This window comes from Hippopotamus amphibius, chromosome 9, assembly GCF_030028045.1.
Source record: "Hippopotamus amphibius kiboko isolate mHipAmp2 chromosome 9, mHipAmp2.hap2, whole genome shotgun sequence".
NCBI lineage: Eukaryota > Metazoa > Chordata > Mammalia > Artiodactyla > Hippopotamidae > Hippopotamus > Hippopotamus amphibius.
The window spans coordinates 103,268,268-103,326,071 of NC_080194.1; the positions used below are offsets into that span (position 1 = coordinate 103,268,268).

Sequence of the window (57,804 nt, forward strand, 5' to 3'; positions counted from 1 at the left end):
CTCCCCACCCCTGTTATCCAAATAGAAAAACCTCATGTCACCTGTATGGAGTCCTGTGTGCTGTGTGTGCCACATCACTGGGGGCTGAGTGGTTGGGGGTCCACTTGGTCCTTGGGCTGGTTTCTCCTCTTCACTCCCTTCACACTCATTGATCTTGGACTTGTGGCCTTTCCAGAGAGAGGGGGTCATTCTTTGGTTAAGAATCTGTGTAACTGCTGTCTCCCACAGGACCCTCTGAGGGCAGGACAGGAAGCAGCCTGAATCGATACCCCTTGGTGCAGCCATCACCATCCCCTCCATGCCCTGGCTCTCCTTCAGGAGCCCCAATGGGTCATCCTGAATGTGCAGGGGTGGTGGCCAAGGCCCAGCCAGGCCCTCTTGTTGTATTAACAATCCAGGAAGATGGTGTGGTCACCAAAGAGCCACAGGAAACCGACACACAGGGGCCCTGAGTTCTCACTACTATCCACTCAAGTCCACCCACCTTTCTGATTCTCACTCTGCAGAAAGCACTCCGCTAGGTACCAAGGGAATAAGGTGACTAATACTCAGACTGCAGCCCAAACTCTCAATTTGCTAAGGGAAATCGGTGTGGACACCAACCGTGGTTCTGGAGGATAGAAGGATAATAACACAACTGTGTGCAAGGGATAGAAGCTGTGCAGAAGAGGAAGTGGTTGTTCCTGTTTAAGGAGGTTGGTTAGGAACGTCTCTAAAACACTGTTGTTTCTGAGCTGGGATTTGAAGGATGAGTGGGTACCTTCTAGGGGAAACAAGGGTATCTAGGCAGGGGAAACTGCACGGGTAAAGATTAGGAGACCTAGCTTGTCTCCAGAATTTCAAATTCTGGAGTTTAGGCAGTTACAGAGAAAAGGGCATTTTAGAGGGTGTGTATGGCTAGTGGTTTTATTTGAGTTTCTGTAACCTTTGAAATTACTGATAACACTGATTGAGTTGTTACTGGACTGCCACAGAATATGAACTCAAGGGAGGTCACACTGGCGTGTCCATGATGCTTTGTCAACTCTGAAGGCAGGGGGGCTCCTCAGGTGGAGCACAGGTGGCCCTTCATTGGCTGCAGCTCCAGCTCCACCCACGTCTTAGCACATAAACATTTCAGCTTCAGTGAATCATCACTGGGTGTGAAAGGAAGCAGGTAGGCAGAGAGTAGCCCACAGAGCTGAAAAGAAACTCAGAGGAGGGAATCACGGAGGAAAGTGGCCATGGACCTGCTCCCAAGCTTTTCTGTGGAAACCTGGGTTCTCCTGGCTACCAGCCTGGTGCTCCTCTATCTGTGAGTAACTGCCCAGTCTGGTCTCCTCTGTAACCTTGGACTTGGGGTGCTCATCATGTCCTACTTTCCCTTTACTGTTTTGAGGATCAGAGTTAATGGAGAGAAAGTTGCTTAAGCTGTGGGTGCTACCAACACCAAAGCGGGTGTTGTTGATCTTAACCCAATTCTGTTGAAGGAGTAATCAAGCCTGCACCCCCTGCCCCCGCCCCCCGCAAGGTACTATTTTCTGTAGCTCGGAGGTTTCAGTGACATTATTTGCTCCTGGGGATGCCTGACTAGCAGTTTCTAGGGACCCAACTAATCAACCAGAATCCACCAGGGCAAGATTTAAAACAACTGGTCCCTGTGCAGTGGGGTGCTCTCCCCTTCCCAAGCTCTGGGGATCCTGGAGACATGAAGTAACTTGGGGTTTGTGTCATTAGCGTCACCTTCTGGGTTCAGTATCTGCTGCAAGAGGCATGTAGAAGGATTGGCCCCTGTGTCACTCAGGGGCTTCCTGCTCCCTTCCCTCCTTCCCCAGGTGTCATTTACACAAGGTACCTGGTCACCCAGGGGCTGGAGATGATTGCTCTTCAGTTCAGATCAGCCCTTCCGTCTTTCCTGTGCCCCTCCTATGGTACCCCTTTCCAAGCCTCAATTCCCCCACCCTAGATAGTAGATGCAGAACTATCTAGCCCCAGATGAGAAGACTTTAGAGGTGCGGAGACCTGGGAGAAATCTTGACGTTATATTCATTCCTTTCAGCTTTTCCTCCCATTTCTGAGAGGTTAGCATCAGCAGAGACATTTGAGAGTGCATGTAACACACTGAACGTTCAGAAGGAGAAATTGATTTGCCCTGGTTGTGAAGGCAAAGGAAGGACCTGGGGAGGGAATAGCTCCCTTTTTGAACGTCGGTGCTCACACCTCCACCAACTTTGCTGGAGGAAGGATCCAAAGACCAGCTGGGCTTGGCCAAGTTGCCTCTGCTGCATCTTCAAGCACAGTTTATTTCAGGCAATTTTGGGGTTTATTTTTATCACATTTTATAAGAATTGATGGATATGTACAGAATATCTGGAATGTGGAAGACCTTAAACGCTAAGCTTCAAGGAAGAAACAAGGTCTTAACCAAACACTCTGGCACATTTTATAGTTACTCATGCCATGCTGCCCAGTGCCGCCGCTTTTGCTGTCTGCAGGGAGGTACCTGGAATTTGGAAGGCTTGCTTTTAGCTACAAGTGCTTGCAGGGCATGGTGAAGCATGTATACACAGCGTACTTTTCAGCCCTCCCTTTCTAATTTGCCTCTACAGAGTCTGCTTTGGAGGCCTAGCAAGTGCAGCATTAAAACCATTGCCAGCAACCTCTTCCCTCAACCTCTCTTTTGGTCAATTCTCAGAAACACCCGATTGAGAAGACCTGCAAGATGTCAAATGCCCTAGTTGTGGGATTGCACACAGGACACGTGAAGATGAGGTTCAGGTACACCAGCCATAGGAAGCACCAGCCTTAATGGCTTTTTGAGGTACTTGGCGCACAGAGGCAGTAAACAAAGTAATCTGTGATTGAGCATCTTGAAAACAAAAGTGAGTGTGCCTGGTACTATGTTTAGCAGATGAGTTTCACAGGTTGGAGGATCAGATACCATTTGAGAAAGAAGAGTCTGGAAATGGATCCTTTAGTCATTGGTTCATGTATGCATTTACAGTCAGGGAACACATGGTCAGTCACCTTTCTCTATAGGGCAAGTCAAGCAGATTGCCTGATACTAGAGACTTGAGTGTAGCTGAAGGTGCTCATATTTTTATGATGCCAGTGGAAGCCTTGAACACAGTTTGTATTTTATAGAAATAAGAATGCTGTTGTTCTCTAAGGCTTGATTATGAAGATGGATTTAAGAAGAATTAAACCCTAAAATGGAATCAGGACATAGAAGCAAAGAAAAGCATAAAAATCTCCACACCAATTGTAAGAACACTCTCACAGTAGGCTCTCTATAACTGTTATTGTATGGATGAAGTTAAGCACAATCTCATTATTGGAATGGAAAAAGAATTTTCCCCTTTCTACCTAGAATGAGAATCTCCAAATCATCTCAGAGTCAAGTTACTAAATAAACATGAGTGAATTCCCTGGAAGAATTCCAGCCTGAACATCTCAGGAGCACTCAAATTGGAACCACTTATCGAGGATCCACTCTAGGATTGGAACCATGAAGACTTCAGCTGCTTTTAGCTAATCATCATTATCTTTTATGGGTCTCATAGTGGTGATGGGGAAGGAAATGACGAGTGAATGTAATGATTGCTTTTGGAGTTGCTGATATTTATTTATCACCTACATGCTACCTTCCTAGGTTGACTGTTCCAGTTCTGAGTCAGTGACTGGCCAGCCCCAGCACCAATATTCCGCAATCCCTGTGAGCTGGTTTTCTCTTTCACTTTATAGATATGGGACTTATTCACATGGACTTTTTAAGAAGCTGGGGATTCCTGGGCCAACACCTCTGCCTTATTTTGGAAGTGCTCTGTCCTACCGAAAGGTATGTGTTGTTTCAACTCCCTCTTTTGCTTCTTGTGGTTGTAAATCCCAGCTGAGTTCTGTAGTAAAACTGCCCCTTCTCAGGAGGAAGTTCTGTGTTTTCACACTTTCCAGAAATGACATCATAGGCCCCACCCAGCATGTGGCCAATTTTATAACACGCCTCTCTTTTCAGCTGTTCGGAGCCTCAGGTTTTGCTGCCTCAGACAGCCCAGTTCCCTAGCCGATTCACCACAAGACTTGGTGTTCCATCTTGTCAGCATTGTGAAGGGGATTTTCATTCTGCCCAGTGCAGATTCCAGTGAAGTCACAATCCCCTCAGTATTAGGAGAAAATCACGAAGGAGGTGCCTGGTCATGGCTCATTAAGCTGTGTACCCAAGAGTCAGACTCTCCTGTTGGTAGCATAAGCTCTGAATAGCATTCTTTTCTTCCTCCTGGATTGCTTGGTAACTTCCGTTTCTAAGGCAGCCTGAGTATTCAATATCAGGTAATTTGCACATACTTGAATTATCTCAAGAACTGCTAATGACTGCAGTTATTTCTGTGGCTCTACTCCACTTTTGCTAACCCTGACATCTTTTGCATTTTGAGGGATGGAACCAGAGCTTTTTGTTTTACTTCTGTGCCTCCCAAGGAAGCACCTTATGGGTGTATCTGAGCAGTGAGTAGGTGTAATGGAGACAAGATGGTGGTTGTCTAGTTACTTCACACATTGAATGAGTAAGTAAGTTGTGGGGCTTCAAAAGAAAAAAAGGCAGAATCACATATACAAAATCACTAGAAAGGATATGGTTTGACACAATTATTAAAATTTTAATTTAACTGAATGTAATATACTAGGCAACAGATAGACTGTGAATTCTGGTCGAACTTTAATATTAATCCAGCTGATGTCTCGCCCAGGGCCTGGCCCCTGACGTCCAGACGTCCAGGGGCAGAGCCTTGTGTGCAGGCTGCTCTCTGCCTCAGATTTCCTTTCCTGCAGACATGAAGCTTGTTTCTCAGATTCTATTTCTCCCAACTCCAGTCTTCATTGTCTGATTACTGCCTAAGCGCTTCCTGAAATGTTTTCCCTCTGAAAAAGCAATAATTTATTATCCACCTTTCCCAGATGAACTGCTTACTAGACATACTCCAAAATCCATGTTTCTGAGGGCTTCATTTCCATAGTTAAACCATCAAATATCACAGCAGAAACTTAGTGGCAGGACTTTTTTAAGTCACAGAAGGGAAAATTCAGGGCAAGTGTTTTAATTGGCTTTGTCTTCTGTGTAGTTGTGGCATCTCCCCGTCTTTTCTCTGTTGAGCTGGGCAACTAGGAGACGAGTCCACTTTGTCGTTCATTCATTCACTCACTTATTTTCTCACTCAACACACAACCCTTAGACACATGTAAATCTGCTGGACTAAAAAGGTCACTGGTGTCTTTAACTTCATAATCCTGCTAGAAATCTAGAGAGGGCGCTTGAGATAAATGAAAGGCTGCTTAACTAGGAGATGAAAGTATTTACAGGCCGCCCTAACTTTGCCTCAGCTTCAGTTTTCTCACGAAAGACAAGGAGGTACTTAGTATTCATAGGCCAAGGTAAGCATTTAGTATCTATAATAGTTGGAGAAAATGCAAGTGATTTAAGATTCTCTGTTTCCAATATCTCCTCTATTTTCCTTCATTTCCTTTGAGACCTCTCTGAATAAGAACTTCCTTCCAACTGCCAGTGGAAAACAGTAAGCGTGATTTCATGGGTTTCAAGAACTTTTTGTCCCCAACAGAGATAGGATTCAATACATTTATATTAATAATCTAATTTTGTTTCTTCTTGCAGGATATGTTGGATTTTGACAAGGAATGTTTTAAAAAGTATGGAAGAATGTGGGGGTGAGTATCTGGAACCTTCCTTTGGATAGACTTGTTATGGTTTGATGCCCCCTGTGGTGTGGAGGACAATCTCAGTCCAGAGGTTCTTGGGATGAAATCATCTATTGTAAAGCTTTGGAGCCTTGTTCTTTCTACCAGGGATCCCAGATGTCACCAGGTATCCAGGTCCACAGTCTGAAGCAAGCCTGGAGGGTCTCAGGTCATCACTCTGCTCCAGACTTTAAGGCCCAGGGACTCCTAGCATCACTTTCTGTCCCATCTCATTCTTCCCCCCTTCTCCATTTTTCTTTCCTTAGGGTGCATTTAATTGCATAAAATGCATTATTCCAGAACATTCTAACATGTGCCCATAAATGCATTTTATGACCCTTTCCCACATGATTCACTTTTAATTAAAAACCAGAAATCCTTTATTTAAGTTTTGGATTTAATATGTCCTTTTGGAAAAAGAGCTGGTGGTTATAGGTAAACAGAATAGGAAACCATTTCTGCTCAGCTTTTTACTTTCCCTACAAGTATGGAGTTTTCATTTCTGTTTCTTTGTTTTCAATTTTCAGCCAAGACTTTCCAATATAATTGTATTCAATAATTGTTTTATCTACTGTTTTTCTCTGATTTGAAGAGATGTGGGATATATCTAACCCAGAGTGTGTCACGTGGGCTGACAGATTTTAGGAGCTTTTGTAGGTTTGGTGAGAGCAGCAGGAGAGGTGCAATGTAGTGACTAGTTGCCAAAAGGAAGTGGGAGAAGGCTCTACCTCTCTGTCCCTCTTCATCTTCTCTCAGGCGGTCCTCAGAAACCATAAGGCCCTGCTGAGTCTCCATGGCCCCAGAAGTCAGGGTGATTGAGTGGACAGAACACATAGCGCTGCATCCCTACTGGGCCAGCTCCAGCTGCTTTTCCAACAGTTAGAACTTGTGAGCTCTGGATGGAGTCACTTTTTCTTGGTGGACCCCATTTTTCTCTTTAGAAAATGGTTCTCATGCTTGGGTGTAAATGATAACCACCTGGGAGAGCTTGTTATAAATACAGACTTTGACCCCACCCATCAGCACACTGCATCCATATGATCTGGGGTGGGGGCAAAATCTGAAGTTTAACTGGTAGAGTAAGAAATACTAAGGCTGGAGTGACATCACGAACATAAAGGGTCACCCCAAACCACGATCCCTTCTCTATCCAGATGTTTTTGAAAAAACATGATGGGAAAAAAGGAATCATCCAAAAAATATGGTTAATCAGATGGAAGAGCAGATTACGTACCTCCTCAATCACTGCTGTCACTGCTTCAACACTAAATGCACTTGAGACTCACTTAAACCCTCTGAGTTTTAAAGTAGTTTTTGGAAACGGGCAGAAATAAGTGCAGCGTTTGTCATCCATTATTATATGTGATCACAGAACCATTTGAAATTCCTCTGTGAAGTGAAAGGAGGAATAGGTGACTTGCAGCAAATCTTCCAGTGTGTTCCAGCCATGGCAAACAGTTGATAAGGGAAACAAAAAGCCAGAAGACAGTGTGATTAACTCAGAGTAAACTTCATGCCAGTGGTCCATTCCCATGAACGATCATCCCGACCATCAGGAGATCAGGCCGAATTGGGATGCATCACACCTCAGGAGTGGGCTTTGTGTGGTAGGTGGGTCAAACGTGGGCCTGCCTTGCTGCTAATGGATGTCACCTACATGGAGCCCGAGGCCCACATGGGACCCATGTCGAAGACTATAAGCAAGGAAGAGAAAATATTTAAAAAATGAACTACGCATGACCCTCTGAATTTCTTTATTCTCTTTGTCCTTTTGTTTCAAATTTTTCTAACCTTGATGCTACCAAGGATATCTCCTTATTATTTATCATTTCCTTTACAAATTGTAAAGTAGAAAGCAAATTTCAGAAAATAGAGCAGAGAAATTTTTCATAATCTTATTCTCACTTGTGGAGCATTCCAGGTCTTATTCATTTGCAGACACATTGATACATATTTATAATAAATATATCTCCAAGTTTCATAGGCCTTTTCCATGCTTTTTTTTAAGTTCTTTATTGGAATATAATTGCTTTACATTGTTGTGCCAGTTTTTGCTGTACAACAAAGTGAATCAGCTGTATTTATACATATATCCCCATATCCCCTCCCTCCCTCGAATCCTTCCTACCTTTCTTATCCCAGCTCTCTAAGTCATCACCCATCATCGAGTTGATCTCCCTGTGTTGTGCAGCAGATTCCCACTAGCTATCTATTTTACATTTGGTAGTGTATATATGTCAATGCTACTCTCTCTCTTCATCCCAGCTTCCCCTTCACCCCCCGCCACCCCTTGTCCTCCTGTCTGTTCTCTACATCTGCATCTTTATTCTGGTACTGTCAATGGGTTCATCTGTATCATTTTTTTAGATTCCATATATATGAATTAGCATATAGTATTTGTTTTCCTGGCTTACTTTGCTCTGTATGACAGACTCTAGGTCCATCCACTTAGCTACAAATAACTCAGTTTCATTCCTTTTTATGGCTGAGTAATATTCCATTGTATATACATGCCACATCTTCTTTATCCATTCATCTATTGATGGACATTTAGGTTGCTTCCATGTCCTGGCTATTGTAAATAGTGCTGCAACGAACATTGTGGTACATGTTTCTTTTGGGATTATGGTTTTCTCAGGGTATATGCCCAGTAGTGAGATTTTTGCATCATATGGTAGTTCTATTTTTAGTTCTTTGAGGAACCTCCAAACTGTTTTCCATAGTGGCTGTACCAACTTACATTCCCACCAACAGTGCAGGAGGGTTCCCTTTTCTCCGCACCCTCTCCAGCATTTATTGTTTCTAGATTTTTTGACGATGGCCATTCTGACTAGTGTGAGGTGATACCTCAGTGTGGCTTTGACTTGCAATTCTCTAATGATTAGTGATGTTGAGCATCTTTTCATGTGTTTGTTAGCCATCTGCATGTCTTCTTGGGAGAAATGGCTATTTACATCTTCCACCCATTTGTGGATTGGGTTATTTGCTTTTTTGGTATTAAGTTGCATAAGCTACTTTTATTTTTTTTTATTTTTTGAGGGGTACACCAAGCTCAATCATCTGTTTTTATACACATATTCCCGTATTCCCTCCCTCCCTCGACTCCCCCCCCACCCTCCCTCGACTCCCCCCCCACCCTCCCTCGAGTCCCCCCCACCCTCCCCGTCCCAGTCCTCTAAGGCATCTTCCATCCTCAAGTTGAACTCCCTTTGTTATACAACAACTTCCCACTGACTATCTATTTTACAGTTGGTAGTATATATATGTCTGTGCTACTCTCTCACTTCATCTCAGCTTCCCCTTCACCCCCCGTCCCCCCAAACCTCAAGTTCTCCAGTCCATTCTCTGCATCTGCGTCCTTGTTCTTGTCTTGTCACTGAGTTCATCAGTTCCATTTTTAGATTCCGTATATGTGAGTTAGCATACAATATTTGTCTTTCTCTTTCTGACTTACTTCACTCTGCATGACAGACTCTAGGTCTATCCACCTCATTACATAAAGCTCCATCTCATTCCTTTCTATTGCATAAGCTACTTTTGTATTTTGGAGATTAAGGCTTTGTCAGTTGCTTTGTTGGCAAATATTTTCTCCTGTTCTGAAGGTTGCCTTCTAGTCTTATTTATGGTTTCTTTCATTGTGTAAAAGCTTTTAAGTTTCATTAGGTCCCATTTGTTTATTCTTGATTTTATGTCCATGATTCTAGGAGGTGGGTCCAAAAGGATCTTGCTTTGATGTATGTCATAGAGTGTTCTGCCTATATTTTCCTCTAGGAGTTTTATAGTGTCTGGCCTTACATGTAGGTCTTTAATCCATTTTGAGTTTATTTTTGTCTATGGTGTTAGGAAGTGTTCTAATTTCATTCTTTTGCATGTAGCTGTCCAATTTTCCCAGCACCACTTATTGAAGTCTTTTTTCCATTGTATATTCTTGCCTCCTTTGTCAAAGATAACATGCCCATATGTGTGTGGGTTTTTCTCTGGGCTCTCTATTCTGTTCCATTGATCTATGTTTCTATTTTTGTGCCAGTACCATACTGTCTTGATCACCTTAGCCTTGTAGTATAGTTTGAAGTCAGGAAGCCTGATTCCACCAACTCCATCTTTCTTTCTCAAGGGTGCTTTGGCTCTTTGCATCTCCATACAAATCATAAAATTTCTTGTTCTAGTTCTGTGAAAAATGCCATTGGTAATTTGATAGGGAGTGTGTTGAATATGTAAATTGCTTTGGGTAGTATAGTCATTTTCACAATGTTGATTCTTCCAATCCAAGAATGCGGTATGTCCCTCCATCTGTTCATATTGTCTTTGATTTCTTTCATCAGTGTCTTATAGTTTTCTCCATACAGGTCTTTTGCCTCTTTAGGCAGGTTTATTCCTAGGTATTTTATTTGTTTTGTTGCAATGGTAAATGGGAGAGTTTCCTTAATTTCTCTTTCTGCTCTTTCATTGTTAGTGTATAGGAATGCAAGAGGTTTCTGCGCATTAACTTTGTATCCTGCTACTTTGCTAAATTCATTGTTTAGTGCTAGCAGTTTTCTGACAGCATCTTTAGGGTTTTCTATGTATAATATCATGTCATCTGCAATGAAGGACAATTTTACATCTTCTTTTCCAATTTGTATTCCTTTTATTTCTTTTTCTTCTCTGATTGCTGTGGGTGACACTTCCAAAACTATGTTAAATAATAATGGTGAGAGTGGGCACCCTTGTCTTGTTCCTGTTCTTAGAGGGATTTTTTTCAGTTTTTCACCATTGAGAATGATATTGGCTGTTGGTTTGTCACGTATGACTTTTATTACATTGAGGGAACTTCCTCCTATGCCCATTTTCTGGAGAGTTTTTATCGTAAATGGATGTTGAATTTTGTCAAAAGCTTTTTCTGCATCTATTGAGATTATCATACGGTTTTTATCCTTTAATTTGTTAATATGATGTATCACATTGATTGATTTGTATATATCAAAGAATCCTTGCATTCCAGGGATAAACCCCACTTGATCAAGATGTATGATGTTTTTAATGTGCTATTGGATTCTGTTTGCTACTATTTTGTTGAGGATTTTTGCATCTATATTCATCAGTGATATTGGTCTGTAATGTTCTTTTTTTGTGACATCTTTGCCTGGCTTTGGTATCAGGGTGATGGTGGCCTCATAGAATGAGTTTAGGAGTGTTCCTCCTTCTGCTATATTTTGGAAGAGTTTGAGAAGGATAGGTGTTAGCTCTTCTCTAAATGTTTGATAGAATTCTCCTGTGAAGCCATCTGGCCCTGGGCTTTTGTTTGTTGGGAGATTTTTAATCACAGTCTCGATGTCCTTGTGAGTGGTTTGTTCATATGCTCTATTTCTTCCTGGTTTAGTCTTGGAAGATTGTATTTTTCTAAGAATTTATCCATTTCTTCCAGGTTATCCAATTTATTGGCATATAGTTGCTTGCAGTAGTCTCTCGTGATCTTTTGTATTTCTGCGGAGCTGGTTGTTACTTCTCCTTTTTCATTTCTAATTCTGTTGATTTGCATCCTCTCCCTTTTTTCCTGGATGAGTCTGGCTAATGTTGTATCAATTTTGTTTATCTTCTCAAAGAACCAACTTTTAGTTTTATTGATCTTTGCTATTCTTTCCTTCATTTCTTTTTCACTTATTTCTGATCTGATCTTTATGATTTCTTTCCTTCTGCTCACTTTGGGGCATTTTTGTTCTTCTTTCTCTAATTGTTTTATGTGTAAGGTTAGGTTGTTTATTTGATATTTTTCTTGTTTCTTGAGGAAGGATTGTATTGCTATTAACTTCCCTCTTAGAACTGCTTTTGTTGCATCCCATAGGTTTTGGGTTGTTGTGTTTTCATTGTCGTTTGTTCCTAGGTATTTTTTGATTTCCTCTTTGATTTCTTCAGTGATTTCTTGGTTGGTTAATAGCATATTGTTTTGCCTCCATGTGTTTGTAATTTTTACAGTTTTTTTCCTGTAATTGTTACCAATTCTCATGGCGTTGTGGTCGGAGAAGATGCTTGATACGATTTCAATTTTCTTGAATTTACCAAGGCTTGATTTGTGATCCAAGATGTGATCTATCCTGGAGAATGTTCCATGTGCACTTGAGAAGAAAGTGTATTGTGTCGTTTTTGGATGGAATGTCCCATAAATATCAGTTAAGTCGAGATGGTCTAGTGTGTCATTTAAAGCTTGTGTTTCCTTATTTATTTTCTGTTTGGATGATCTGTCCATTGGTGTAAGTGAGGGGTTAAAGTCGCCTACTATTATTGTGTTCCTGTCGATTTCCCCTTTTATGGCTGTTAGCATTTGCCTTATGTATTGAGGTGCTCCTATGTTGGGTGCATAGATATTTCCAATTGTTATATCTTCTTCTTGGATTGAGCCCTTGATCATTATGGAGTGTCCTTCCTTGTCTCTTGTAATAGTCTTTAAAGTCTAATTTGTCTAATATGAGTATTGTTCTTCTGGCTTTCTTTTGAGTTCCATTTGCATGGAATATCTTTTCTCTCCCCTTTCTTTCAGTCTGTTTGTGTCCCTAGGTCTGAAGCGGGTTTCTTGTAGACAGCATATATAAGGGGCTTGTTTTTGTATCCATTCAGCCAGTCTGTGTCTTTTGGTTGGCACGTTTAATCCATTTACATTTAAGGTAATTATTGACATGTATGTTCCTATTACCATTTTCTTAATTGTTTTGGGTTTGTTTTTGTAGGTCTTTTCCTTTTCTTGTGTTTCCTGCTGAGAATTTCCTTTAGCAATTGTTGTAAGGCAGGTTTGGTGGTGCTGAATTCTCTTAACTTTTGCTTGCCTGTGAAGCTTTTGATTTCTCCATCGAATCTGAATGAGATTCTTGCTGGGTAGAGTATTCTTAGCTGTAGGTTTTCCTCTTTCAAGACTTTAAGTATATCCTGCCACTCCCTTCTGGTCTGCAGAGTTCCTGCAGAAAGATCAGCTGTTATCCTTACGGGTTTCCCCTTATATGTTATTTGTTACTTTTGTCTTGCTGTGTTTAATATTTTTTCTTTGTGGTTAATTTTTGTTAGTTTGATTAACGTGTGCTTCGGTGTGTTTCTCCTTGGGTTTATTCTGTATGGGACTCTCTGTGATTCTTGGGCTTGATTAACTATTTCCTTTCCCATGTTGGGGAAGTTTTCCACTAGAACCTCTTCAAATATTTTCTCAGACCCTTTCTTTTTTTCTTCTTCTTCTGGGACACCTGTGATTCGTATGTTGGTAAGCTTAATGTTGTCACCGAGGTCTCTGAGACTGCCTTCCATTCTTTTTATTCTTTTTCCTCTTTCCTGCTCTGTAGCAGTTATTTCCCCCATTCTATATTCCAGCTCACTTACTTGTCCTTCTGCCTTAGTTATTCCGCTGTTTACACCATCGAGAGTATTTTTAATTTCAGTTATGTGTTGTTCATTACTGTTTGTTTGCTCTTTAGTTCTTCTAGGTCCTTTTTAAATGTTTCTTGTATTTTCTCTAATTTGTGTTAGAGTTTTTGGATCACTTTTACTATCATTACTCTGAATTCTTTTTCAGGTAATTTTCCTATTTCCTCTTCATTTATTTGGACTTGTGGGTTTTTGTCTTGCTCCTTTGCCTGCAAGGTGTTTCTTTGTTTTCTCATTTTGTCTAATTTATACTATTTGCTGTCTCCTTTCCCTATGCCTAGTAGTAATTCCTCTTGTTTCTGTTCTCTGCCCCCTGTAGTGGGATTGGTCCAGTGTCTTGAGTAGGCTTCCTGATGGGAGGGTCTGGTGCCTTCTTTCTGGCGTGTGGATCTGAATCTTTTCTCTCTGATGAGCAGGGCCATGTCAGGTGGTGTCTTTTAGCATATCTGTGAGGTTAATATGGCTTTAGGTAGTTTGTGTGCTGATGGGTGGGTTTGTGTTCCTGTCTTGTTTGTAGTTTGTTGTGAGGTATCCAGCACTGGCAGTTGCAGGCAGTTGGGCAAAGCTGGGTGTTAGACTCTGGTAGAGGCCTCCATGAGAATTCTCTGCAGTTAATCTATCCTGTGGCTGAGGACTCTCTAGTGGTCTAGCATCCTGGACTCCGTGCTTCCTCCCCAGAGCCTCCAACTTTACTTCTGGTCAAGGAATCCAGACTCCAGAGGTTGCTCATCCTGGCAACAAAGGGGATTAAAAAAGACTACCCAAGGCCCAGATTAATGGTAAAAGGTTAAATCAAACAAACAAATACTGAATCAAGGAAACACATATATGCACAAGAAACATAAAAACAGAACCCCATAGAACATAAAGCACTAGAACAACCAGACAGAAGAACCCCAGAAAGCAATCAGACAATTAAAAAGAAAACCAACAAAAATTCAAAACAAAAACAAACAAACAAAAACCAGGGAAATTGTGAAAATGAGGACCAAATACAACAGGGACCAAATAGAAACAGGGAACAAATATACCAAAGAGCAAGAGAACAACCAGATAGACTGAAGAGCCCCAAAACGAAATCAAACAATTATAATCAGAATTAAGATGAAGACAAAACCTAATAACAAAAATGGAAGCCTTGTGTCATTTTAAAAATAAAGCAGGGAAACAGAGCAGAACCAATAATATTGATTAAAAGTATAATAAGATAAAATAAAATACAAAGGGATAGAACACAGAACAACGGAAGAGTGTAGTATGACTGGAAATATAAAAAGAAAAATAAAAAAGAAAATAGAAATGTATTAAAGATAAAGAAGACGGGAGATAAACTCAGCACTACAAACAAGCTAGCTAGAAATAGAAATATATAAAAAAGCTAAAACTAGAAATAAAAGTAAAAAATAGAATAAAAAATATGTTATAAAAGATGAAGATCCCTTAGCACTAAGACTGTAAAAAAACAAAAACAAAAAACCTAGAACTGACCACAGAATGGATCAGATCAGTAGAATTAATAATAACTCTCTTTCCTTGGGGTCTCAGCTGTTAGTGTCTTTGTACATGCCTGGAGCCTCAGGCTACCTTCACCTCTCCGAGAAGCCCTCTTCTGCCTCTGGGTTGGACTCTGGACCTGCTGTGGGTCCTGTGGGGTCCACTTAGGCTCTGATCTGGGCCAATTCCTGTGTGCGCTTGCTCCCTCAGTCCACAGCTGCCAGAGTTAGACCTTTTTTTTTTTTTAACTTTTTTTTTTTTATTTTTTACAATAAACTGCATATATTTAGAGTGTACAATTTGGTATCCCAGTCTCCCAGTTCATTCCCCCCCCACCCTCCCCGCTTTCCCCTTTGGTGTCTATATGTTTGTTCTCTACATGTGTGTCTCTATTTCTGCCTTGCAAACCGGTTGATTTGTACCGTTTTTCTATAGTCCACATATACGTGTTAATATACAATATTTGTTTTTCTCTTTCTGACTCACTTCACTCTGTATGACAGTCTCTAGGTCCATCCATGTCTCTACAAATGTCCCAGTTTCATTGCTTTTTATAGCTGAGTAATATTCCATTGTATGTATGTACCACATCTTCTTTATCCATTCATCTGTTGATGGACATTTAGGTTGCTTCCATGTTCTGGCTATTGTAAATAGTGCTGCAATGAACATTGGAGTGCATGTGTCTTTTTGAATTATGGTGTTCTCTGGGCATATGCCCAGTGGGAGTTAGACCTTTTTTATTTGTGGGAACATTCATTGTCTACTCAGATATTCCAAAGACATAGGGTCTACCTAGCTGATCACGGGGATTTAGTCTGCAGCATGTATATCTGATAGAAAGATTTTAGAACCTCTTCCTTAGTCCCCTGTCCCTGGTGTTCAGCTTTGGTTTTGTCCTTGCTTCTGCATGTGGTCTAACCACCAGAGTCTGGTCCTGAGGCTGCCTTGGAGCTCTGTGGGTCTGCCTCATTGAGGGTTTCCTTTATTGTACGTCTGCAGGTGCAGGTGTGTGGGGAGAGAGAGGCTTTGATAGTGGCTCCTCTCCCTGCATGTGACTCAACAGTAGTGCTCTGCTTTCATCATGAGAGCCCCGGGGGTGACACCAAATGTGCAGGGATGCTGGTGGCTGCGGGTATAGGAAATGTGGCCTTTGTGTTTCTTTACTGGTACCTGTCACAAGGTGCCTGATAGACAGTCCTCAGGGGCTTTTTGTGTTACTCTGCGACCAGCAGAGCTCCCTTTATTGTTCATCTGTAGGCGCCAGTGTGGTGAGAGAGAGGGTACAATAGTGGCTCCTTCCCCTGTGAGTGAGCCAGCAGTAGCACTGTGCCTGGGTCATGGGAGCCCTGGTGGTGGCGGTGGTGGTGGTGGTGGTGCCAATTGCAGAGGGTAGCTGGTGGGCTCAGGTATAATAGGAATGTCTCCAGAGATGTCCTTCTCTGTGGCCTTCTTCTGGCTCTCAGCAGTGAACGCACCAGCTCCATGCTTTTGATATATCTTCAGAAATGAGTGGGTGGACTCTCCTTAATTGATTATTTTTTCATTCTTAGATAATTACTTGCCTTCAATTATTTACTAAGCTAACTTCCTTTTTGATAATGAAATATTTTAAACCTATACAAGTTATGGAGAATGGTATAGGAAATATCCATGTACACAACATCTACACTTAACAAATGTTCTAATGTTATTTCTAACAATGATCTCTAGGAGTAAGGATTATATAATGTCAGGATGAGAGTCTGGACTCAAGGTGCAGCTCTAGCTGCAGAAACCAGATCATTAAATTTAATCAGATCTCTTTTCTCTACACAGGTTTTATGAAGGTCGACAGCCTATGTTGACTGTCACAGATCCAGACATAATCAAAACAGTGCTAGTGAAAGAATGTTATTCTGTCTTCACAAACCGGAGGGTAAGCATCTGTTTTTTAAGTTTAAATTGTATTTGTTTATTAAATATTTATTCTGTAATAATTATAAATTCACAGGATGTTGTCAAAAGAGAAAAATACATGAAGGTGCTATGTCATGTACCCTTCATCCTGTTTCCTCCAATGGTTAATATCTTGCATAATTATAGTACAGTATCAAAGTAGGAAATCGACATTGATAGAATCCACATAGCTTATTCAGATTTCATCAGTTTTATGTGCACTCATTTGGTGTGACGGTGTAGATTTGTGTAACTACCACCACAATCAATGTACAGAAATGGTCATTCCCCATAAGTCTCCCTCTAACTGTTCTTTTATAGTCATTATGAGTAGCTTGTCTTTTCCTCTTACCAGGGTCTTAGTAGAGCAAATTTTTTTTTATTTTGATGAGGCCAGTTTATTTATTCTTTTATGGATTCTGTCTTTGGTGTTAAGTTGAAAACTCTTCACCTAGTTCTAGGTCCCGAAGATTTTCTCCTGTTTTTTTTCCCCCTAAACATTATATAGTTTTATATTTTGCATTTAAATCTATAATCCATTTTATGTTAATTTTTGTATATTGTGTGAGTTTAGGTCATGGTTCTTTTATTCATTTATTTATTTCCCTGTAAATATCTAAATTGCTCCACCACTATTTGTGGAAGGACTACTCTTCCTGCGTTGAAGAGCTTTTGCACCATTGTCAAAAATCACTTGGACCTACTTGTGTGGGTCTATTTTTCACTCTCTGTTCTGTTTATTGATCTATGTATCTATCCCTCTACCAGTACCACACAATCTTGATTATTGCAGCTGTACAGTAAATCTTAGCAGGTAGAAAATTCTTCCTACTCTATTTGTCTTCAAAAGTGTTTCAGCTATTCTAGATTATTTTCCATACAAATTTAGATTAAGATTATGCATGTTTACCAAAAATTGCTGAGATTTTGATAAGAATTGAATTAACCCTATAACTCAATTTGGGAAAAATTTGTGTATTTACTAGGTCAGATTCTTTGATCCAAAAGCACAGTATGTCTCTCCATTTATTTAGGTTTTCTTTGATTCCTTTCACAACATTGTGTAGTTTTCAGCAAAGAACTTCCATACATATTTTGTTAAATGTGCCTTTAATGAATGATTTCATTTTTTCTGGAGAAATTATAAATCATATTGTGTTTCTAATGTGTAGTCACATATTCATTATTATTATATAGAAATGTGGCTGGTTTTTGTGTGTTGATCTTATATCCTCAGCCTTACTGAGATCATTAGTTCTAGAGGTTTCCTTTTTGTTTTCCTTGAGATTTTCTCTACCAGCAATGATGTCACCTGAAAATAGTAATGCTTCTACTTTTTTCCTCTCCAATCTGTATCTTTCATTTCTTCCTTTCTCTTTCTTTCTTTCTTTTTCTTTTTCTTTCTTTCTTTCTTTCTTTTTCTTCCTTTCTTCCTTCCTTCCTTCCTTTCTTTCTTCTTTCTTTCTTCTTTCTCTTTCTTTCTTTCTTTCTTTCTTTCTTTCTTCTCTTTTTTTGTCTTGCTACACTAGCTAGTACATAATGCTCTAATTCAGAGTTCTGAATAAGAATGGTGAGAGTAGACATCTTTGCCTTGTTCCTGATCTTAGGGGAAAGCATTCAGTCTTTTACCATTTAAATTTTTCATTTATTTATTTTGGACAAATAAAAATTGTATGTATATTTAAGGTGTGCAATGTGATGTTTTAATATGTGTACATATTGAAATGATTACCACAAACTAATTAACATATACATCCCCACCTATAGTTACCTTTTTTGTGTGTATCTTATAAACAAGATCTTCATCTTAACAGATTTCAAGTATACAATGCAGTATTATTAACTATAGTCAATATGTTGTATATTAGGTCTCCAGGACGTTCATCTTATAACTGAAAATTGTTCCCCTGATCAATATCTTCCCTCCCCCTTATTCCCTACCCCTACTAGCCTCTGATAACCACCATTCCACTCTCTATTACTATCAGTTTTAAATATTTTTTTTAAGATTCCACATGTAAGTGCGATCATATGACATTTGTCCTTCCGTGTCGCTTAAATCACGTAGTCTGTTGTTCTCAAGGTTCATCCATGTGTCTCAAATAGCAGGAATTTCTTTTTTAAAGCTGAATATTACATTTTCTTTATTTATTCACCTGTCCATCTATATTTAAAGTGATTATTGATAGGTAGCATTTACAGTTGCCATTTTATTAATCCAGGTATTTTGTATATCTTTTGTTACTTCTTTTTCTCATCTTCCTGTATGCTTTGTGATTTCATGGGGGGTTTTTTTGTCTGCTTGTTTGTTTGTTTTTATACTGGTGTCCTTGTTTGTTTTCTCTTTATGTTTTCTCTGTCATATCAATAGATTTTGCTTAGTGGTTAACTTGAAGCATACATAAAATATCTTATACATATAACAGCCTATTTTTAAGCTTATAACAACTTCACTATGTTCTCATTCAAATGCCCAATGCTTTTACTACCCCTCCCACTTATTTTATGTTTTTGATGTCACAGTTTACCAAGTTTACAGTTGACCCTTGAACAATCCAGAGGGTGAGGGGATACAATCTTCCTTGTAGTCAAAAATTTACATAGGGAATTCCCTGGTGGTCCAGTGATTAGGACTCCATGCTGTCACTGCCAAGGGTGCAGGTTCGATCCCTGGTCGGGGAACTAAGATCTCGCAAGCCATGTGGTGCAGCCAAAAAAAATAAATTGCATATAATTTTTAGTTAGCCTCCTTAATGGTGTTCCTCTGCACCTGGGGTTCCTCAGTACCTGTGATTCACCTTCAAGGATTCAACCAATTTCAGATTATGTACTACTGTAGTATTTACTATTGAAAAAAAGTGACTGGTAAGTGAATCCACGTAGTTCAAACCCATGTGGTCAAGGGTAAGTTGTACATCTTTTTATACTGTGTATTCATTAAGTTATTTCAGCTCCAGTTATTTTTTAAAACTCTTTATTGGAGTATAGTTGCTTTACACTGTTGTGCCAGTTTCTGCTGTACAACAAGGTGAATCAGCTGTATTTATACATATATTCCCATATCCCCTGCCTTCCGTGGCTCCTTCCAAACCTCCCTATCCCAGCCCTCTAGATCATCACCCATCATCGAGTTGACCTCCCTGTGTTATGCAGACACTTCCCACTAGCTATCTATTTTACATTTGCTAGTGTATATATGTCAGTGCTACTCTCTCACTTCGTCACAGCTTCCCCGCCACCCCCCAACCCAAGTCCTCAAGTCCGTTCTCTAAATCTGCATTGCTGCAGTTATCTTTTAATTCTTTTGTCCTTTAACCTTTACGCTAGGAAGTCATAAGTGATTTGCACACTACCATTATGATATTACTGTATAATGAAATTGGCTATATTTACATTTATCAGTGAGTTTTAGTCGTTCCTGGGATTTCATGTTACTAGTTAGTGTTCTTCTCAGCTTTAAGACCTCCCTTTAGCATTTCTTGTAAGGCCATTCATTCTAGTGGTGATGAATTCTTTCTGCTTTTGTTTGCCTGAAAATGTCTTTCTCCTTCATTTCTGAAGGACTGCTTTGCTGGATAACATGTTCTTAGTCTGTAGTTTATCTCTTTCAGCACTTTGAATGTATCATGCCATTCTATCCTGACCTTCAAAATTTCTGCCAAGAAATCCTTGAATAGTTTTCCGAGGTTCCCTTGGATATGATGAGTTCCTTTTTTTCTTGCTGCTTTCAAGATTGTCTCTTTGTCTCTGATTTTTGACAGTTTTAACATGATGTGTTTCTGTGACGTCTTCTTTAGATTCAGCCTGCTTGAGGATATTTGACCTCCTTGTGTATAGGATGTACATCTACTTTCCCAGGTTTGGGATGTTGTTGGCCATTATTTCATTAAAGAAGCATTCTTCCCCTTTTTCTGTTCTCCTTTTGAGACTCCCATGATGTGAATATTGTTTCACTTAATGGTATCCCATGAGTCCTGTAGACTGTCTTCATTCCTTTTCACTCATTATTTTGTTTTTCTCCACTGACTTGATAATTTCAAATACTCTGCCTTTCAGTTCGCTGACTCTTTCTCTATTTGTTTGACTCTGCTGCTGCACTCTCCGCTGCATATTTTAGTTCCATGACTATGTCCTTCAGCTTCAGATTGCCTACATTTTAAATCTAATATTTCTTTGTTGAACATCTCATTTTGTTTTTGTATTTTTTGGAAAATTTGGATATATTGTTTACCTACGTGTTCTTGTAGCTCTCTAAACTTTAGAATAATTATTTTGAGTTCCTTTTCAGGCAACTTGTAGATCTTCATTTCTTCGGGGTGACTTACTGGGCATTTGGGGTGACTTACTGGGCATTTCTTATGTTCCTTTGGTGGTGTCATGCCTCCTTGAGTCTTACTGATCCCTGTAGTCTTTCGATGGTGTCTGTGTATTTGAAGAAGCAGTCACCCTTTCTAGGCTTAATCAACCAAGTTTGGTAAGGAAGGCCTTCACTTGTGGGTTGGGGCACACGGGAGTGCGCTGTGGCCCTCAGTCTAATGGTGTGGGGCGCCAAGTGTGGGGGTGTTTGGTGGTTCCAGTTCCAAGGGAAAATGGTTGGCTCAGGCAGCTGGGGTGCAGAACACCACCGAGAACATGATATTTGACAGCAGTAACTGTGGAGAGCCCAAGGCGACTCTAGGGGCTGTTGAGGTCTTCAGCGGCACCTGCAAGTCCAGTGTTGAGGGACCAGGACAAGCAGAGTGGTAGCCAGAGCTGGGGGTGTGCACACGCTCATCTGTGGGGCTCAGTGCAGGCACATGCCCAATATGAGGGCTGGGGTCAGTGGCAGGGGCCGGGTCAAATGTGGGCACAGAAGTAGCTTTGAGTTCTGGGCTGTTGGTGTACACTCATGTGCCGCAGGGACTAGCTGCATGCACATGTGGCAGTGCAGTCCAGTGACAGGAGTCAGGACTGGCCCCAGGCACCTGAGCAGCTGCAGGGCCCTGGGATGGTGTTTTGCACATGTTCACCTGTTGGTGTGTGTCCTGGGTCTCAGGGCATCAGTGGTGGCACTGGCTGGAGCAGCTCTGGGGGCGCAGGGGGCAGGACAGGACTCAGGCAATTGGAATGTGCTAATGTAGAACACTGGGGAGCTACCGACAGCAAAATTTTCAGGGGGTCCACCACGGCTGTGCTGGCCATTGGCTTCCTCACAGCAAAGCTTCTGGGGTGTTCTACGGAGCAGGACATAGAGAACCACAGTCACTCCTGCTGCGTGGTTGATACTGGTAGTTCCTGCTCTTCTTCTTTGTTCCACATGTCACAGCTATGCTAGTCTCTGGGTGGAGTAAAACCAAAGCAGGTCATCTGTGCAGTGTTCTGAAAGGCTGGGAAAACTGGTTGCTTACCCTGCTGTTCTCTTTCCAATAAAGGGAACTGTTTCAGACTGGGGAGTTCCCTCTTGGCACTGAGCAGTCTGGCCTGGGGGACAGAATGATGCAGGCAAAATGAAACTATTTTCCTTACTGTTTTCTGAGGTAGTCTCAAGTTTTTTTTTCACTACTGCACTGCCGAAGCTTCTGAGGTGAACTGAGGTCTCCTAGACCTACTTTCATTTATTGTATGCTAATTGTTCTTTGTGGGGTGAAGGAGGCTGGAGTCTCCTACTCTGCCATCTTGGTGACATCACTCCAGTATTTCATCATTCCTGTGATGTTAGCTGTAGGGGTTTTTTGTGTGTTTGTTTTGTTTTTTGTGTGGTTTTTCATTTCTTTTTTTTTTTTTTTTTTTTTTTTTTTTTTGGTAGATGCTCTTTATCATGTTGTGTAAGTTTCCTTTTCTACCTAGTTGGTGAGTTTCTATTATGAATGGGTGTTGGAGGTATCTGTTTTAAAACAGAATATAGTTTTGGAATATGGAAAAAATTCTCAACCCAGTTGGCTTGATAGGTCAGTCCCAAGCTGAGAAAGAGAATTATCTCTTTCCTTTTCCTTCTATTGCTCGTGGGAAAATAGAAGGAAAAAGATTTCCATATAGTTGTAACATTTCTTCAGAATAGCAAATAGATTCCTGATTTTTAAAGTAGTAACTACTATTTTTATTAAAAAATTACCATATCAAGACATCTGTTTTCAGTGCTCATGGTGTAGATATTTGTAAAGACAGAACTGGGCTGAGACCACACACAGTTGCCAAAGCTCTCTGGCTCCCTGTCACTGGTTCCCTTGTACTCTGCACAGACCAGGAGAGTGAACTAGGTCTTATTCCAGTCTATTTTCCTGGAAGAACCCTTTCGGTACCACATGGGTCATTCACACTTAATACAAGATTTGAATCTAAAGGCTGGAAACCACATCAAGTGGCTGGATATCTCCTTCACACTCACAGGAAGCTAGACATTTGGGATGAATATTTATTGAGCATCTAGCATAGAGCATGCTACTAAGTAGACAGTCACTAAATATTTGTTGAATAATTGGTTCTTTTTTTTTTAAACTTAATTTGTTTATTTTTGGCTGCGTTGGGCCTTCGTTGCTGTGTGCAGGCTTTCTCTAGTTGAGGCGAGCTGGGGCTACTCTTCATTGTGGGGCACGGGCTTCTCAGTGTTGGTGATTTCTCTTGTTGCAGAGCACGGGTTCTAGGCACGAGTGCTTCAGTAGTTGTGGCACACTGGCTTAGTTGCTCTGTGGCATGTGGGATCTTCCTGGACCAGGGCTCGAACCCATGTCCCCTGCATTGGCAGGCAGATTCTTAACCACTGCACCACCAGGGAAAACCTGAATAATTAGTTCTTATTCAAGAAATTTTCTACAACTGTTGACATTTCCAAAACTTATGTAGGGTAAATGTGTTTTACTTTTGACTCTAGTCTTTTGGTCCAATGGGAATTATGAAAAATGCCATCTCTCTGTCTGAGGATGAACAATGGAAGAGAATACGAACGCTGCTGTCCCCAACCTTCACCAGTGGGAAGCTCAAGGAGGTAAGAAAAGAAGAGGACTTTCAATTAGAAACTTAAGGAATGACTGTAGGGACAGGTAGAAAATCAGATCGTAGTCCCTTTCCAAAGAGGAGTCTGCTGAATTTGAGTTTTCTAATGATGGTCTTTTATCTTTATGTCCTAGAAGAGACATTTTAAAATTCCTTCTAAAACGTCACTTACTGCTCCATGCTTGGGAAAGCCAGGTCCTTCTAGAACTTGAGTCTGCATTTAACTTCAGGTGATGTTGTATTTCGTGTCTAGATGTTCCCCATCATTGGCCAGATTGGAAATGTGTTGGTGAGGAACCTGAGGAAGGAAGCAGAGAAAGGCAAGCCCATCAACATGAAAGAGTAAGTAGGGCTGAACCTGCTGGTACCCGAGCTCCATTGAGACCCTCCAGCTGCCTGCCAGGGAGGCAGATTCCGCTGCTGAGTTCCTCTAGTGACAGACAGAAGCAGCTGTGTGGTGGCACAGCTCCACCGGCCCTTCCACCCAAGAAGGAGTTGTGGCTCCTCAAAGAGAGCAGGGCAGCCAGGAGAGAAAGGGCCTTCTCCTGTGTACACGAGCCAGGATGGACTCATCCGCTGAACCATCACTTTGGATATTCTGGAAGACAAAAACACATAGTGTAGACAGGAGAAACATTATGGTGCCAAAGTTTTCAGTGTAGAGGGTGTGGAATGGAAGTGGGGAAGGCTCTTGGTACAAATCGGCAGACAGTGGGTTGGGCAGGAAATTTACAGCATGGAACTTGAAACAACTTCAATCCCTTCAGTTTTCCTGTAGAAAATACTAAATGTTAATTCTTAACCACCATTTGTTCTTCCCCCAGCCTCAAAAGAGATAAGGCCCTGTACAGGCTATGGGTAGAGTGATCATAGCATTTGTTGTCTAAACTGAGTTTTTTTTTTAATTATGCTAGAATAACTGGTATAAACTGAGACTGTCGCAGGGAAACTCAGAACATAGGATCACTTAGCTCTATGGGATTCCCTAAGTCAATTTGATGTGATTTATTTTTTTTTTTTAACTAGAAACATTTTTAGTTCTTCCATTTCACAGAAATGATTCTGCCCTCAGGGCAACCCCAGACCACTGGAGCTGAGGAGGAGTGGGTCTTTCAGGAGCCTTAGCAGGGGTGTAAGACAGTGAGGGGGATGTTCCTGGTGACTCAGAACCGGGGCCACCCTTCCGTAATGCGCTAAAGGGGGATCAGCCCTGAGCACAGGCTCTGTGGGGAGGTGAGACCCAGATGGATGTTCCCTTTCTTGACTCCCCAGGATGAGTTAATTTTACCCCCTTTGCTCTGCTCAGTCCTTATATACCTACTATTGCCTGTAGTCAAAACACACTCTGTGCTTTGTCTGATTAGGGGTGTCTATCCCTCTATGACTGAGCTCCTTGAGTTCATGGCAGGGGGGGGTGGCCTCTGCGCTACCTTAGAGTCCGTATCCCCCCAGCACAGGGCCAGCTGCATCCCTGGCACCTCATACACACCTCATGAGTGAGTGATAGCAGCCCAGGCTCTTCCATGATCCAAAGGTGGTTCTGAAAGTGTGTGGCTCTTTACCTGTCTGGCTGGGCATCTGATTTTACATGCATTTCTTGCTGCCTGTATTGGGTAAGGGTAGTACAGAGGTGCTGATTTTAATTGTTTATATCTTTTTCTCTCTACTCAGCTTCTTTGGGGCCTACAGCATGGATGTGATTACTGGCACAGCGTTTGGAGTGAACATTGATTCCCTCAACAACCCACATGATCCCTTTGTGGAATATAGCAAGAAGATCTTAAAATTTAATATCTTTGATCCATTCTTTCTCGCAATACGTATGTGGATTACTTTATTTCTTTTTCTTTATTCCTTCTTCCATCCCTCCTTCCCTCCCTTCTTTCTTCCTCTCTATCTCCCTCCCTCCCTCCCTTCTGTCACCTTTTTGTTTAAATAATAGCTTTAAAAAATAATAGCTTTATTGAGATAAAATTCACGTACCATATAGTGCACCACTGTAAAGTGGATAATTCATTGGCATTTACATCCTACCTATCCATCAATAGATGAAATGGACAGGAAACTTTATACAACATTCAATATACACAATTGAATTATATATGTTATAATATATATATTATATATATATAATTGAATATTATTCAGCCAGAAGAAGAAGAAAATCCTGCCATTTGCAACAAAGTGGAAGGACCTTGAGGGTATTATGTGAAGTGAAATAAGTCGAACAGAAAAAGGCAAATATTTATATGTAGAATTAAAAAAAACAACAACCCCAAAACCGAAAAACAAGAAAGAAGAAGGAAACAAAACTCATAGAAAAACAAGAGCAGATTTTTGGTTACCAGAGGTGTGGGTTGGGTGGTGGGATATTGGATAAAGGTATTCAAAAGATACAAGTTTTCAGCAATAATATAAAAGTACTGGCAGTGTAATATACAATGTGAGTATAGTTAACACTGTTGTATGATATATTTGTACATTACTAAGAAAGTTGATCCTAAAATTTCTCATCACAAGGGAAAACAATTTTTTTGTAACTATATGATGTGAAGACTTTTAACTAAACTTATGGGATTGATTTCACAATATGTGTATGTTAAGTTGTTATGCTGTACACTAGTACAGTGCTGTATCTCAATTATAACTCAATAAAATAAAAAAAAATTTTTAGTACATTTAAAGATATGTGCAACCATCACTACAGTCAATTGTTGCACATTTTTGTCAACTCACAAACTCCGTACCTGGTAATTCTCACCTCCCACTCCCCTTAGCCCTAGGCAAGCACTAGTCTACCTCCTATCTCTATAGATTTGCTTATTCTGGACACTTCATGTAGATGGAATCATATAACATGTGGTCTTTCGTGTCTGGCTTCTTTCATTTATCATGATGTTTTCAAGGTTAATCTAAGTTGCAGCATATATCCATACTTCACTTCTTTGTAAGGCCAAGTATATTCCATTATATGGACGTTCTGCATTTTGTGTACCCATTCATCAGTTGATGGACATTTGGGTCGTTTCCACTTTTTGGTTGCTATGAATAACGCCGCTATGCACATTCATGTACAAGTTTTCATTTAAATACCTGGTTTCAACTATTTGGGTAGAACTCAGAGGTGCACTTGTTGAATTATTAGTAACTCTGTGTTTAACTCATAAGTAACCGCCAAACTGTTCCCCACAATCCTTTTTAGATAAATGTCTATTCAAATCTTTTGTCCATTTATAGTTGGATTCTACTTCTGCTGTTGAGTTGTAAGAGTTCTATATTCTAGATAAGAGTCCCTTATCAGATAAATAATTTGAAAAGGTTTTTTTTTTCCCCTTTCTGTAGGTTTTTCACTTTCTTGATAGTTTGCTTTGAAGTGCAAAATTAATTTTCATGATGTACAAATTCTTTATTTTCTTTTTATTCCCCGTGCTTTTGGTGTCATATCTAACAATCCATTGCCAAATCTGAGGTCACGAAGATCTACCCACTGGTTTTCTTCTAAGAGTTGTGTTGTTTTAGCTTGTATGTTTAGGTGTTTGATCTATTTTGAGTTTATTTTTGTACATGGTGTGAGGTAAGAGGCTACTTCATTCTTTTTCATGTAGCTACCCAGGTGTCCCAGCACCTTTTATTGAAGACTATTTTGTCTCCATTGAATGATCTGAGAACCCTTCTCAACATTCAGTTTACCAAGACAAATGGATTTATTTCTGGAGTCTAAAATTTATTCTGTTTATCTGTATGTCCATTCTTATGCCAGTATGACATTGCCTTGTTTATTATAGATTTGTGACAGGTTTTGAAATCAGGAGGTGCGAGTCCTATGACTTTTTTTTTCCCCCAAGATTGTTTTGGGTCTTCTGTACCCCTGGCAATTGCATATGAATTTTAAATTCAGCTTTTCAGTATCTACAAAGAAGCCAGCTAGAATTCTGATGGGGAATGTGTTAAATTTGTAGACTTGCTGTCTTGACAATGTTTAGTGTTCTGATACATTTACATGGGATGTTTTTCATTTACTTAGATTTTCTTTATTTCAACAATGTTGCAGTTTTCAGGGTAGAAGTTTTATGCTTCTTTTGTTAACCTCTATTTATTTTATTTTGTTTTATTTTATTTATTTTTGGCTGTGTTGGGTCTTTGTTGCTGAGCACGGGGCTTTCTCTAGTTGTGGTGAGCAGGGGCTACTCTTCCTTGCGGTTAGTGAGTTTCTCATTGTTGTGGCTTCTCTTGTTGCAGAGCACAGGCTTTAGGCACTTGGGCTTCAGTATTTGTTGCACATGGCTCAGCAGCTGTGGCTCTCAGGCTCTAGAGCACAGGCTCAGTTGTTGTGGCGCATGGGCTTAGTTTCTCTGCAGCACATGGGATCTTCCCGGCCCAGGGATCAAACCCGTGTGCCCTGCATTGACAGGCAGATTCTTAACCACTGAGCCACCAGAGAACCCCCTGTTAACTTGTTCTTAAATATTCTGATTTTTTTATGTTGAAGTAAATAGAGTTATTTTCTTCTTTTCTTTTCTTTTTTCCTGTGGGATAGTTATTTTATTAAATGATATCATATTATTAAATATTATGTTTCCCTATTTTCTCATTTTATTTTTTTAGTTTTTAGGTTTTTTAAGCTCTTTATTGAAGTATAATTGCTTTACACTGTTTTGCCAGTTTCTGCCGTACAACAAAGTGAATCAGTTGTATTTATACATATATCCCCTTATGCCCTCCCTCACGCAACTCCTTCCCACTCTCCCTATCCCATCCCTCTAAGTCATCACCAGTCATCAAGTTGATTAGAGTTATTTTCCTAATTTCACTTTTGGGTTATTTATTACAGTATATAGAAATAGAATTGGTTTTGTATATTGATTTCGTTTCCTGAAACCCTGTTGAGATTCTGTATTAGTTCTAACAGGATGTTAAAGGATTATTTAGGATTTTTATATACAAGATCATTTTATCTGATGGTAGAGGAGTTTTACTCCATTTCCTATATTAATACCTTTTATTTCCTTTTGTTGCCTAATTACCCTGGCTAGAACCTCTAGTACAATGTTGAGTAGAAGTGGTGGGAGAGGCTTCCTAGTCTTGTTCTTAAACTTAAGTGAACCATGTAGTCTTTCACTATTAAGTATGGTGTTAGCTTAGTTTTTCATAGATGCCTTTCATCAAGTTGAGGAAATTCCCTTCTGTTCCTGTTTGTGAGGATGTTTGATCACAAGAGGGTGTTGGGTTTTTGTAATGCCTTTTATTCATCTATTAGATGATCGTGTGGTCATTGTTTTGTATTCCTTTGATATGGTTTATTATACAGCTTTGCATTCCTGGGATAAACCCCACTTGTTTATGGTGCATTTTGCTTTTTATATGTTGCTGGATTCAGTTTGCTAGTATTTTGTGAAGGATTTGTGCATCCATGGTATAAGGTATGTTGGCCTGTAGCTTTCTTTACTTGTGCTAATTTGCCTGGTTTTAGTATCAGATTAATACAGTTTGGAAGTGTTCCAACATCTTCTCTATTTTTGGAAGAGTTTGTTTAAAAATGGTGTTAACTCTTTAAATATTTGGTACTATTCATTACTGAGACCACCTGGACCTGAGCTTTCCTTTGCCAAACGATGGGTGGTGTCTTGATTACTGACGAAAACTGTGTACTTTTTATAGGTATAGATTGTCTATTTCTTTTTGAGTCAGTTTCTGCAGTTTGTATGTTCCTAAGAATCTGTCCATTTTATCTGATTTATCTAATGTATTGCCATACTGCTGTTCATAGATTAGTTTTTTATTGAAGTGAAGTTAGTTTACAGTGTTGTGTTGGTTTCAAGTGTACAGCAAAGTGATTCAGCTATGTGCACGTTCACACACATACACATATATTATTTTTCAGATTCTTTTCCATTAGAGGTTATTACAAGATATTGAATATACATAGATTTTTTATAGTCCTTGTAATTTTTAAAATGTCAGTAGTAATCCCCCTTCTTTTATTTCTGATGCTAGTATTTTCTCTTTTTCTCTTGGTTAAGAAATCTTTTCAAAACATCAGTTTTGGTTTCATTGACTTTCTTCATTGTTTTGTAGTCTTCTGTTCATTACAGTTTCTTCACTTGTCTTTACCATTTTCTGCCTTCTTTATGTTTGTTTGCTCTTTTCAGTGTATTAAGGTGGAAATTTAGATTCTTGATTTGAGATGTTTGTTCTTTTAATATCTAAACATATGGCCATAAATATCTCCCTGAACACTGCTTTTGCTACATCCCTTCAGTTTTGGTATGTTGTGTCTTCATTTTTATTCATCTAAAAGTAATTTCTGGTTGCCCTTTTGATATCTTCTGCAACTCATTGGTTATTTAGGAGTGTGTTAGTTAACGTCCACCTATTTGTGTGTTTCTTAATTTTCTTTCTGTAATTGATTTCTAATTACATTCCATGACCATGCACTGTATTATTTCTATTGTGACTGTTATTTTTTAAACTGCACAATTAATATCCAAAGAGATGCTAGTCCAAGAATTAAAAGCCATGAGGCCCCAGAATGTGATCCAGTTCCTTGGTCAATCCAAAGATGCAGAAGGGGCCACTGATCTCACTGCTATAGTGATGGCCCCTATGTGGACTTGGCCTTGCTCAGTCATTGGCTTGGAAGTCTGAGCAAAACTCACAGAGGCAGTGGGCCATGATTGAGTATCCTGGTGGTTTTACTTTTTTTATTGGTAGGAAATTGTGATTGCTCCAGGTACACTTTGCATTTTCACTGTGCTTCCTTTTATCTTTTTCTCCACAGTGTTCTTCCCATTCCTCACCCCAGTCTTTGAAGTATTAAATATTACTCTGTTTCCAAAAAGTTCTGTGAATTTTTTCACAAAATCCATAAAAAGGATGAAAGAAAGTCGCCTCAAAGATAAACAAACGGTAAAGTCTGGTGATGGTTACAAGAGGGGGTTCACTTTTTGATAATTTATTGAGCTCTGCACATATGACTTATGCACCTCTGCATTTTTAAAGGTAGACAGAAAACTATAGCATTTAGAATAGGAGGGCACTAAAATCTAGAGGGGATGAAGAAGGAGGAATCTGTGGAAGAAAATAAGAGTATGAGCCAGAGAACAATGTTTAAATATCATAGGCATGCTGATTACTATGTCACTGCATGAATATTATTGAGATAAGGAGTTTACCGCTTTTCTTCAACAAATGGTTAAGGGATATAAGTTACTGATTAAAAATGATTTGACTCATATTTCACCAAATATTAGCTTGGCAAAGAATGACTGCAGTTCCAAGCTTCCTATTTTATAGGTTGTCCATAGAAGGCCCTATCAAGCAGCTGATACAGTGTCGTCTTATTAAAAGTTGAGCCCACTTATAGTTGGAGGGGGCAGGAGTCTTCTCTGGCCCATGAAGCCACAAGTGGGTTAACCCAGCTTTGCCTTCATGAGGGCTGGAGGCCAGCACAAGGATGTCTGCAGGTCGGGGGACACAGCTGGGTACCCAGGATGTCGCTGAAGAATGTGTAGCATTCTGGAAGTGTCCAGGGCTTGAAGATGCTTCTACAAAGGCTGCTGATGAACTCTGCAAAATGTCAGGGGATTAATTTGTGTGGCCATTCATTAAGAATTAAAATTGGAAGGAAAAAAAGGATCGAAGTCACAGATTTTCTCCTGAGCAAACAGGTATGACAGGAGAGAAAGCAGGTAACTCGTTGGTTAAGAAGCTGTTTCAAAAGCCAGAGAAGCCAAAGATCAGGGAGTGAGGACCAAAAAGCAGTTGGGCGTGATGGCTGGGTGTCTCTCAAGGAAACATCATGTTCTTCAAGATCTGTAGGTGAATGTTAGTGTTCACTGAGGACTCAGGCAGTACTCATTAGACTCCTGCTGCTTAAGGGGCCATATTCTCAGGAAAGAGGTTAAATCCTGATTTCTTTCTGACTTCACAAGTAATTTCTGTCATTGAAATTTCTCTTTCTTTTCTCCAGAATCGAGTAGATTTACTTCAGCTGATGATTAACTCCCAGAATTCCAAAGAAACTGACACACATAAAGGTAACCAGTGAGGGTTCAGCTGTGGCGCAGAGGGAGGGGGAGGTTCTGAAAACATGCAGGAAGTTTTCCAGGCAGTTGTGAATTTCTGCCAAAGTGAAGGAAGACACATATTCAGAAAGAAAGAGTAGACAGAGATATTCAATACTTCCTAGAAGTTTGCAGGCACAACTTTGCTCAGAGCTGGAAGGACACATATAACAAGGCTGTCATGCCCAGAAGTCAGCCATGGTCTGGGGATCACCTGCTGCTGAACCCCCAGGGAGCTTGTTTCCAATGTCAGTTCTCAGGCTCCTCCAGACCCACCGAGTCAGAACCTCTGCCTGGGAATTTGCATCAAGGCTGCATCCCATCAGGAGGCACACGGCCTCAGTGCTGGTGACCTTACTTGGCACACTTGGTTGAGGTTGTGTTCACGAGCTTCCTCTACTATGAAGTTTAATTTTTTCTCTTTTGTCATTAACAAGTAACATGTGCGAGAAGTTTGAGACTGGAAATATACGGTTTCTCTTCAAATTGTCACCCACTAGTTTTATCATCCATGGTTGGTTTTTGGCTGAAACCATTGTTACTATGATGGTTTCAACATGATGACTTTCTAATTCCACCATTCTTCTGTATTTATGAGTTGATGTTCTTCTGTAGGGAGAGCTCTCCATTCTCCCCCTGTCATTTACTTGTTTATTTATATAGTATGATCTCATGTATGACTAACTTACTCTCTTATATTTTGATTCTCAGGTTCTTCCACATTTGTCCACTGGAGCTTTTTCCAGTGTGATCCTGTATTCTTTTTTCTTTTCTTCTTTCTTCTTTTTAAATCTTTTTTTTTTAATGGACTATTTTTTAGAGCAGTTAGGTTCACAGCAAAATTGAGTGGAAAGTAGAGATTTCCAATATATACATCTTGCTCCAACTACACACAGCTTCCCCACTATCAAAAGATGGTACCAGAGTTGGGCACTTGTTACAATCAATAAACGAACGTTAACACGCTATTATCACCCAACATCTATAGTTGACCTTAGGGTTCACTCTTGGTGTAGTACATCCCATGGGTTTTGACAAATGTATATTGAGTTATATCCACCATTACAGCATGTAGAGTATCCAGTTTTCTTCAATCTATCATTTTCTGGGAACTTCCTCACTTTCTCTTTTATTTCCTCTGAGTAGCCCTGGAATCAGCTCTTTTTTCTCAAGGAGCTCTGGTTCCCTTTTGTGAGAAATGGTATATAGAAATCAAAATCTGGGATCTAGGAATGGTCATTGCTACTAGGGTTTCTTTGCTTCTAGATCCTTTCAGTGGACAAAGATAAGAACATCAAATACATTTATACACAACTGAGGAACATAGGTATTTCTATATCACCCATAACCAGAGGTGTAAACAGGCTCTTTCAAACAAGAAAGCCCTGATCCTTGGTTTATTCCATGATATGAATACTCCCATGTGGTTAATTTCAAGCTATAAGTGGTTTGACAATCATCTCACAAGATTCTTAAATTTAAAAAAATATTTGTTCTTGAGCAGGGATAAGCTGACGCCAGCATACCACTATAAATATATCTTAAACTATGTGTAAATCTACTTCAATCTATCCGTCTAGATATCTGAGCACATGGTCCAATACATCTTTCTGTGATGAAGGAGTACCCTGTATCTGCATCATTCAGTGTAGTAACCACTAGACATATGTAGCTATTGAGCCCTTGACATGTGGTTAGTGCCACTGAAGTACTGTATTTAATTCTGATTAAAATTAGAAATTAAATAGCCACATATTAGACAGTAGGGCTCTAAACTTTGAGTATCATGGGGTTTACACTAACTGGGGGAAAGAATTTGATAGTTGAATATACCCACAATCGAATCACAGAAATCATCATAGGAAAGTCAAAACCTTGTAGATCTTTTTCACACTCATTTTGTCTTGTTTTTGTTGTGAATTGCTTGGTTGGGGCAGGTACCACGTTGATTTGAGTGCTCTAAGAAAATAAAGGTCCTACTTCCGTCCCATGAAATAGATAAGAGCCTGATCATGCTTGGTTTCTTGGGAGAGAATAAAAAGAGATACCTATTTATAATCACAGGCTGTTTGCTGAGCCTAAAGGAGGCAAACAGAGGGCGCGTGTACTTAGAAGATGACATTCAGGCCATGATTGAATCAGAACTGCTAATTCCACTCCCTGGACCCTATTTTTCTATATTGCATGCTGACCAATGCCCTTCTGTGGGCACATTCTTCCTTCTGCTAGTTTAATGCCATTGATTAGACTAGGGTCAATCACAACTCTTTTAGCTTTTGGTCAATCTCTGTAGCTTCTGTACCTATCTGAGATCCCCCAGTTCTCCCATTGCCTGATGCCTGTCAAATGTATAATCCATGCTTCTCAGGCAGGTTTTGCTCACCAATCACCATATCTCATGAAAGTTCAGACTCTGATTCTGTGGTTCTGCTTTGGGATCTGAGACTCTGAATTTCTATTAAGCTCCCAGGTGTTGTTGCTGCTGCTGGCCCACAAACACACTTTAAGTAGAAGGAGCCTTATATTGGTCTCTTAAGTTCCCACCAACATCTTTAGGTAAAAGATAACTGCATTTTCCCTATAATATAGCCTTAGTCCTGTAAAATCTGTCAAAGAATCAAGTTAGACTTTAGCTAGAATAATTTAGATTATTCTGGAAGAGAGTGTTACCCCATATTACTTATAGCTGAAGTACTTTTAGGATTCTCCAAGAGACATACTAATAGCACTGTGTATATTGGACAAAAACATTGTGTCTTGAAATTACCCAGCTGTGTTGCGGGGGAGGTGGCATAGTCAGGAGCCAAGAACAGTATAGACATTGGGGAAAAGTGGATTAAGACAATTCTTGCTTTTTTCTGGCTCTCTAAGGAAGACATGAGAGTGCAAACCACTACTAGTTTAACTTCCAATTGCTTTTACATTTTTTCCCTAGGGACTTGGCAGTTTCATTTGGATTCCTCATCATCTAAACTGTGCTGTTTTATATTAATGTGCTTTATCTAAAATGTCTCTCCTCTCCTTTTAGCTCTGTCTGACTTAGAACTCGTGGCCCAAGGTATTATCTTTATTTTTGCTGGCTACGAGACCACTAGCAGTTCTCTTTCCTTCCTCATATATGAATTGGCCACTCACCCTGACATCCAGCAGAAGCTGCAGGAGGAGATTGATGCCACTTTCCCCAATAAGGTGAGTGATGATACCAGGAGAGGGAGGGGGAAGGTGAATCCTTAGCAAGAATGCCTCCTCATTACTACTTAGGAGATGTTTGCCAAAAGCATGAGCCTCAGATCTTTTACCTGTGCTATTTAGGAAGGATCTAAAGTGTATAAAACAAAGGGAAAAACATAAGTTTTGTGTGGCTATGTGTGGTACACACAGGAATGTAGGTACTGTGGGAAAAGTGCTGGTACTGGCATATCATATGTTACAACATGCCACATAAAAATCACAAAACCTCAGTGGCATCTAACAGTATCGTTAGTTACCTGCTGATATGGCTGGACTTCCTTGGTTCTGGGTGTTGGCTGATCTAGGCTGGCCTTGGCTACACGGCACAGCTGACTCAGCTCCACACGTGCTCCACATGGGTCTCATACCCCACGTGTCTGCTGCTCAGGGTGATGGCACAAGCGGGAAGCCCAGTCGTGGGTGACTTTCAAAACTCTGCTAGCACCACACTTAGCCAACTTTCCACTGTTCACCACACTTAGCCAACTTTCCACTGTTCAAAGCAAGCCACCTGGCCAACCTGAGTCAGAAGAGGAGGGCACTACAGAGTTAGGTGGCAAAGGGTGTGGACCACAGGTAGGGCTGGAGATTTGGGACCATTGACTCAGTCTACCACCCAGGGTAAACTGCACACTAGGAGGAGCCTTTAGACAACAAAGGGCATAAAGTAGGAAACAGAGGACATGAGTTTGAGTCCTGGCTGTGGTTTTGGGTAAGTTTCATGAGTCCTGGGTCCTTCAAATACAAGGTAAGCATAGATCGTAGGGCCTACTTAAACTAGAGATGATCTGTCTTCTCTGTAAAATCTCACATTGGGATTCCTTTGATGCAAGAAGATGAGAAGGTCACTAAGAGACAGAGGCTAGCTACAGCATTGTGTTCTCCCCTTTTCATAACAATACTTGTAATAACAAAAACGCTATTGGCTAATATTTGCTTCTTATATATGTCTAAGTACTTTCTATTTGTAAATGAATCTAACCTTATTAAAATTAAGTATTAGCATGAGAAGCTAGTTTATGCATCAGTAACAGACAAGCCCTCAAATCTCGGTGGCTTTACAGAGCAAAAGTTTACTCCTAACCCACATCACCACGTCCAACATGGATTGTTGGTGGAGGATGGGAGTGGGCAGCTCTGCTCCACACAGTTACTCTGGGATGTGGGCTAAGAGGCTCCACCCCCTTGTAGCTGCCTTATCTGGAACAGGAGGGCTTCCTGGGGAATAAGGAACTTGAGAGTTGCTCACTGGGTTTTCAAATGACTTGTCCCTGAACTGACATAAACGCCTCAGGTCACAGCCCATTGGCAAAGCTGGTTTCCTGTAACTTCAAGTGGGCTGGGAAATACAGGGACTGTGTGGATACTGGGTGAGCAGCGAGTGTGTCTGCCACACAACCCCATGAAGTGTCACCTCTAAGCATCTCTGTGTAACATAGGAGATACCTGAGCTACAGAGAGATGAAATACTTTCATACACTGGTTGTATGCCTAGTGGTGAAAATGCCAGCCTATGAACCAGGGTGTCTGGCTCCTGAGCCAACCCTTTCCCTCTGCAATGTCACCCCTTAAATATAACCCCACGTGATACCACATGTCACCCCCACTGGTCTCAGATCTCTGCCAAAACTGGAATTCTTTGTGGTGTGTGGAGACCTGGGCTCTGGGGCTGGGGTGGCTTGTTTAGACCTTCAGCCCTTACAGTCACACCTGCAGGGACAATAGGAGACCCTTCCAGCAGCAGAGGGTGGGCTGAGGGTGGGGTTCTCATCCTCTTGTAACTTTCCCTGGACCTGAAATTGTGTTCCTGGTAGCAGCCAGTCTTACTGTTCATTTGTGTGTTTGGTTTAGAAAGGAACCCGTTTCTCCCCAAATTATTTGTAGAGTCTTCATACAATACAGTGTTTCCAAACTTTATAGGTATAACCAAAAGAGTTAGCAGTCAGGAGTTTTCAACTAAGAACCTTTATGTTGAACAGGGGATTTGCTCTTTTACACCTTCTGTTTCCTTGGTACAGATGTGTGACCTCACTTTCAAAAGGAAACAGTGACTTGGCCTGTTTCTCTCAAGAGCAAGGGTCCTAATCTATTGGTTATGTTTGTTCTCACGAGAAAGGAAATACACTAGGTGATCATGTGTGGGATTTCAGGCCCTGTTTAGGGCCTTGTCCCAACATCTCCCATCATCATAACTACTGCACACATCTCTGTGAGCCACTGAGCAGGTCAAAGCACATGATAGATATTAAAATGTCTATACATGCTGAGGTCCTTTACCAATTTAAATTACTCCCTGGCACTCCTACCATTTCAAAAGGACTACGTAGACGGAGTTGAAGGTTGATCCAAAATCTTAATTTATCTAAATCTGTTTTTCTCTTCCTAGATGCCTCCCACCTATGATGCCCTAGTACAGATGGAGTACCTTGACATGGTGTTGAATGAAACTCTCAGAATATATCCAGTTGTTGGCAGACTTGAGAGGGTCTGTAAGAAGGATGTGGACGTCAATGGGGTGTTTATTCCCAAAGGGACAACAGTGATAGTGCCAGTGTTCGTTCTTCACAACGACCCAGAGCTCTGGCCAAAGCCTGAGGAGTTCCGCCCTGAAAGGTACAAGACCCCGAGGAAAGGAAACCCACCCCAATCCTTTTTGATACTTGCATATTTTGACAACTCTTACTATGGTTGACAAATGGGTGATCATGCGATAATTTATTTGAATATCTTTTTATTGTTAGAAGACTTTTCTCTTTAAGGATGTTCATGGTTTGAGTCAAAATTATACAAACCGTAGATTGGAAAAAAAGAAAATTATAGCTGTCTGCATTCCTAATACCTTAATATAGCCCTCATTAATAATGGGATATAAGTCCTTATGGACATTTTTCTACACATATATAGATTTTTAAAACATAGGATGGTATTATACTTTATTTGGTTTTGAACTGCTTACTTTAACAGTAAACGATAAACAACATTCTAGTATATATGTTTGTATGCATATGCCATATATCACCCAACCACTGTCTTATTTTAGGTGTATAGGCTTCTAATTTCCTTTAAGCCTTTCTCTCTGTTCTCTCTAAGCTCTCTGAATTCACCATGTTTCCACATTCCACATTTTTAAACATTGTCTGCCATTTCCTCTAGCTTTATTGTGCGAGTGCAGCCTGGGGACCTAGAGGTCTCATCCTGGGGCATCCAGGCAGCCTCACTGAAGACAGAGGTGCACAGAGGCTCCCTGGCTCTGTCTGTGGCTGCAGACCTGGCCAGCTCCCTTCTACCTCAGTACTTGGTGACCTTCCAAAGAGAAGTCCTCTGCTCTCTAGACGTCTGAGACGTCCTCCTTGGAGGAGTTGAGCATCCTCTTCTGGGAATTCAGAGCCAAGATCTGATTTGGGCACAGACTGGACTCTGGACAGAGTTGATGCTCTCCCACTTAGTGTGTGGTGAGCAACATTTGGAATGAACTTTTTAGGCCAGTAGCTGAGATCTAGACTTTTATTACACCCTGACCATCAGCTCCCTGATGGCCAAGAGTTGTTCTCTTTGCCTTGGTGTCCTGAGTGCTAGCATAATGGTGCCACGTAGCCCTTGTTGATAGAAGAGTCAGAGTGGACCAAGTCCTCTGTTTGCTGGGCCAGGCAACCTCTGCGTTTCCTCCAAGTTCAACAGCTCCCCCTCCTGCAGCTTCACAAACCTACAACCAGAGACCACTCACTGTACTTCCCTTTGTTTCATTCAGTTGTCAAGCAGAGAATAAGTGCTAACTTGAGAGTGTCAAGGACTGGGCCAGGCAGTGAGAAATGCAAACATTAAAAAAAGCAAATTATGGAGACTTTTAAAAATATACACAAGTATGTGTGAATTTGACACATACACAAGTATATTCTGTAGGCACAAGCCTATGAAATAGCTTTAACGTCTCTGTATGTGCACATTCCCTGCTTAACAACCAGCAACCCATGTCTGCACCATCCCCCTGGCACTGCTGCCCTTCCCCTAATCCCCATGTTATTTTAGGTCACATTGTCTGTAAATATTACAACATGTTTCGCAAAATAGGGACTCTGTAAAATATATGTAATCACAATGCCATTATCACTTTCCTCAAATATATATTTTCTCCTTGACATATTCTAACATTGAAAAGTCAAATTTGAATAAAACAGAGGTCTAACCATCAAGGAATTTATAGGCTAGTAGAACAGATAGACAAGGAAATCAGTGATTATATGAGGGTGAGTCAATTATCTGCACTTTGGATGTAGAATTTATTTTAATTAACTTTTAGAAAAGACAAATACATCATGTTTCAACATAATCTCTTTTCTTTCATTTATTTATTTATTTTTATTATTTTTTAATTATTTTTTCTTGAGGTACACCAAGGTCAATCATCTGTATTTATACACATATTCCCGTATTCCCTCCCTCCCTCGACTCCCCCCCACCCTCCCTGTCCCAGTCCTCTAAGGCATCATCCATCATCGAGTTGAACTCCCTTTGTTATACAGCAACTTCCCACTGGCTATCTGTTTTACAGTTGGTAGTATATATATGTCTATGCTACTCTCTCACTTCGTCTCAGCTTCCCCTTTACCCTCCTCCCCCAAACCTCAAGCTTTCCGGTCCATTCTCTGCATCTGCATCCTTGTTCTTGTCTTGTCACAGAGTTCATCAGTACCATTTTTAGATTCCATATATATGAGTTAGCATACAATATTTGTCTTTCTCTTTCTGACTTACTTCACTCTGCATGACAGATTCTAGGTCTATCCACCTCATTATATATAGCTCCATCTCATTCCTTTTTATAGCTGAGTAATATTCAATTGTATATATAAGCCACATCTTCTTTATCCATTCATTTGTTGATGGGCATTTAGGTTGCTTCCATGTCCTGGCTATTGTAAATAGTGCTGCAATAAACATTATGGTACATGTTTCTTTTCGGATTATGGTTTTCTTTGGGTAGTAGTGGAATTACTGGATCATATGGTAGTTCTACTTTTAGTTTTTTAAGGAACCTCCAAACTGTTTTCCATAGTGGCTGTACCAACTTACATTCCCACCAACAGTGCAGGAGAGTTCCCTTTTCTCCACACCCTCTCCAACATTTGTTGTTTCCATATAATCTCTTTTCTTTCCAATACACTTTGTCCATCTGTCAACAAGCTTTCCTATTCCCTCATTAAAAAATGTTTTAGGCTGAGCTGTGAGCCACGAATGCACCGCTGTCTTCACTTTTTCACCAGAAGTGAACCGGTTTGTTGTTGATGGCTAACACTTGTGCAACCTTCCTTGACATTTTCTATCCATTCATACACACTTCTTCACGACCAAACACTTTCTCTATACTGCGCACAAAGTCTTCAATAAATAACAGCACCAGGTACACCCTCAGACCACAAAAAATGAATCACGGCATGCTGCTCTTCTTTTGTGCAAATCACAAGTGGGGCATTCATTTTTGCTCACACCATAGTTACAAATAAACTGATGTAACACGTTCACACCTGCACAGCAGTGACTGGGGAGACAGTAGCCTTGAACAGAAAGCTCTGATAAGACAGTGCAGCTAACAGAAGTTTTAATGTAACTGGAGTGTGGAAAATTTTTTTTTGTGATCTCACTTTACTTTTATTTTCTTTTTTTTTTTTAATCTTTATTGGAGTATAATTGCTTTAACACTATTGTGTCAGTTTCTGCTGTACAACAAAGTGAAAGAGCCACATGTATACATATATCCCCATATCCCCTCCCTCTTGAGCCTTCCTCCCAACCTCCCTATCCCACCCCTTTAAGTCTTCACAAAGCATCAAGCTGGTCTCCCTGTGCTCTGTATTAGCTTCCCACTAGCCATCTATTTTACATTTGGTAGTGTGTATGTGTTGATGCTACTCTATCACTACATCCCAGCTTCCCATCCCCCAGTGTCCTCAAGTCAGTTCTCTACGTGTGCATCTATTCCTACCTTGCCACTAGGTTCATCAGTACCATTTTTCTAGATTCCATAAATATGTGTTAGAATACAATATTTGTTTTTCTCTTTCTGGCTTACTTCACTCTGTATGACAGACTCTAGGACCATGTGGATAATTTTGGACTCACCATCGTACTAGTGTAGCATCACATGCCCATGTAAATCTACTGACCTAAGCATGTTGTGTGTGTGGCAGAGAGAAAACGACAGAGAGACAGACAGATAAGGACACAAGGGGATTGGAAGGGAAAGGAGACAGAAACAATTGAATTCTCCTCCTTCCTTCCCCCATGAGCACATGACCAACATAAGTGTGCGTGGAGATGGGAGCCCATGTTTCCTTCAGTCACTCTTATTTCCCAACTGCCTTTTTCAGAGGGTGAACGTCTCACCACCCTGAATGTAATTTTAGCGTTTAAAGACAAATTTTCTTTAAACTGCATTTATCTCATCTCTCCAACAAGACTGAAAGCTCCTATAGAGTCAGGGGAATGGGAAGGATCTGGAGCTTACCTTTCTCACAGCAAAATCACCACAGCAGGATGAAAGACTAGCCCACACAGGTATCTCTTATGCTACTGGTCCAGGAGTTTAAGTTAAAACCTCAGACCTGGAGCTCCTGAGGTTTTCTGTGTCATTAACATGTTTCACCTATTTTGTGGATCCAGGTTCAGTAAGAAGAACAAGGACAGCATTAATCCTTACACTTACCTGCCTTTTGGAACTGGACCCCGCAACTGCATTGGCATGAGGTTTGCTATCATGAACATGAAACTTGCTCTCGTCCGAGTCCTGCAGAACTTCTCCTTCAAGCCTTGTAAAGAAACACAGGTCAGCAGTTAACTTACTGCATGATTAGTGTTTTATTGGGAGTTTTGTTTTTGTTTGTTTGTTTGTTTGTTTTGTTGTTTTTTTGGCACACGGGGTTAGTTGCTCCGAGGCATGTGGGATCTTCCTGGAGCAGGGATCTAACCTGTGTCCCCTGCATTGGCAGGCGGATTCTTAACCACTGCGCCACCTAGGAAGCCCGGGAGTTTTTTTTTTTAAAACTGATGGGTCTCTATATATCTAAGCATGTTATCAATTCAAAGAATAATTCTATTAGCCAGGCAACCTGTTTGGAGCCACCTGAAGCCTTTAATTGTCAATCATCCATGGAGGACTAAGTCTGTGGCTTTATAAAGACCCAGCTATAATGTTCATCTAGAGTTAATGCAGTTAGTGTGGCACGATTATACACTGTGCATTTAACTTAAGAAACATTTCAAACTTGGTTTCCAGTCCACTGGAAGGAAGGGAAGTGTGTGCACAGTCACGAGAGCGGTGATGACCATATCATGACCTTTCAGCGATGCTCTTCTCCACCAGATGCTCTCCTGACAGTGGTTCTCAGCCACTGCTTGTGTAATAAAATGGATGGGGAGCTTTAAAAAAAAGCCCTGATTCCTAGGTCATCTCATTTATTCTAAAATAATTTGCCCAGAGTGTTGCATTCAAAGTACCCCAGTTGATTTTCCTGGGCAGCCATGGTGAGAACCCCCGATTGAAAGCATTTCTGCCAGATGTGAAGGACTCCCACAGCCCCCTCACCTTCCAGGGGTCCTGCTGTGTCAAGCTGGGCTCCCTTTACATTCCTGGGCACCCTGCATTCTGTTCTCCCCTTCAAGTTCTAGTTCAATCCCAAGACCCTCCCTGGAGGCTTCCCCACCCAGTCCAGAGCCCACTCTCCCCTCTTCTCTGCTATCAGTTACCGCAGGCTGGCAGCATGGGTCCCGCCACCTAACTTAACACTTTGTCATGGAACCGTCCAGTTTGGTTCTTATGTTTTCTTCATACCTAAGAATGTCCTTAACGCTAGCCCCTCAATTTATTTCTTTAATAACCTCCCAGTGGTGCCTTGCAGTCATCTAGTAAATGCTTAAGTAGTGACTTGCAGTTGACTTAGAACTCGTGGATACAAATGAACGGTTTTAACTTTTAAAAGTTAACAAATGGCATTTGTGTACTTCCCGGTTGTGTCTGTCTACAGAAAAAATACATGTATGACACTGAAATTTTAAAATAACAACTGTCACATTTCTAGAAAGATCTGGAATCTCTCCTTTGAGAGCACAAAGAACAGTTGTCACTGATGTGTATCAAGCACAGCCCTATAATAAGGCTTATTTCTAGGAGTCACACATTGAATAAGCAGCCGCTCCCCTTGAGGAGGCTTTTTCAGGGAAGAGGAGGAGAGAGATGGAGGCTTTTTCAAGGAAGAGGAGGAGAGGGATGGTTTCCATTTTACTTGTGGGCATCTGCGTGGCCGTCCTGTAAGTGTGTACAGACAGGGGACTCAGCCCTGAGAGAAAGGGGGCCTCTGGCACACCTGGGAAGGGCAGATGCTCCCTGCACACTCCACCCAGTCACCCACAGGCTGGGGCTTCTCCCGCCACAAGAGTTTGCTTGCCCTTCAGTCACCTGAGATTACAAGGTCACTCTGTTGGCTCCCCCAAGACTGAAGGCATGACGGGGTGAGAAAGGGGCTAAAAGGCTCAGACAAAACACTGCAGGTCATCAGAAGCTCACCATTTGTTCACACTTGGGAGATGGGAGATTTTAAAAAACAGGCATAATGCTTCACAAAGACCTCTTCCCTTCATGAAACTGGATGGGTTCTACTGGGAGAGGTGACTGGACTCTTTAGAAGTTAAGGAAGATGCATGCAATTAAAATGTATAATATCTACTCAGGAGTACCTCGTAAGTGCTAACATATACAAAATTACCTCTATAATCCTTTTCCAAGAAATTTTGCCACAATGCCTAAGAATCTGATACATTTTATTAATAAATTTATTTATTTATTTATTTATTGGCTGTATTGGGTCTTCGTTGCTGCACATAGGCATTCTGTAGTTGCAGTGAGCGGGGGCCACGCCTCATTGTGGTGCCTGGGCTCCTCACTGTGGTGGCTTCTTTCATTGCAGAGCATGGGCTCTAAGTGCACAGGCTTCAGTAGTTGTGGCCCACTGGCTCAATAGTTGTGGCTCACAGGTCTAGAGCACAGGCTCAGTAGTTGTGGCACACAGGCATAGTTGCTCCATGGCATGTGGGATCTTCCCAGGGCAAGGATCGAACCTGTGTCCCCTGCATTGGCAGCCAGATTCTCAACCACTGTGCCACCTAAGAAGTCCCTGGTACATTTTTAAAACTTAGTATTTTACTTAAAATTTAAATCATTAAAGAACACAGGGGAACGGGATTTTGTATCAAGCCTGGTACAGAAGAGGTGCTCAATAGATATTTTGTGGAATGAATGATGGATGAGGGCTTTCACTATCCCTCTTGACAAAGCTTATAGAATAAGTACAAAGAATCAAAGATCAGATCTTGTTGTTTGTTTGGCCTTGGGCTACCCGGCACTGGAGCTTACAGGCTCTTTGATGGAGCTAATGATGGACTCTGGGAGGGCTCACGCCAAGGAGCACTTCCCAGAACCCCTGCCACCAGTGCCCCTGTCTCCTTGGTGATCCACAGCTGCCCCACACTTCTGCAGGCAACCCCCAACACCAGCAGAATTTTCCTTACTTCAGAATGAATTTCAGAATGAAGTGCTTCAGTAGCAGCAATACCCAGATTCCGCAAGCTGGTATTAAAATAATTTCAGAATATCAACATTTTCCTTTAATGAAAAGACCAATCCAAGATTGAAGGAAGGAGGCACAACCTGTCCAAAGTCTTTGGGTGTCTCTGTAGCATGTGCATGTGTAGACACAAGTGTAACCTCGAGAAGGGAAAATGCAAACGAAATGAGGAACGGCTATCTCCCTGCTGCTACAACAAGCAAAAAGAAGTTCATCCACTTGCTAGGGAGTGGAGTGGAGTGAGGTGGGGAGTCAGACAAAGTGTCAGAATTTGTTACTGCCTAGTTTGGTGCTTCTCAGTTTTTATTAAGTGTATTATAAATCACCTGGGGGTCTTTTTAACCTACAGTTTCTCCTTCAGTAGTCCTGGGGTAGGAGCTGAGATTCAGAATTTCCTACAGGTTCCTATGTGATGTTGACTTTGGCTTCTGCGTAGAAATAATTTGGTTAACTAAATCTGAAGAAGTCCCTTGTCCTTTGTTTTTGTTTTTTCATTTACAAAATAAAATGGCTGGACTCAATAGTTTGCAGGGGACCTGAATTGTACAAGCCCTCAGTACTTCTATTAAGATATATTAAATTGTATCATTTGGTGATTTTGTCATAAAGTTACTTAAGAAGAAAAAAAAAAGAATCAAAGATCAGGAGGGAAAATTGAATAAAGGTGGTCAAAAGGCACAAAATTCCAGTTATGAAAGAGTGCTAGGATTGTAATGCAAAACATGATGACTCGTTAATATTTCTGTATGGTATGAGAGAGTAGGTGCCAAGAGTTCTCCCAGAGGGAAAATAATATTTCTTTCTCTTTTCCTTTCATATCTATATGGGATGATGAATGTTAACAAAATTGTGGTAATAGTTTCACAGTATATGTAAGTCAAATCATTATGCTGTATACCTTAAATTTCTGCATGCTGTACATCAATTATAAGTCAATAAAAATGGAAGTTAAATTCTGAAAGGACATAATAAGGGAATACTGTGAAGGACTTTATTCCCATATGTTTTATAACATACGTTAAATAGACCAATTCTCTGAAAGATACAAACCGTTAAAATTCAATCAAGAAAATATAGACATCCAGGCTGGGCTGTCCCTATACATGTCCCTATATCTAATAAACATATTGAAATGGTAGTTAAAAAAAACTGAATGTATATGATGCTCAAAGTAGCTTCTACATGTTTGTAAAGCATTATTGTCCATAATGTATCTCGTCTATTTTGCATTTTTTAAATGTATTTATTTATTTATTTATTTATTTATTTATTTACTGGCTGTGTTGGGTCTTCCTTGCTGCACTCAGGCTTTCTCTAGTTGCGGCGAGTGGGGGCTACTCTTGGTTGTGGTGTACGGGCTCCTCATTGCTGTGCCTTCTCTTGTTGTGGACCACAAATTCTAGGGGCATGGGCTTCAGTACTTATGGCACCCCGGCTGAATAGTTTTGGCTCATGGGCTCTAGAGTGCAGGCTCAATAGTTATGGTGCACAGGCTTAGTTGCTCTGTAACATGTGGGATCTTCCAGGAGCAGGGATTCAACCCAGGGCCCCTGCATTGGCAGGCAGATTCTTAACCAGTGTGCCACTTAGGAAGTCCCTACTTTGCTTTTTTTGTTGGTGGGGCTTCATTCAATGGTTCTCATTTCTTTGTTTAACTGTTGCAGATCCCCCTGAAAGTACTCACTCAAGGACTTACACAACCAGAAAAACCTGTTGTTCTAAAAGCTGTGCCCAGAGATGGGACCTTAAGTGGAGCCTGACTTTCTCTAAGGATTTGCACCTTGGTCTTCAAGGAAGCTGCATCCCAGAACACCAGAGACTTTACTTACTTTGTGATAAAACCATTAAATGAAGATGGGCTTCACCTACTGCCCTTCACGGATGACTAGGGGTTCCACATAATCATTTAGCTTCTCAGTGTCTCCCTGGAGCGTTATCTATTGCAGCAGAGAAAGGAGGTGACCAGCAAGTGCCAGATACTCAGCCTCACGGGTTCTCGAAGGACCATCTCCATCCACCTCCAGTTAGTACCATCTGCTCCTCCTGAGCGCTGATCAGAATGGAAATTTCTCCACACTTTTATCAACAGACTTTAATGAAAATAAGAATTATAGGGCTGACAACAGTTGATATTTACATCACAGATTTTATTTTGAATATTCTAAATTAAATATTATATTGAGAAAGTCAATAAACATCTCTTTACAAAAGTATTATCTGATGCCTTTGTGCGCTTTAGGAGGAGCGTGTACAATTGAATCAAGGAGATTCAGGGACTAAATGCTTTGGGCCATCACCATCCCTGGTGGGTGGGGCCTTTTTCAAAACTCCGATTTGACACATGAAATAGGTAAGAGTTAATTGACTATGACTTTGCCCAGTACTTAGAAATCTATCTTTTAAATCTACCCTTATAGTTTAAATCTACCTTTTGGGGGGAACATATATTTTCATATCTCTTTGTATTCCACCCTCAATTCCCAACTGTCTTAACGCAATGAACGTTGAATAAAAGATGGTTGATTGGTCAGTTGATTGGGCAGAAAGGCTACAAGCACTGGTCAGCTTCAGTGGGTTTCAGAAGCTGCACAGGGCTCTTCCTTTTCCTTTTCTGCCCCTTCCCTCCCTTTTCCTTCCCCTGACTAGCCTTCCCTGCCAGGATAATCCAGTCTTAAAACCAGTAGTTGGGGCACAGAAGGTGGACAGCTACACACTGCAGAGCAGGGGCAGAGAAGGGGGCACAGTGACTCCAAGTTAGAGACTGAGCAGGGAGGGGAGGGTGTCCGCAGGGGTGGCAGCTCAGCATGGGTATTGGAAGCAAAATACCCACTCAGGCAGGTGGGTTGTCACAGCAGCCAGAGCCTACATAGGGTGTGGAGATACCAAGTAGGGTGAGGGGGGCATTGTGAGTGGAAAGGGATGGATCGTGGGTTGGGTACATAAAAGAGTAAATAAATACATAAAGGATGGTGGAAGCCAGGTATCTCCCTGTTGTAGAAGCAAGTCATGGATTCAGAAAGGGAGAAACCAGAATATACCCTGTGGAGCTAGAGCTCGGAACTGAATGTATCAGTGTAACCCATGCTTTTCAATGTAGAGAGATGATACAGGCTGGATGATACAGACAGGATGGATGGATAGATAGAGATACAGATACAGATAGACAGGTAGGTATGTGTGTGTGTTTGTGTAGCTACAAAATCACATAATACCTACTGCTTTCCAGTGATAGAGTTTAGAAACAGTAACACCCTACTAGCAATAAGCATATCTTGTGCCCAGCTCTTGGATTATAAATATCATTTTCCACTGAAAGGAATCAGGGCTCCTTAGAGAAATGGCTGACTCCAGGGCTGGGAACGTACATGGTGACCGTGGAACATCTTGGGCTAGAAGGCAAGGAAATGTAAGCACTGAGGGGGGCATGTTGAAAAGACACAGAAGCCAGCCTGAGGGGCCTCCACGGACCAAATCAGAGACCATTTGAGCATCATAATCAACAAGGAAAGTAAGAGATGTTAAGCCAGTCAAGAAATAGGAAAACATGAGTATATACAGATATTTGTAAATTAATGGATAAACTGCAATTTGATGAGGATACTTACATAGCTTCAAAGTACTGCTGCTCCAAATGCCTATTCACTACAGAGAGGAAAGGGTAGCATCAGAGTGGAGAAACCTGGCAGACGCCCCTGTCATCAAGGGATCAGAAAGCAGCAGCATCAGGAATTGAATGATCTCGAGTCACCTGACAGGACACGGTGAGAAGAACGCAGCTCACCTGTGTGATATTCGCCAAGGAGGCAAACCTGAAGGAAATCCTGAAAAGAGTCAGACAAACCCAACACGGAGGAATGTTCTCCTCCTGGTCTGTAACTGGTTTGGAATCTTTGAAAACCAAAGATGGACTGAAGATGTTCCAGACGAAGGAGACTACAGAGAGGTGACACCTGAAGGTTAATCGAGGGCGGGGTCCTTCTGCTGCAAGGACGTTGTCGGGGGAGGCGGGGAACTGAGGGCTCTGAGGTTAGATGGCGGGATGTGTCAGCGTTAACTCCCGGACCTGGAGGTCGTGTTGTGGTCACTTGGGAGATGTCGTCGTCTGTGGGTGATTCAGGGGGTGTGAAATACCAGGTTGGCCACTTTCTCTGAGCCAGGTCAGGAAAACATTCTTCAACAGACTCTTCAGTAAGTTTGTGATTGTTTGTTGAGGGTGGTGGTCACAAGGGTACTATATACAGCTCTCCCTTCTCTCACCTTAGATTTCTTTGTACCATTCTAACATGAGGAGGCAGCACCACACTGTGACTGAGAGATGGGGAATCTGAAGCTGGAGCTGCTGGGCTTCAAATCCTAGCACTATTCAGGGTTGAGTCTAGAGTAACCAGTGGCTTTGGGCAAATCAGACAAGCCCCTCCATTCCTTGCATTGCTTGGCCCACAGAGTTTGGGCTGAATTTCAGCACCTCTGGGGCCCTCAGCTGAATGCCACTGTGCACACATTAGCTCCGGCTCAGCCACCGTCTTAGGTCTGGTTCCCTAAAAGCGGAACCTGAGATGGGAATCCTGGCACAAATAGTCTACTAAGAAAGAGATCTCAGGCAGGGAGTGAGGGGATCTGGGTGAGGCAGGAGGAAAAGCTGAGTGGAGATGTGGTCTCTGTGGAACCTCATCCCACAGGGAGCCTGAGACACAGCTGGAATCCAGAGTGGATCCCAACTGGAGGCAGGGGCCAGCCTTTTGTACCCCGTCATAGACTGGCCCTCCCACCTCCAAGGAGGCACAAACTCCCAGGTGAACTGGCTTTAGTTTGGCCCAGGGAGATTCTCCAGAGAACAGGGCAGCCTTTAATGAGTAGCAGCCAATACTCCCGGTAACTGGGGGATGAATATACAGCCCAGGGCAAGGGATCTAGTAACTGAAGTCCTGACTGAATTTCATAAATACAGCATGCCTGTAAGAAGGGAATGAGCTCTCCTTACTCTTGTTTGTTGGTTGGTTTGGTTTTCTTTTTTTTTCCCCCCTTTGAGATTTATCTTTCCTCTGCCAACAATGGACTCAAGATTGGAAACTTTTTAGAAACAATTTCTGCCCCAGGGTAGGAGGAGGAGAGGGGGAGAGACATCATCCCAGGAGGTTTGACATCCTGGGGAAGGTGGGGCTGGAGGTCCTGCTCAGGGCCCTGAGCTCACACAGCTGGACAGACACCCCCAGCCGCAATGAGAATCCAGGAAATTGAGTCCTGAGCATTTATGACTCACTGGCTCCCCACACAGCAGGGGGTAAAAATAGCCATTTAAACATGATCAATAAGGAGGGAAAAAATGAGTTCATGCTCAGCAAACTCCCCACATTTTAATTATTTTTCACTACAATTTGAACTTATGTCTCCTCTTGCTGACAAAAGATACATTCCACCATTTTTTGTTACTCTATAACTGCTTGTCCTTTTTAGCCACTAGTTGAACAGTTTAGGAGCTCACGCGAGCTAACATTTCTAGAGGGTCTGCTGAGGGTCAGATATCTGATAGGCAAGGTCACATGTTGTCTTCACTCAAAGCCACCAGGAGGCTGACTTGCTGATCCAGGCCCCAAACCCCTCAGGTCCTGGACCAGGGGCTGGTGTGGTCTGGGCTCCTTCAGGAGGGAAAGACAGAGCTGTTAGTGCTTATTTTATAAATAAGACAACTGAGGGTGAGAGGGTTTAAATGACTCACCTTGGAGGCACATCAGTCACATCCTGTGGGTCCCTACCAGCCAGCTGTCTACCCAGCAGGAACATAGGAGTCCCGGAGGTCCATAGAAAGTTCAGGGGTCTCCTGGGGCAGGTTCCCAACCACACCCTTCCCCTCCCCCCCCCACCCCCACTATCTCCTTCTAACCTGGCAAATTCTTACAGATATTTAACCATTTGGACTTCTTGATTTTGTGGTTACAAAAAGTCAAAATTTCAGAAATTTTACAGCATCACAACCAGTAGGATGGCTACAAAAAATTAGGTGAAAAGCAAGTGTAGGTGAGAATGTGTAGAAGTTGGGTGGCTCATTCACTGCTGGTGGGGGTGTGAAGTGGTGCAACCACCTGGAAAGTGTTTGGCAGCTCCTCTGCAAGGTTTTACCATATGACTCGGCAACTGCACCCCTGGGGAGACACCTAAGAGACTAGAGCACAGTTTCTCAAACAAATACATGTATCTTCATGTTTATCGCAGCACTAGTCACAAAAGCAAAAGGGTAGAAACAAGGAAAATCCATGGATGAATGGATAAACAAATTGTTGTCTATGTTGTATGCAATATGACAAAACAAACATTTTGTGCAATCAAATTTTTAATAACAAAAGTACTATTTTTTTTATTTATTATTTTGGGGGGGGTACACCAAGTTCAATCAACTGTTTTTATACACATATCACCATATTCCCTCCCTTCCTTGACTCCCCCACCTCGAGTCCCCCCCACCCTCCCCGCCCCAGTCCTCTAAGGCATCTTCCATCCTCGAGTTGGACTCCCTTTGTAATGCAACAACTTCCCACTGACTATCTATTTTCAAAGGTACTATTTTTATCATGGTCAGATATACTTGGCTAAGTCTAGATTTTAAAAAACAAAAGTATCTAGCCCAACAGTACAGCCATACAGCTTTATACACAACATTCCATAGGTCAACAGAAAATCCTTTTGAACACAAAACTAAAAAATATTTAAATACAATCTCCAAGCAGCATTTTATTTCTGCTAAACAGACGTATAGTACTGATTAAATATCTACAAGTGCTTTTCCTTTACAAAAATACATATATTCTTTTTTTTAATTAATTAATCAATTAAGTATTGGCTGCGTTGGGTCTTTGTTGCTGTGCGCCGGCTTTCTCTAGTTATGGAGAGCAGGGGCTACTCTTCATTGTGGTGCGTGGGCTTCTTATTGCAGTGGCTTCTCTTGTTGCAGAGTATGGGCTCTAGGCACATGGGCTTCAGTAGTTGCAGCACGTGGGCTCAGTAGTTGTGGCTCACGGGCTCAATAGTTGCTCTGAGGCATGTGGGATCTTCCTGGACCAGGACTCAAACCCGTGTCCCCTGCATTGGCAGGCAGATTCTTAACCACTGTGCCACCAGGGGTGCCCCCAAAATACATATATTCTTAATAGACTGTCATTAACAATGACCTGGTAATCTTTCACTTCAATTTGAATGATTTATAAGCTAAAGCTTACAACCACAAAACGGTTTTTATTTGTATTAAGATGTTAGCACTTTTGACCAAAAAAAAAAGCTTAAAATATTTGATATTTCTAAGGAAAATTAGCAATATAACTGTATAATATAGTCTATGATGGTTTCATTTAATGTGAGAGCTACTACAAGAAAAAAAAATTGTTCATACATTAAATTCCCTCTCTGCTGGGATTCCCTGGTGGTCCAGTGGTTAAGACTGCCTTCCAATGCAGGGGATGTGGGTTCGATCCCTGCACTGGGAGCTAAGATCCCATATGCGTCGGGGCTAAAAAACCAAAACATAAAACAGAAGCAATATTAAAACAAATTCAATAAAGACTTTAAAAATGGTCCACAGCAAAAAAAAAAGAAAAAGAAAAGAAAAGAAAGAAAGAAAACCTTAAAAAGAAATAAAAAGAAATAAATTCCCTCTCTGCCATTTGGGCCACCTCCCCCTTTACAGTGCCTTGTGCATGTGTGTTAACCAGACCTTCTTAGAAGACACAGGAATGCCTGCTTCATTGTCAAGAGCCATTTTCTCTGGTGCCAGCAAGATAACTCCTTGAGATAACTATCCTTTTAATCTTGTAAGGGGTTAAAATATGCAGATCTGGCTTGTGTAAACTGTCATTATGTCATTTGATGTATAACCCTTTGACTTAAAAACTTACATGACTGTGCTTTGACCTCTAATAGTTGGAACAGTCCCCAGAGCCTTCTGAAAGATTGCCCCCCGGGTTATAATCTTCAGATTGGCTTGCATAAAATTTTCTGTTCTTTCTTAGATTGACAATTAATTTTTTCATAACCAAATAGACTAGTATTCAGCCATCAAAGGAGTGAAGTACTGACGCATGGTACAAGAGGGATGAACCTTGAAAACATGTAAATGAAAGAATCCAGACACAAAAGGCCACATGTTACATGAATGCATTTATACGAAACATCTAAAATAGACAAATCCATAGAGAATGTACATTGGTTGTTATCAGGGCCTGGGGAGAGGAGAGAGTGGAGAGTAAGTGCTCTCATTTTGGTGTAATGGAAATATTTTGGAACTAGATAGAGGTGTTGGTAGCACAACATTGTGAATGTGCTAAATGACACTGATCACTTTAAAGTGGTTAATTTTGTGTCATATGAATTTTACTTTGGTTGAAATTTTCGAATCCCAGGAATTATACCCTAACAAGTACAAGACAGGTGAGTATGGTGCCTACAAAGCCCAATAGCTTTTTCCAGAGGCCCTGAACACTGTTCAGCCTCCTGTTGACCAGACCAGGGTGGAACCTTGACCCTAAGAGCAGAGGATCCCTAGCTTGGCCAGGGATCGGATCCCTCCTTTATTAGCAGTAAGAAAGTTGGTTCGATTTAGACCCTGTCTTTTGCAGCCAAGAAATGAGAAGCATACTTGACAATGATAATGGTGGTGAGATGGGCCATTCTCACAGCCTGCAATGCCCTCTCCCCTTCTCTCCCTCTGGCCAACTGTATGAGAAGCTGGATCGAGACAAGTCTGAAGAAGCCACTCTTGGCCAGACGAAGAAGAGTCTTGACATACTACCCTGAGGTGTTGAGATTTTATCTTGGGGATGATGGGAATGGTTGTAGGGATTTGAACCACAGAGGAATGTTACAAGATCTATGTTTTACCAGGCTCTGTCGGGTGGCTTAAGAAGGGAATTCCCTGGATGATGGCAGCCTAGGGTCAAGCAAAACTTGTTAGGAAGTTACTGCAGCAATGAGGAGAAGCCAATGCTTTGCCTTTCTTTTCCAGCGTACCCCAAGACACTTGTTTTTTTCCCTTCACCTTACACTTCCTGTTTCATGAATTCTCTTGCATTTGGTCATCTGATATTTGCTTCTATTTTCTGATTCCTCTTTTACTCCTTTTCATCACTTTTTACTTTCTGCTATCCTGGAAACCCAAATGATTCTGATTGTGACGTCTGAACCATTTGCAACATCCCCTAACTGCTGACACCGAAAGTTCAGTGAATACCCAACTTGGTAATGCGTAGAAGGATGTGTGAATCGTTTTTGTGGTCACAACCAGCTATGCAGCATTTGGAACAAGAGTGGAAATATGATGGAAAGTGTGGAAGAAAATGTTTATCCCATGGGAAGATGACACAACCTACAAAGTTATTTCAGGAGACCCCTTGAATCTAAGCAAACAAACCATCCGCACAGTGTAGAATCACAAGATCTGGCTCTGTGATCTGGATTCATGGTTTACTTCCTTGGGCAAGACTCTTCTCCACCCTGAGCTTCTATTTCCACATTGTCAAATGGTAATTAAATAATCCCAATACTGCTTATTTCACAGAGTTTTCCTGAGGATCAATTAAGAGAGACATGAAGGAACTTTATAAAGTGTGGTAGAGATGCTAGTGGTTAGTTTATCAGGAAAGAGACACTCTGGGATGGAGTAGAAAGTGAGCAGCCCTGGGTCCTCCTCTTCCTCCTCTTCTCTTTGCTGTGAAGTCTGTGGAAGTGCTTCTATTTCGGGGCACAGGGGATGGGCTTTCTCTATGGTGCAATGAGTGTGGGTCTGCAAAAATATTTTCCTACCACACCCCAACTCTCATTGGTGGGCTTGCAAGGGGGCCTCACCTTGTCTCTGGTTTGGGGCAGATCATTGGTCACCACCCTCTTGGAAGAGCTGGGCTTTAGTGATAGCCCCCCACTAAATTCTTGGGCAAAGCTGAGCCTGGTTTAAGTTAAGACCTTGGACTCTAAAGCTAGGTAATCTAAATCTGAGTCCCAACTCTGCGAGTAATTAGTGATACATTCTTGAATGGTCACTTCACCTTTCTGTGTCCCAGCTTGCTCATTTGTAAAAGAGAGACCATAACAGCACCTACCTCACAGGCTTGTTGGGGGAATTGAATCACTTAATGCAGCCTGAATAGTTAGAACAAGAAATGTTAGCTTTCCTTGCCTGAGTTTAGCTCTTCCTCTGTGTGTGTGTGTGGTGGGTGTGGTGTGTGTGCCCCTCTCTGCAATCCCAGTTGAGAAACCACTCTAGAATTCAGAGCTCAAGACCTAAATGCTTGGTTGCCTTCTCCCAGGTCCATCCTATTGCATCTTGCCTCTCGATCTTGCCCTCAGGAACCCTTGGTTCCTGACTTGGGGACCCTAAATGACAAATAAGGGAAAGAGAGTAATGGAAGGAGTGTTTAGAAAATCCTCCAGAGACAGAGGCTGAGAGAGACAGGCAGTGAATGGACCTTGTGGTTGGAATATGGTCCTTTTAGATTAATTCTAGTCAATTTCCATCATGGACAGATGAGGAAACAGACCTAGGGACGCCCAAGGTCACACACTTCCAATGCATCAATCCTGCTGATTCTGTTGCCTTCATAGCTTTCAAGGAGAACAGAGTTTAAGGAAAGAAAGAAAAGTCAACTATCTCAATGCTAAGGGAGCTTAAGTAAGCGGTTCTTCTGCTTCATAATACATGTCCTGATACATAACTCAATATTTATATGAGAAGTTATTTACATCTCTCTCCCCTTTAAGTGTAGGCCTCATGAGAGCAAAGATTTTGACTTTTTTATAATTAATCTTGGCACATGGCCTGAATATACAGTCATAGATCCCAACTAATATACAGTGACACTGGGGTGAGGTGCCCACCTCCTCTAAGGACAGGGTGGATGTCTTCCCACCATCTCCCCACTCTTGAAACCAGGAGACCCTGCAAAGTTGTCTACTCCCCTCCCTAAGCCACCAAAACTTAGCTATTACCTGTTACCCCAAAATGGCATGACCAAGTTTTGCCCTACTGAGAAGACCAAGGGCATGGGAGCAGAGATATGATATAAATACATAATCTTGCTTTCATTGTTTGCACACTCCAGATTGTCACCTGTGGAATCTGAATCTAACACACAAATCATTCCAGACCAACACTGCCTCCCCATATTGTGGGCAATTCTTTCAGCCAGTGAAAGTCAGGGCAGGCTTCCCAGAAGTGGAACCACCTCTAAAAGGACAGGAATAGCAGACTGATGGTGCCTGTTGCATCACTGAGTCCCTGACACCCTGTTCACCTATAAGTGAGCCTAATGATTCCTCGAGTGTTAGCTGAGATTCAACTTTGATTGCTAAGGGCTGAGAAGATAAGCCGCTTACAGTTGATGAGGACCCTGTGTTCTCACACCTGCATGATTAGTTGACCTTGGCTGTACTATAACTACCTCTTTATTTGTCTCTGTCTTCAACCTAAATACCTATCTGACCCGAAATACTTAGAACAGAGCTTTGAAAGTACACACTGAGCCCATTAGTGCACAAATGAGCAGATGAGAGACCTGGGGTGCAGGGTGATCTTCAGGCACACACGTCTCCCTTCACAATCTGAGTGGGTGAGTCTCTTCCCGCTGGGTGTTCCCGGCTGTGGAGTGAGGAGACACGAAGATCATGGCTTCTATTATTTCCCCTTGCAGAGCAAGGCCGTTTGCACTGGTTAGGACATGGCACTGGCTACGTTTTATTCCCAGGAAATGACTCGCCTGTTGCCATGGGATTAGATTCCAACCAGCTGGACCACCCTGAAGTGAATAGGGCAGGTGATGGTCCTATTGGGCTTAGTGGGAAAATCATTGTAGCTGAGTATGTGTTTGGGAGGAAGATGAAAACATATACTTTCTACAAGGGTTTTGTTTCCAAGTAGAATATGAAAGGCTGTGGGTTTAGTTCAGTGAATTAAGTTGTCAGTAGTTATCAGACAACACCCCAGTCATCCCATGTGGGATGCATTTTGTGTTCCTCTCAGTCAGGATCATAGAGAGGTGGATCCTACACACAAGACCCTTAGTGTCCTGATGACCTGCACCCGTCTTTGTTCCTGCTGAGATGAGATGGAGTCCTTGGTTCTGGAGACTCCTTGGGGAGCTCCTGGGCAGGGGTAGCCATGGAGACAGGAGCCAGAATTGTGACCAAGTTGCTGCTGCGGCCTTGGGTCTCACTATTTCCCATACTGACCCTTATCACGAAACAGCAAACATTGAATACTGGCATTTCAGAGCAGAAGGCTTGCCATCTTTCTTCACGTTTGTTTATTTATAACATGTTTTGACCCATAGTTTTGGGAAAGCCACTTGCAGTCACTGAGCCTCTGTTTCTATATGGGGATTGTATCATGACCCTACTTAACAGTGCTCAGAGAAGGTACCGAAAGAGGGCAGAAATGTATCAGAATTTCTGGGGCTTCCTATCCTACTCTTCCTAGGAATCAGCTTCCAGCTTCCCAGGTCTGTCCTTTGTTGGTACTCAAGCTTGTATCCACTTCTCTCCTTCGCTACCTCTCTGTGGGTTCCATTATCCCAGAGATTCCAGAGGTGCCCCATACTGAGGCTGGTAGTATGTCTCACTCCCTCCTCTGGGAGGCTGCACCCAAGGGAGGGGGCTGTATGGGCTTCTAGCTCTCAGCCCAGCCCACTACCTGCACCTGACGTTCACTCGCTGGAATCAATGGACAGATAAATAGATATATTCAAACACTACAATTTCAGTGGCAGCTGTGGATTTTAACAGGTGCTTCCTGGGGAAAGTCTGAACCCAAAGATGACAAACTATGATGGTAGAAATTTCATGCCCTATGACAGGCACCCAAGGAAACAAAAGGGGGCAGGTGACATAGTTGGGACTTACTGCATTTTACTAACGAGACCTCCGCACACCCAGGCTGTTGTCCAGGAGCCCTAGGGAATGTCAAGTCAGAGGGAGGGAAAGAGTTGGTGAAAGGTGATTAGCACTTTCTGCAGCAGGACTTGAAGTGAGAAAGGATAAAGAGAGAAGGAAGGGCACAAACACAGCTTAAATGTCTTGTGTTTCTTTTGAGTTTAAGAATCTTTGAGATTTTGTTTTTTATGTAATTCATGGTTTCCCAGGCCACGCAGTCCCAGGACCTGAGTCAGAGTAATGACAACGAGGCCATGTAATTTCCAGATGACACTGACTTCTAATATAAGCCTCCTCCTTACCAGGTCCTCATACTCATTATAAATTCCCTACTTGTCAAAAAGCAGGAAGCATCTGCTCTGACCCCACTTTGCCCCATAGAAAAACCTCATGCCATCTTTATGGAGTCCTGTGTGCTGTGTGTGTCACATCACTGGTGGATAAAGAGGTGGGGTCCACTTTGCTCTTGGGCTGCTTTCTCCTCT

The 57,804-nt window shown here is 41.5% G+C and overlaps 1 protein-coding gene across 1 annotated transcript; it reads left to right on the top strand.

Moving 5' to 3' along the window:
- The first annotated feature begins 1,120 nt into the window (after positions 1-1,120).
- On the top strand, positions 1,121-46,629 carry LOC130859932 (cytochrome P450 3A29). Its single transcript, XM_057747499.1, has 13 exons — positions 1,121-1,294; positions 3,724-3,817; positions 5,642-5,694; positions 16,420-16,519; positions 23,387-23,500; positions 23,762-23,850; positions 25,180-25,328; positions 30,287-30,414; positions 31,478-31,544; positions 34,600-34,760; positions 37,189-37,415; positions 41,460-41,622; positions 46,081-46,629. Exons 1-13 carry the CDS (start codon positions 1,224-1,226, stop codon positions 46,174-46,176), a joined length of 1,512 nt encoding a protein of 503 aa, XP_057603482.1. The 5' UTR covers positions 1,121-1,223; the 3' UTR covers positions 46,177-46,629.
- The last annotated feature ends 11,175 nt before the right edge of the window (positions 46,630-57,804 follow it).

Excerpts from the sequence above, each read along its gene's own strand:
- LOC130859932 (XM_057747499.1), top strand. The coding sequence starts at position 1,224 with ATGGACCTGCTCCCAAGCTTTTCTGTGGAAACCTGGGTTCTCCTGGCT. Across the intron at positions 1,295-3,723 it reads AGCCTGGTGCTCCTCTATCT|ATATGGGACTTATTCACATG; the intron begins GTGAGTAACTGC and ends TTCACTTTATAG. Across the intron at positions 30,415-31,477 it reads GCCTCAAAGATAAACAAACG|AATCGAGTAGATTTACTTCA; the intron begins GTAAAGTCTGGT and ends TCTTTTCTCCAG.